Source organism: Centruroides sculpturatus, unplaced genomic scaffold (genome assembly GCF_000671375.1).
Source record: "Centruroides sculpturatus isolate CEXI.00-Female unplaced genomic scaffold, Cexi_2.0 scaffold420, whole genome shotgun sequence".
Classification (NCBI taxonomy): Eukaryota; Metazoa; Arthropoda; class Arachnida; order Scorpiones; family Buthidae; genus Centruroides; species Centruroides sculpturatus.
The window spans coordinates 321,694-393,782 of record NW_019384618.1 but is presented as its reverse complement, the minus strand read 5'-3'; the positions used below and the strand labels follow the sequence as shown (position 1 = coordinate 393,782).

At 24.6% G+C, this 72,089-nt stretch overlaps 2 long non-coding RNA genes across 2 annotated transcripts in view; one reads left to right on the top strand and one right to left on the bottom strand.

Moving 5' to 3' along the window:
- The window catches only part of LOC111625412, a 120,868-nt gene extending 91,161 nt beyond the window's left edge, over positions 1 to 29,707 (top strand). Inside the window, exons 3-4 of the long non-coding RNA XR_002756723.1 lie at positions 12,766 to 12,881; positions 29,397 to 29,707. This is a non-coding gene — a long non-coding RNA (uncharacterized LOC111625412). The remainder of the gene's footprint in view (positions 1 to 12,765; positions 12,882 to 29,396) is intronic.
- Positions 29,708 to 41,138: 11,431 nt separating this feature from the next.
- On the bottom strand, positions 41,139 to 68,096 carry LOC111625413. Its single transcript, XR_002756724.1, has 3 exons — positions 68,066 to 68,096; positions 67,890 to 67,993; positions 41,139 to 41,317 (listed from the first exon to the last, which is right to left on the bottom strand). It is a non-coding gene; the product is annotated as an uncharacterized LOC111625413 (long non-coding RNA).
- Positions 68,097 to 72,089: the final 3,993 nt, after the last annotated feature.

The following is a 72,089-nucleotide window of genomic DNA, read 5'->3' as shown; positions in this document are numbered from 1 at the left end:
CTTCGAATAACGATATTTAAATAAATTAAACGAATAAGCTTTAATTAAAATAAATATAAAAAAGCTTATATGAAAAAAGAATGATCACGTGATAAACCGAAAAGATGATTAAAAAAGACAGATGATAAATCGAAATAATATGATATGTTATGTGTCAGATTATTTCTCCTTATGTGCCACTTTGGGACCGCAAATTGCATTGCCGTATACAAACGACAAACAAACAAACAGTTAGGTTTTGGTTTTGGCAAGATTTACTGGAGCTTGCATTGAATGTGCTACCAACTACGATTTTTTCTGAATTAAGACAAATTCATTCAAGAGTAAACACGGTAAAGTCCTACTCTTAGAGGTCCAGATTATGCATATTCTTAGACATCATTGAAAGATGTAAAGTCTATGTTTATTTATTTAGCGATAAAATTAGAGTTTTAAGAGAAAAAGTGGCAGAAAACTATTTTCCACAAAAGAAAATTTCGAAGAATAAAAAAGGAATGCTATAGAATTAAACATGTTTTACTTTACATCAAATAGCTTGAAGTTCTAACTTGTAGAGTTATTTGATTACTATTTGTTTCCATACCAATCCATTTCAAGAATTATGATTTAATTAATAAGGTAAAACTGGATGAGACGACTAGAGGTTGTTTATTCAAATAATATCAGTAAAACAAGTCGTTAGTCACTTTAATGGTGACTATGCTTAACGTTTTTATGTTTCATTATTTTTCGAATGGTTGTTTTGCCAATTTTCATTAAAAAATAGGTTTATGTTTATCATCGCTCTATAAACTTTTTTGCAACATTCATGTTTATACCAAATGTTCCAAAATTCTAATATGCTTAGGCATACGTGATATTTCTGTTTCTTGTGAAAGTAGGAATAGTTGGTCGTGTTGTAGTCGAAGCCAGAGGCCCTCCTAATAATTTTAATCTAAAATACTGAAATAGCATCTCTCCGATATGGTTTGGGTGAGATGCCTAGTTAATTTAAGGGAGAGATGCATACTTTTTCTGGAATATTTTATTATGAACTTTAATTAAATTTATTAATTTTAGACGCCTTCCGAATACAAAAGAAGGGAAACTGGCCCAATAGAGGAAAAGGGGCCAAAAAAGAACTTAGTTCTTCAGTGAAACAGTACATACTAATCGTCTGAATTATTGTCAAGCAAGCAGAGAGTTTAACATTCCATATCGTACTCTTTACAGAAGACTTAAAGACAGTAATTTAGGAAAGCGAGCTCTTGGATTAAATTTAATGTTAGGTACTCAAAATGAAAAAAAAACAACTCGTTTATCATATAATTAAGTCACAAAATCGAGACAAGTAAAGTTGATTAAATTCATTGCACAATGTTCAAAAAAATGATGGCACAAAAAATGCACAATGTATATTACAGTATGTGAAAATACAAAAAGTGCAAAGTGTTGATTAAATTAAATGTTAAATAAAACAGGCATCTCATTTTTAAGCATTAGGCAACTCTCCCGTAGATACGGGATAGATGCCCAAACAGACAGGTGTCATTTCGTTGCTACCACTCTGTTAAATCGAGCTTTTATTCAACTTTGTTCACTTTTATTAAAAAATAACCCTTGGATGCATTTTATAATTATTTCTTCTAGAAACCACATTTAAGCAAGTTATATGCGTTGAAAAAGCTGTAAGCATCTCACCCGGTTTTACACCACATAATTTTTACTTTAATTGAAATTAACAAAATCCATAATTTCAATAATTGTTTATCAACCTATCTCTACAATGTTACAAAAATTATGTTTCATAAAATATCAATCAAATTATTTCATCAGAATAATGACTTGCTACTTGATTTTCCCAAATTTTTTAATCAAAATTTTTGGGAGAATCAGATTGCCTAAAAGCACATTTTTTTTTAATATTAAAGAAAGAAAAATAATTTAACTGGAAACTTTTTCTCTACTATCACGGTATCATAAAAACCAATGGACAAATAAAGTTACAACTTAGTATGCACCTTTAATAAATGGTTCCTCTTACCTATCCTATTTTTAAGAGTACACTTTGCAAAGGATTTTGCAGCCTTTTCAAAACATTTCTTTATGACTCTATCCTAAATTATTTTATTAAGAACATTTCAAAGAGCCAATTGATAGTATCAAATTAAAATTCATCGTCATAGTAGCGTATTAACAAGGCAAAATCGTAAAAATGCGTATTCTTATGTGACCTATAAAACTTGTTGATAAATGAATAATTTCTAGACTATTATTATTTTATATCATAGTCATATTATATATCACTCGTACATCTCACATATAACATTATAATTAAAAAATGTAATAATTTTTTTAAGATATTGAAACTTTACAAAATCTCACCCACAAAAATTCTCATAGCAATGAGAGACAAAGAACTGATTTTATTCAGACTCGTATTTTTATTTGCTTCGTTTGCATTAGTCAATCTCAATTATTTATTTCACATAAAATACGATTATATAAGATCCGGTTGGATTACATTTGTCCTGAAAATACTGTATTAATTTATGACTAATATATGTCACATTACTTAATACTTTCAGGATGAAAAGATTTAAAAATTATTTGAATATGTCATCTTCAATCTATTGATACAACTTTCATAATAATTTAAAATTTTATGAATTTTTACTGTTTACAACAGTACAACGGAATATAATTTATAATGTATTATGAAAACAAAAACAATTCAACAATTATGCGATTTTATAGTAATTATATCACTAAGACAATTAAATAAATCGTTTTTTACAATATTTTTTTGAAAATTACATTAAATTCCACAAATTTTTAAATACGAAGAGCATATTCCACATAACAATCTACAACAAAATCATTGTGATTTCAACCTAATCTTGATCTATGATAAGCTCAAGTCTGAAATTATATTCTTAATGTATGTATAAGAATAATGAATTCAATTTTTTGAGGTATTTATAGACTTCTGACATTAATATGTATGCAAAGGGCTATATAGTTCACATGTAATTGCCTTCAAATCTTTCTCCGCGTATGATATCTGCTGTATTTATCTACTCGCACAGAATTTTTAACCAGACACTCATGTTTATATTGCAATTCTTTCATGACAGTTCTGACAGATAGATCTAATTAACATGATATTCTTTCTGTTCTTCTGTGTAAAAAATTGTTTGCCAGCAGCATACTGTGCAGAATTCTTAATACAGAGGCTACTGTTTTATACAATGAATAAAATTGTACTTAAGTACAAAATAACACTAATATTTGATTTATATTTCGTTTTATAAAACAAAAGTTTGTTTATAATATGAAATTCATGTTTGTATTATAACTCTATATAGTTTAAATGTATCTAAATTAGCATATTTTTCTGTTGTATTCGGTAATGCCTCATTAAAAGTTAATTAATTGTAAGGATTATTGGAATATACTCTTATTCTCCCTAAAACTTGTGAAAAAATTCTTCATTTCATATATATAAAAGTCTTAATAATTAAATAACATTTAAAAATTCTCAAATTATGTAAAATATGTCCTCACTGTAGAAAATGCTTTTATATTTAAAATATTTTGAATAATTAATTCGTATTTATTTTTTTTATATAAATAATAACCGATTTTTGATTGCTTGAGAAAATTAATAAGTTTAGATTTTTAGAATTTAAGTAAAAAATATGTAAGTTGTTGAATTTTTAAAATGTTTAATTTCCTTTAAAAATTATTTTGCAATTATTTAATAACGTAATCAAATTTATAAAATTAATAAAAGCCAAAACTTATATCATTAATCTTCTTTAACTCAATAACATCATCATAAATGCATACAATTTGAATACAGATAGAAATGTTTTGCAAATGAAAATCTTAATGTAATTATTAACTTTCAAGCATAGAATTTATTTATGTACAATTAGAAAATTATACACAATCAAGAAACAACAAATTTAAATGTAAAGTTATGTGTATACATTAAAAACTTGATTATGTCACATGTTAATGGGTAATTAAGCTCACAAGATAAATTGTTTGTGAATTTAATTAAGTCATCATTAGATTGATTTAGATAAATGTTTTTTAATATAGTCATCAAATAGATTAAAAATAGAAATGATGATGAATCAATTCATTGGCCAGTAGTAGAAAATAATATCAGAAAGACTCTGTATTAGTTTCTAATAAAAGAAATGCATTATTATTAAAAAGAAAACTGAAAACCTAAAAAGAAAAGATGGGATAATCTAGTAAAACTGATTTCTTTATAAATAACAAATAAATTATTTGTTACAATAATTAGAAACTACTTATATATTTTTTCTTGAAATATTTAAAAGCAAATTTCAGATTCCTATTTTATTTTTCTTCAATATTAGCTCAGATAAATTTAACTAAAGTTCATATAACTCTTTAAACATTAAGAAATTCAATAACTCATGGATTTCAAAATATATAAAATTTCACTTGACATTTTTAGTCTATATTTATGTGCGTGAGCTTTGAATAATAGACTACTTAAATACTTTTAAGTGTTATATTTTCATATTTTATAATTCTATTCAATATAAGCTATATACCTAATAATATAGGATATTTCATTAAGTTCAATATCCAAAATTGAATGAAATAAATCTTGTTATGTATGAAGTTTCAACAAATCCATTGAGATGAAGGGAAGAAAGCTTAATATTTTTTAATGACATATTCGAAAAGAAAATTACATTTGTGCATCAATATGCGTTTCATTTTATAATTTGGAACAATGCCATGCGTTGTTTTAGAATAGCGTAATCCAAAATTTATTTTAAGTTGTTATGCTATTTTATATGTATTATTCCATAAATAATGACGGACTCCTGTTATGTCCTAACATTATAAGAACATGGAAGAGGATTCCTCAAATATGCAGTTACTTTTCATATAATGGCATATAATTTTTCTGTTTGAAGTTTATATTATGTTAATAATGAATGATGACAACATTTTAAATTTTTATTCTAGTAGACTATTATAGCAATCTAAAATATATGGTATATATATATATATATATTATATAAAAATATATATTTTCATGCTTGTGTACTGTCTTAATGCCATTGAATAGACTGTTAAGTTCTACAAGTTAATTGTTGGTTAATCTGTTGCGGTGTAACTGTTGATTGATTGTTTATAGTACAATTTTTTTTTTGCTCTGAAAAAAAATGTATTTTTTATATAAAAGAACCATCTATTTTGAATGACAAAAAATAATAAATCAAAAAAAATCAAAATTGATGGTAAAATCTTAACATTGGTGATTATTATTAATGTTGGCTGTTTTATTGATAAGATAGAATGTACTGTACGCTTGTAAACAATCCATATATAAGTCGAGGTACACTTATATATAGAATCTACCAGCGAATGCTTCTATTATTCATGTACAATGCAACAAAAANCCAATCATATTTATTCCTTAATTTAAAACATATTCTTTTTAAAATGATCTAATTATTAATTCAAGTATAATTATTAAATATTCTAAAACTTAAAACTAATATCAATAATTCAACTTAAATAATATATTAACATTTCGAATTTATTTTTGCAATGTAAATAATTATTGAACTGTATTTTCACAAATTTATAATACAGTATTGTAATGTAAGTTTCTTATAATAATTCGTTGTGTATAAATTTAAGAAGAAAATCTGAGCATAAATAAATTTATTTGTCTGGTTCTTATTCTACGCTAAAAGGATATTCAAATTAGAAATACACAGTAATTTATGGAAAGCCGGGATTGAAAATAATTTATAATTTAACTATTCATTTAATTACGAGTAGTATATGTAGTATAACCTAATATTTCTTTGGTGGTGATGAAGAAAAATACAAGTTTGCAGTTAAATAACATTTAAATAATAATGAGAAAACTATTATTATAATTTTTAGATATTTTTAATATTAATTTTTATTATAATTTTATTTTTATTAATTTGAACTATTTAATTAACTTTCAGGCATAGATGATGATAATTCAGTTTTTAATGATTCTTCTGTTTACATAGAGCATTTAGACATAATATTGTTCTGTTAAATTAAATTATGCAAAAGTTTTAAATTCCTACATTAACTTGTTTAGTTGATCTATAATTTTATTTTTAAATAAAATATTACATTAAACGATCTTACAGAATAATAAACTTAAATGCTATTTCCAAAATCAAAAAGAACTATATTATTGCTTCTAAATTTTCGACTAAAATGTAAAATTCTTTTTCCAAATTTTAATTATAACTTGGTTTTCTATAATTTATATCATGTTGCAGTGAATGGATAGATTTAAACGAAAACAAAGTCTAACAATTAATCATCGAAATAAATTAATTATACAATTCACAAGCATAGTTTAAGAAGAATATTTTGAGTTATTAAGTATTACGCATTTTTTATAACTACTTTCAACTTGTTATTTTGTTAAATGACCATATACATTTCAATCTAAGAAGTAAGTAATTAAACTGATTTAATAAAATATTCAAAACTAATAAAATGTTTATCTATAAGAATAGTTTTAATCGTGTCTTTGATTCTTATAACGGTGAAAGTAAATATAAAAAAACATTTTGAAGTTTTCTAAACGCCCATTCCGACGTAACACAATTAAGATTTGCGGAAATCTTCTAATTTTTTAATATTTTTATAAACATTTTTTACAAGGATCCGAAGCCAAAGGGGCTTTTAAACAATTTGCATATGTGTAGGTAGAGGTAAATAACGCTTGCTCCACTAATGTTAACTGTGTTTCGATGATTGTGATTAGACGTACTGTACAGAAGACTTAAAAACGTTTTTTGTGTTTAATTTTCAATTTTTATACTTATTCTAACACATTTCGTCCTAAATCTTTTTAATTTTCGTTACAAAACTCTGAATGACTAATTTTTAATATTAAAAATATTTTTATTAATGATGTCTCTACTGATGAGATGTACTGTACCGTGATCTATTATCATTATTGTTATGTTATTTATTCTTAACTTTATTACTATTTTCAACATAATGAAACTAACGCACTTTAACGAACAAACTTATGAACAAACTAAAGTTCTGAAACTTATCAAACATTCTTTCAAAGAATGTTTCGGAGTAAAGATGTGAGGTGTAAGGTGTGTTGAATTAGGATTTGATAAGCGTTATACAGTAGAGCCTCGATTATCCGACCCCCTATCAACCGACCCCTCGGTTAACCGACCGTCCTAGTAGGCAAATTTCAAATGATGTGGCGCTACAATATTTGGCTGTCTTGGCTACTTTAATATCATTTTTACGTGTTTTAGCTGGCAACACTGGATCGACCATGAAAGGGAGCCAGTATTTAAACGAGGCTTAACTTTCTAATTTTTAACGATACAATAGCGATGATTATTATTTTAAAAAATTTTTGTTAGGCTTAACATCGATGAAAATTCAACGCAAAGTAGGTTAATAGCGATATACTAATATACTAATATACTAATTACATGGGATATAATAATATACTCCACTAATAATAGATTTTTTCATACTTTTCGGTTATCCGCCCTTTCAATTATCCGACCAACCCCAGACCCCAATTAGGTCGGATAATCGAGGCTCTACTGTAATTCATTTTATTGATACATTTTCTCTAACAATAAGGTATTTTCTTACTGTCATGTACGATTTGGATTCGAATTTCTCTAAACCTTTATAATTTATTTTTATTGAAACTTCTGGATGTTTTCTTCATTTCTCTTCAATGTTGGATGATCCCTTTGCAAATCATACCTCCGTAAAATCTACATTGACCATATTACACCTTTTGTGAGTAGCCATCTTACAAAAAGATTCAACCTAACTAATTAATCAGATAACTCTTTTATGAGTTACGAATTATGCTCTATTTTATGACAAGCTAAATTCATGTTACTAAGAAAAATAAAATAATAGATATTTTTTAATGTGACTTATCTTACCTATACATTTTTTAAAAGTTGGCAATATCATTGTTAGACTTTCCCGGCATTCTTTATTTGTTTTCATCCTTAAAAATTATTAATACTGGTAGCAATTATTAAGGATGAAAACAAAGTGATGAGTCTGCAGATTTACGAAAAGTTATTGATACGAATGATTACTCGTAAAATGGGAGTTATTTAGCTATTTTAAAAGTGTTACCCATATATATAAAGATTTTTAATGAAAATATCTTTATATATATTTTGTTAATACATACATATTAAAAAAAGTTAAAATTTAAAAGTTATGTTATACAAAAGTNTTATTTTTACGTGTTTTAGCTGGCAACACTGGATCGACCATGAAAGGGAGCCAGTATTTAAACGAGGCTTAACTTTCTAATTTTTAACGATACAATAGCGATGATTATTATTTTAAAAAATTTTTGTTAGGCTTAACATCGATGAAAATTCAACGCAAAGTAGGTTAATAGCGATATACTAATATACTAATATACTAATTACATGGGATATAATAATATACTCCACTAATAATAGATTTTTTCATACTTTTCGGTTATCCGCCCTTTCAATTATCCGACCAACCCCAGACCCCAATTAGGTCGGATAATCGAGGCTCTACTGTAATTCATTTTATTGATACATTTTCTCTAACAATAAGGTATTTTCTTACTGTCATGTACGATTTGGATTCGAATTTCTCTAAACCTTTATAATTTATTTTTATTGAAACTTCTGGATGTTTTCTTCATTTCTCTTCAATGTTGGATGATCCCTTTGCAAATCATACCTCCGTAAAATCTACATTGACCATATTACACCTTTTGTGAGTAGCCATCTTACAAAAAGATTCAACCTAACTAATTAATCAGATAACTCTTTTATGAGTTACGAATTATGCTCTATTTTATGACAAGCTAAATTCATGTTACTAAGAAAAATAAAATAATAGCTATTTTTTAATGTGACTTATCTTACCTATACATTTTTTAAAAGTTGGCAATATCATTGTTAGACTTTCCCGGCATTCTTTATTTGTTTTCATCCTTAAAAATTATTAATACTGGTAGCAATTATTAAGGATGAAAACAAAGTGATGAGTCTGCAGATTTACGAAAAGTTATTGATACGAATGATTACTCGTAAAATGGGAGTTATTTAGCTATTTTAAAAGTGTTACCCATATATATAAAGATTTTTAATGAAAATATCTTTATATATATTTTGTTAATACATACATATTAAAAAAAGTTAAAATTTAAAAGTTATGTTATACAAAAGTTATACAAAAAAATAAAAAAACGTTAATATTGGGAGTTGGGTAATTTTTCAGAAATTTTCGAAAAAATACATTTATTTTTGATAAACTAAAAATCTGTACGAGTAAAAAATTTTATAACTTGGAAGCATTTTGAGATATGATCCCAATCCTCTTAATATCTCTGGAACCAATAGTTCGATTTTTTCAGAAAATTTTTACAAACATTTCCCCTTAACATACAAATTTCCTGCAAAATTTCATATTTTCGATAAAACGCACAAGAGTTATTAAGCTTCACAGTGAGTGAAAGAATTATGCCTTTCCACACACACTAACATCCATACTACAGAAAAAACTCTAACATCTTTTACATTTCTCGACGTTTCAAGGTCCCCGAGGCAAAAAAATGTAAAAATCTTGGGGTCGTTTTTGACCGGTCGCCATATTTCTCCTCTGTTATATGGCTCTGGAAAATAATACTAATTTATTCTTGTATTGATTTATCCATTCTTGTCTTGATTTATCTGTTGTTATTACGCTAAAATTTATTTTTAATTTAAAATTTTATAAATAATTTTGTTAGAATAAAACTATAATTGCTCTCCTTGGATGATTGATTGATTGATTAGCCGACGCGAGGCATCAACACGTTAAGGTTAACTTGTGACCACAATTTTATTCAATTTTATTGAATGAAAGGAATTTAAATAAGAGAAAATTAAATTCAGTATAAGATAAGGCAATTTTTAAAATTTTGTTTTCAGTAGTTTCTTCATAATGTCTTCAAAGATAAATAATGAAATATTAAATTTAAAACAGATTATTACATTTTTTACGGTAGTAAAATTCATTTAAAAAATTATTTACTGATTTTTAAAGTTTTATTTATAATACAAATATAAATAATATAAAGTAATTTAATTATTTTCTGTGATAAATTTAATAGCTATTTTATGATTTATTTTTTTACGCGATGAATCAATCAATCACTTTTATGACAATCGTTACAGCCTCAAATATGATGAAAAAGATATTAAACTGAATATTAAACAAGATCGTAACAAAACGTAAAATTATAAGTGAATCCATGCATAAAATTTCTAGTAATGTTTATTTAATGATATCACAACGTTGAGTATGCCTTCTAGCAAGAAAACATATCAGAAAATTTCTGTTTAATATTAAATAATTTTTTATTAAGTAAATATTTTTACTTAGACTTGTTGCATTTTAATAATTAAATACAAATAACTTTCAGCTAAATTTATTTCAAATATTATAATTAATTTGGATTACTATTGTTTACATTAATTGATTTACTCACAAAAGTAAAATCTATAAGTTGGGAAATAATACGTTTTATATGAAATTCTTCTTGTTCTTACATCACACAATTAATAATTATATATATATATAATAATAATTTTCATTACTACATAATCAGCTTGATTTTAACCCTAATTTTGAAATTAAAAACAGAAAATAAAGTTGGTTTCCCTAAATATAGGCTATAGGCGTATATAAAAATCTAGAAACTATAATTAAAAAATCAAAATGTAAGAATTGGATAAAGTCTATGTATTTTAAGTATGAATGATATGAAAAATAAAGAATTAATGAGTTATTAATACTATACATGGCCGTCTACAGAAAAATACAACAGAAGATACAGTACCCAGGACTTTCTCATATGGAAGGATTGTATTTAATTATGTATCGAAAATGAACCAAACATTTATTTCTTAATGTGGAAGACGTGGTTGCTGATTTATTGCTTAAGAANTACTATATATATATATATATATTAACATAAAAATTATAATTGTTAAAATCTCTAAACTATGTTCAAGTTACTTTGATTTAATTTGTTTTCTTGAAGTAAATAAAGTCGATAGAAGCAGGAAACCTTACAGAACGTGCTTACAAATGGAATTAACTTTGTTGCTAATTATTGTTAATTAAGTTTAGTTAATTAATTAGTTTACCTTAGTTGCTATATTACCATTTTTTATAAATAAATTATTCGAGAAACATTGAGCAATTCTTGATGTAATAATGCTGATATAGGATAGAAATCTATGAATTAAAAGATTAAAAATACAAATGTAAAAACGAACAATTGATTGACAGTGGGCGGACTAATTCTTTCAGAATAATATATTAACTTATAGTTTTGAAAGATGAATTAAATTTGATGAGATTAAATATCAACATCTAAAGAGAGTAAGTCTAGCGAATCGACGGATTTCTTAAAGTTTAATGAATCATCAAATCTATTCCCTACCATTATTTCAATAGTTAATTCGACTATATAATAGTCAGATTATAATTATAATAACATTAAAATATAATTCAACCATTTATTAATGTTAATAATTAACGCTAATAGATATTCTATTCGTTAGAATTAATTAAGAATAAAATAAATTCGTCTTAAATGTTATTCGAATATATTAAAGAATGGCTCTTTTTATTCTTAAATAATTATATCATATTTACATAAAAAGGAGAAAGCATGTCATTATTATTTGTTTATTAATAGAGATTTGAAGAATAAAAGTTCTATCAACAAGTAAACTAATGTTAAAAATTGCATATTGATTTATTTTAAAGAATTTTATTAAATTAATGTGGTATATATGCATACATGTAATTTAAGCCTGTATATTTATTTGTCTTGTGTTTAAAATATTCTGAAATTAAAATAACTAGTGAGAAATTTTAAAGGTTATAGTGATTATATTTTCTCAGAATTTCAGACTCAATCGTATCATGATTTGATTTATCTTCGGTTTATTATTATATCAGTTCTAATATTGAAAATAAATAATTGTCTTATATCAACGTTGTTTATGACAATATATAATTTTAAGTGGATAAAATATGTAAAATTTGTTTACATTCTTATTAAAATTATTTAGCATTCGTTTGTCATTCAGTTCAATTTTAATAAAAGTGATTAAAAATAGTAATTTTAAAAAACAATAAAATTAAAACTTTACTTCTAAATATATTTACTGTCTAATACATCTAAAATTTAATTTTTGTTCTGTATATTACTGTTTTTTTTTTTAGCAAATTAACTATTATAATGTGTCACAAAAGCTCGAATAACTATAGCAATTTCAAGGGAGAGTTTGATATCTCTTCTTTATTCTATAAAAAACTATTAATTTTCTATGTATAGACAAATTAAAACGATTAAATATACATAAATTATTCTTTCATTTCTTCCATTTCAATAATTAGATATTTGTGACGAGTTGTATTTTACATACATATATTTGCTGAGGCTAAATAATTAAATAGCTAATAATATAAATTATCTAAAAAAAAATCCGAAATTAATAGGCGTATTTGGATTGGTCGAACGATGAGACCAATAGCGGTTTTAATGATAAACAACTTAGGCTTTTATTTAAGACTTGGTTTTAAGTGTTTGACACGCAGAAATATACGCTTGACGATACTCGATCTTAGTCCAACACAATACTAACAATTAATTTTTAATTTTAATCTTAGATCTCTTACAATGTCAAGTATCGTGTGATACGGACTTTACAGTACATAAACTTATGTGAAAGAAGCCTCACAAGTCCATGATTGCGTAAGGTTCTCACAGATTAAAACTGCACTAGGTAAGATTTAATATTTAATTAACCCTATGAACTTAACGTAGGATGTAAAAAATGTCAAAAATTCTTTAATTTAATGAATTTCTACTACAGTTCTATTCATTAAGCCTGTATGAAATTCGGCCGGATGATCGAACGGTCAAAGTGGCAGCCTACCGCTTTGGGGGACCCAGGATCGAATCCGGACGGGCCGAATAATCTCTAGAAATTTTTGGGGGGTGGTCGATCCCCCGTCCCTCACCATGGTGAGAGACGGGGGATCGACCACCCCGAATGTGAAGTGACCCGACCACGATGGTGAGGGACGGATATGTCGATCCCCGTCCCTCACCATCTGGCCGCCCCATTGTGGGCCTGGCCGAACCCATAATGAGCTTGCTAAAATGAAGCCCTCTTAGTGCCCACAGCGTGAAAGAGTTTTAAAAAATAAGGCCTATATGAAAAATAGTAGATGACAGTCAACTCGTAGGCTGTATGCTGTTATAGAAATTAATTTTTATTAATTTATTTTAACTTTCAATACGAAAGAACCTCTAATTTTATTAAAATATTATACATAATTACATTTATATATTTAACTATTTACATGTATAACTACTAATATCAGTAGAACAAAAACTTTATAAATCTTGCAACGTCTTCTAGGCGTATACAATTAGAATAGAATAAAACTAAACCGAATTAGAATGAATGAAATTTTGAAAAAATTTTCAAAATTATTTTGAATTTTAAATTATTTTCAATGAATTTTTATTCCTCTTGTAATTGTATACACCTTCAGAAGCTTGATGGAGACTAATTATAAATCTTGCGAACTTTATTGCTTGAAGTTTCTATTCCAATAGCATCGGGACATATAGTTTTTTTTAAATTGAAAAACAGTTTGATCTGTCTCTAATTTGCAATAATAATTATTATAATTATAATTCATTAATAAAATTATATAAACTAATGAGATTAATGTTTCATATAAATTCTAAAAATATCTCAATTAATATTAATTTTAATATATTTAAATAATTATATGTATTTACTACCTTATTTTAAATCTTTTCTTTTAGAAATAAATTAAATAAAATTTATTATNAAATATCTCGATTAATATTAATTTTAATATATTTAAATAATTATATGTATTTACTACCTTATTTTAAATCTTTTCTTTTAGAAATAAATTAAATAAAATTTATTATTTTTTAATAATGATATTCTATCGTCTTTGTCATAATTTCTAATGATTATAGTTCTCTTGAAATGAAATAAATTACTTTTCTCCTAAATTATAACATTGAACTATTAGCAAATTTGAATTTAAACGTTAAAATCAAATATCAGAACTATTGTTTTTGTATGCAAAACATTACATCCTTATAGAATATCTTTATCTTTGCCAAGTCATATCTTGAAACATGCCAATTATCTATTTAAGAAATCTAAGATACTTTCTATAATCAATATGTGTGTTGATATTCAGTCAAACCTCGATATAGTGCCCTGCTAAAGAAGCGCCAGTGAATAATTGCAAACGGGTCTTTCTCAAAAATAATATATTAAATAAAGAATCCTTTAGTGACTTACCAGAAGTACAGTACAATTTTGCATTGTAAACGATATTTCTTTTATCGTTAAATCATGTAATTTCAATTTATCGAGCTCAAATTTTTTATGAAGACCTCGTTACTATGGCCAAAGCGCTACTCACGAATTGCATGTCGTTCTCTAACGTCAGCGGTGTAGTATTTCTAAGTTATTCAGAGATTTTAAATGAAAAGTTCAGCTAATATCATTATACCGCTGCAAAAATTATTTTAAAATATATTACAAGGGAGAAATCACATTATTTCAATGTTTATACAGTAAATAAACATAACTTGATTGACAACAATAAGACTTAGCATTGTCATGGCATCATTAACACGATAACGTTATGTTACGTTGTCACATCGTCGGCCCTTAAATATGGTTCTCGAAGCAATGTTTAGTTCGTCATCTTTGCTACAGTGTATAATTCTTATTGTTTAGAATACTTTTGTTTAGCGTCAGACTCGATTTAGTGTCAAGGCAAACAAACGATAACGCTAAATCAAAGTTTTGCTGTATTTCGGTATAATTACAGCTTTCATAAAAATTTTAAGATAACCAATTTTTAAATAAATAACCAGGTTATTTGTATGAAAAAGATATAGAACTTAAGAATCGTAAGTAATCTGCGACTAAACAGTGTTAGACAGAATGAATAAAAAATATTCAATATTTTTTTTTATTGAAATGATTCCAAATTTTAAATTGAATTGAAAAGAGTAAGTTATTGAGTTTTTATGAATTATATCAAAGGGTATATAACCAGTTAATGGTGTCCATGAATACAAAAATTTTAGATTATAAAATCTTGGCATTTTGAATAAAAATTTCAAAGCATTTGAAATTTTTATTCAAAATGACTTTCAAGCTTTCATATTTCTCATATTTGAAAAAATAGACAATTTATTTTAAACATTTCAGGAATTAAAAACAAAAATACTATAGCTACTAAAGAATAGTAACTATTACAACATTCTTATCATACTATCAAAAAGCAATATCCAATCAACAAACATTTCTATTTTATAAATAATAATGAAGTATTATCCTCATAAATAGAGAACTTTAAGATCAGTTTTATAATAAATAAAATAAAATAAAATAAAATAAAAATTTCAAAGAACTAGAGAAACTTCTCACATTATAAATGTTTTAAATAAAAGCATTTTTGTTCATTTTTAAGTAAAAATATTACTTACAGATGGTGCTCCTATACCTAATTCTAAACCAGTTCCTGTTCCAAAAGGAATCATAGGTACAGAATGCTTATAACAATGTTTTGCAATTCGGCTAACATCATTAGTTGAGTGTGGCCAGACAACCACATCAGGTGGAAGAGGGCTAAAATTTCACAAATATATTATTACACAGATAATTTAAAATTTATAACATATATATAAATGTGAATTAAAACAATATATATAAATATTTGTTAGAATTATATATATATATCCTTACTCGTAATATAAATTAAAACAAACTATACAGGATAATTCAGAATTCATGGGACAAACTTTAAGGGGTGATAGAGCACACAACAAAAAACATTTTTTGTATAGGAAATTATGGGCACAAGTGATGCATTGAAGCACAAACACAAAAAATAACACATGAAAGGAAACATAAATTGTTTACTNAATGAAAGATTTAAAATTCTTTTATTACTTGTCAAAATTTTTACTAATTAGAAACGTCAGATAACACTTCTCCTGATAATTAAAATATTTAACATTGAATAAATTATTTTACATCGGTGAATCCTACTGCAAAAAAGACTTAACATTCTTCTAATTTTTAATGAACTTTTTAAATTTAAATCATTAAACTTCTGTTAACACAGAATTAAATTAAAATTAGTAAATAAAAATAAAATATTATTTTTATAAAATGTAGATTTAATATAATATGCAATTCAAATTTAATGGAAGTAGTTCAGAAAAACAGTTAAGCTGTTACTGGAAGTCATTGATAAAGCAGTTTAAAATGTGGATGGAGTCTAATTAATTTTTTTAAATTAAAAAATAAATAAATAAATGTCATTTTTATCGGTTTTCTTTTTTCCCAGAGGTTATATTTTCTACAACCTCGAGGCTTTCAAGTTTTTATTATTCATTAAATTCTACAAACATACCTAAAATAATAGCTTAATAAGCAAATTAACTAGTTTAAAAGTTCATAATCGAAATTAAGTATTATAATATAAACGAATTATGATAAATACTTTTTATAAATATAATTATAAATATGTACGAATTATCATTAACAGTAGCGATATCTTCATTAAAATATCAGGAAAATAATAAATAAATCAGTTTTTAAATTTATTCCTGTTTAAGACAAATATTTAAATTTTTTAATGTTTTATGAATAAAATGAATTTGTAAATGGTAATAATTAATAACAATAATTTATATTGATGTAACGTTATGAGAAAGGAGGAAAATAACAGAATAAAGAGAATACAAAGTAAAATTTACAAAATTAAGGTTTTGTATAAATAAAGGCTATTTAATCTTGGGGTAAAAAACAAATATATAGCATTTTTCTTACCACGCCTTACCCTACAGTCAAATAAGACAGATGGTGGTCCTATTTCCTCCTTGTAGCCATTCGCTACGTCTATGAATGCGTCCGTAAAGGGGCAACGTCTTCTTTATGGAACGCAAATTTCTAGGTTCAGCTTTAAAAAGAGATGGATATTGTGATTCCTTGAAGGACATTTCTCAAGCACTCAAATATTCAAGCATATGTGAAATGGCAGTAAATAGATTTTATCAAAACTAAATAAAGAGAAAGAACATTCAAAATTTTAAATAATAGGCCTATATCTCTTTGTATAGAAGGCTCATTTGTTCATATTAATACATTATTACGAGAACTATGTTTATGTGAATAATTCTCATTCTTTATAATATAATGAAGCTTAAATGAGATAATTTGCAGTTTCTTATGTAAAAGTAAGCATATAAAACGTATAATTTTCCACAAATTAACTTATTTTCTTAAAAATGATCGATAATATTAAGTAAATCTTTATTAAAAATCCATTAAAAGGTTATCTGATGCTCGACATAACAATAGTTTAATAAGCTCTATTTACTAAAACTAATTGATAAATTGAAGTAAATTGAAAGAGAAAAAACTATTTTAATTTTTTTTGCTCTATATTAAAATATTTATCACGTAGATGTTTAATAATAAGCTATAATTAAAAAGAAATGTTCAATTTATAGTTTAAAGAAGTTAATAATGGGTTAGACTACACTTTCAATATAGCTATTATTAAATATATAATTTGTTATAAGCCAATAAAAATTTGTTCTATTTATCTAAAATAATAATAATAAGGTATTCACATTTAAAAAGACGATAACAGTTCAAAATGTTAACAAATATAAGAATTATAGCATTATAACTATGTATTTCAACACTTCTTTACAACTAAATCTATTGTAAAGTGAAATTATTTATTCTAATTTTAAACTTTTATATTTTATGATGATTATATTCTATTCCTTTTGTTAATATCATATATTGTTAAGGAATACAAAAATTTAACTAGTGAAAATGTGATAAAATCAAAGTAAATATACATTGACAGCAGTATTAGATGCATAACAAATGGGCGGAGAAAGATGATTGATAGATAGGAAGTACAATAAAAGTTGACCTGTATTGTCTGATTATTCCAATGAGTAATTCAGTAGTTTTAATATTATGTTCACGATGAAAGGAATATACATAAAACAGTGAAAAGATATAATCATATCAATGATCATTCTGAGAGACAGTATCCTTCAAGTAACTGTAATTTATTTCAACGATACCTTCCTACAGTAATTTATTTTTCTTTAATTTTCTTGTAATTGGACAAATTAAAACCCTCGAAACTTTATTCGGAATTGAATAATCTAAAGCAAGTTAAATAAAATATAATTAATTTTTAAAATCTTACAATATGCAATGATATTATCATAGTAGTTACCGTTTAACTTTTTCATTGAAATAATTACTAAAAAGTCTTGAAAAAATGTATGAAAAGTTAAGTTTTAAAGAGAGCAGATTTCAAAATTGCAAATTTCAATAACAAATTTCTATAAAAATAATAAACAACTAGAGTAATTCAAATAAAATGGAGAGAGAATTTAGAATAAATGAATATTTTTCCGTAAAGAATGAGACATTTGTAAGAAAAACTGAATAATACAGTTATAATTAATAATTAATAGCGATGTAAACACAGAATACATTTAAAAATTCATGTGAATATTGTTCTTATTAAGATAAAGAATATTATATATTGATATATTAAAAAATTATTATAAAACAGATATAATGACAAAAATAAATACATTTATGAAGTAATTTTAATGAACTAAACTTCTTATTTTCAATAAAACAATATTAAATTTTAAAGTTTAACTTTTAATAATTCTTATCTATTAGTATGGTTATTTAAGTAAAATTTTCTATAGACAAATTGTTTCTATTACTAAGCTTTTCTCTTAATGGTTTTTCTCATATTTCGTAAATTAGATAAAAATACTTATAAATCATTAATATAATCTGTAATATTCTTCGTTATCATGCTACAAAAAGTAAAAAATGAAAATATATTAACAGGAAGTTATATAATATATAATTTATCTATTCCAATAAAAAGATAAATTTATTTTAAATTTATAAAATGTCATACTTAAGTATTGAAATATCTGTGCCATATGCCTCAAATATTGGAGCAATATATTCTTTATGTTGAAACAATGTTTTATTTATTATGAAGTAACATCAAGAGTATTTTAATGATATGAAACCGTGCTTTGAAATTTGTTTCTGCTTCTGACACAATAAAGTGCTATAAATTAAGACACTTGGCGGTTTTTCTCATCTTTATTTAGTTGACAAACGTCCAGTCCCTACAGTAACCACTGCCCGGTGGTTACTTTAGGGACTCAGGAAAATCAAGAGTATTTTTATATTAACGAAATATTCTTCTTTATTCTCTCCCTATATTTTCATTTATTTTTGGTTCTCTTTTGTAATATTTTCGGAATTATTTTCCTCAAATTTGAACATATTTTCAAAATTTCCAAAAGGATGCAATGTTTCATTGTCATGGAATGCTTCAATTCTTCTTTACTTTTGTATGACGTATGTCATTTAAATAATATTTTAAACAAAATATTTAAACTTTCTTATTGTACTTTCCTTTTAAAAACAATACTTTTTTACATTTTATAAAGTATTATAGGAATTTTCGATAGACATATATATCAAAAATTATTTTTAAAAATAGTTAAAATAAACCTATAAACATTTTAAAAATATTTTTGCAATTAATTAAAGTAACAAAATTTAATTATACGAACCATATTGTTCTATCATATTCTATATCAGGTGTGGCCAAACTTTTATCCCTTAGGGACTCCTTTTTTGGTAAAATATAGTCTGCGGGCGACTATGAATATGGGCAAACAATTTTAGGATTTTTATATGAGCATGCATTAACATTCATTTGCATTGTTTATTGGAATAAATACAAACAGTATGGGTACGTTGCACAGACAGTCTATTATTGTAAGAATAAATTATCGAATTAAGATTTTTAAACATTAATTTAAGTGAAAGCAAATTGTTCAACTTTAGCTTCGCGGGCTACTTTCAAAACCTTTGCGGTCGACTGGTCGACCGCGGTCTACGTGTTGGCCATCCTTGCTCTATATAAATTCTATAATGAATAAAAATATCAAATGTTCTTTTCTAATACCAAATTTCATCAGTGAATGCAATAATCAGAAAGCATATTTTCTCGTTATCTTAGAATAATCGTTCAATATGACAAAAAATAAATTAATTTTGATTAAACAATATATTTTAAAACAAAATATTAAATTAATTAGCATATGAAAATCATGTATATTATTAAAAATAAACTAACAATCAAAATCATAATCCAGCGAGGTCTTAATCTACTGTAAAACCACTAAACACCGGAGTTGGTCGTGGGTTCCAGCCTCGTCAACGGGCTGGCCACGATGTTTTTCGGATTTTCTTCACGTTTGTAATATCTAAATAGGGGCCAGTTTCCCATAGAAAGTTCTTCCAGCAGACATTCCCTTCGGCAGATCGCCCATGTGTCGCGTTGCCTAAACCAAATAAACCTAAACTTAATCCATTGGTTGTACTTTTTTTTTTAATAAAGAAGAGATATTGTTCTTTCTATATGCAAAATTTACTGCCAAAGAGCCTTTTATGTAGGAATTATGAGCAATCAAAATGAAATATGCATTAGTAAATATCTACGTTAGTAGTAGGCCTATATTAGCAATATCTGAAGAAATTATTTACAAACAAATATAATTTATTGTATAAAATTATTACAATAGTGCCTTTCACCAAAAAGATGAGTGAAACAGAGAGAAATTTTACACCATAAGCATCTAATGAGCGCATAGTCGAAGCAGTTATTACAAGTCATTTGCTCACTTTTAGGTTCGAAACAGAAAGCAAGTGAACTAATGGACTCATTCATGTCTTTATCAAAATAACCAGATTTTTGCCATGCGTATAAAATCAAATCTTTGTATCTTGCGAGGAAAATTGATCATAAATCAACGAATGGGCCGCTAGGATAAGGTTTCTACTAATATCTCCTATATGAATGAATATTAGTCAATGAAATTTTACGTTTAGAGAACAATACCTCTTCTTTATAAAAATAAAATACAATCAGTAGATAAGGATCTGCAGTAGGTCGTGATTTTGGCTATAAGTATTCAATATTTATATAATTACGACAATAAAAACAAATAAAATAGTGATAGGTAAATCTTTTATTTTTTCCTACTAACTCTTACTTAAACAAGCATATTCTCGTATTATTTTGATTAAAAACAAGTGATATTTTTTATTTATTTTCAAGTAAACATAAAGAATACGTTGTTTAACTATTTTATTTCATTTTTATCTCTAATATTTCAAAAACTTTATTTAATAGCAATTTGACTTTACTGTTTTAATTTTAACCAAACAAAGAGCAAAAATTAAATACAATAAAATTTCAAATATCAAGTTGAATGAAATCTTCCTGCAAATATTATTAAACTGGATTGTTATAATTTTTATGTCTACTGTGACCGAGTGAATAAGACTACTAAACATTGGTCAATGAGATGGCCACGTGGAGTTTTTCGGATTTTCTTCACACCTAAATAGGGACCAATTTATCATTGAAAGTTCTTCCGGGAGACATCTCCCTCGGAAGATCGCCCAAACGTTGCCATATACAAAAAAAAAAAAAACAAAACTTGTTATAATTTTAATAATTTCTTATCAGAATTAAAAATCAAATAAAATTAACAAAGAGAAGAGAAGATTTAATTTATTTTAGCATTTGATAAATTTAATACTTTACTATTTTCTACTTAATAAGTCATAAATTAGAACAAGAATGAAGAATTAATAATCATTGCAATAGTTCATCAAAATGGCATTAAAAATTATTTTTTCTTTTGCAATATTTATTTCTTGAAAATTATTAAGCATTTGGGTTGCTTTCATTTGGAATATTGTCCCAGCAATGAGAGTAGCAAAATATTAAGAAAATCTTCTCAAAGTACTTGATAATAAATAGAGAATACCCGTGCAGAATTAGTCATCAGACTCTCCTAAAAGTCTTCTTCTAATCGTTCTTTCTTGTTAATATTTAGATCATGGCCAGTTAATTGGCATAATAGATTATAATTTGCAAATCAGTAATAGTAATAATAGTCGTTTGTTGTTCTCATAATTATGGTACAAGTTACATCATGCCGATATGATCAAAGTATTTTAATACAAGATACATCCATTCAACTTTTTCTCAATGTTTTTTTCTCGATATATAGTTGATTTAAAAACTAATTTTAGGTTATAAAATTTGTTTTAAAGCAGTTATTCCTTATGACATCTTTGTCCCAGATGCCATATTGATATGCGTGCCACGCGAGGTGCGTTTCTTTCCTTGTGAAACGAGCATAACATACATATTAAACGTAATGGTCGATAAGGTAATAAACGTTATGTAGGGGGTTGGTTTTCCTTACAGCTAAAATATTGAGCTTAAATAAAATGAAGACATTATCGAACTTTAAAAGTTCAATAATGATGTGTTTATTATGAATTTAAGTAGACAATTAAATTCATAAAAACATTATAAAATTATTCTTATTCTAACGTACAGTACAACTTTTTTATTGCTGTTTATACATTCTTTTCATTTCTATTTTAATTAATATTTCAGAGTGTTGCTATTTTATTAAGTATTTTGCTATTCTTTATTGTTTTTAATAAAGTGTTTGTTTTCATTATTATTAGAGTTATTCCAGGTCATATATGACTTTACTGATGTAATAAATAATTGGAATTATTTATGTAAGCAAATTAAGTATTCCACACAAAAATATTTAATATTAAATATATTAAAATGACAGAAATTTATTTTTCTTAATATAAATATTAAATATTAATTGAATATCTTATTACTTGTTTAAAGTTTTCAGTAAGTAATCAGTATCTTTGATAATTTAGAAGATGAATAATTTGATGCAAAAAATTTTTTTAAAAAACTACAATTATAATTTATAGAATGTGCTATTATATATTTTTATGATAAAAAATTATATAACAAGCTACCAGAATGTTTAGTATAACCCGTAAAGCCGTGTTTTCTGCATCATTTTGATAATGTATATCAGAGAAGCCAACCCTTTCAGAACATTTATTGTACGTAATTGCTTTGTATTATAACTATTTTTATTTATATTATTCTGTAAATTAATTTTGTATATAACTAATTTTATAAAGATTTAAATAATTGAATTGTAATAATAAATTTAAACATATAAGGAAATATACAATTTTATATTATAGTGGAAGATAAATCAAAATTAAATTAGCGACTTTGTTTTATTATAACTTGATTGTGAGGAAATTATAGAGTCAGCTTTAGAAGTAGAGTGGCTCTCTATTATCTTTTTAAATATTAAATTAAAGATATACTCCTAGGGAAAAATAGTATTATGGAGACTCAAAGTACAGATATTTCAATGATTGTGTCTATGGTACCAGATTTTAGCATTAATATAATATTGAGAATTAGTTTAAGATTATCTGGAATCACTAGGCACAAAAGATTGGGGATCCCTCTATATTAGTTTATGATGTAAAATTACAATATCTAATTGTAGCTATATAATTACCGGTATTTCTTTATAATTATTTCAATTTTGATGCCCCCAAAACCCGGGATTTTTAGGCATTTATCTTACATACTGTATAGTACTGTACTGTACCTAGTGGGCAATTCGGTAAGCCTATTGTACTGAGATATTGATGAGTTTGTAGCTTAGTTCCATTTATAATTAGAACTCACTTTAATGTGAACTGTTATATAATATAGTATAAATATATTTTTCTAATTAGAAATAAAACTAATCATTCTACCCAAAAAATAATTATTAATATTTAATAATTTTTTTTCTTGTATTTTGTAAATGAACAAACTTCCATTATGCTTAAAAAATCTTCCTAAATTATATGTTCTAATTAAAAATATGTTTTAATTAATTAAAACATATTTTTTAATAAAAAATAAAAATAAATGAAAATAAAAAAAAATTAACAATTCCATATTTTCATTGCTTCCTTTGTTTATTGCTATTTAAAATATTACGATTATATTAAAAAACAACTTCATTTGAATATATTCTACTTTTTATACACTATTATATATTTTTGTATGACAAACTACAATTTATTTTATTAATTTTCCAATTATTTATTTATTTAGAATAAAGTGCATTACATTTCATTACTTAAAAATATTTTGTATTAAAAATATAGATTTATTTTGATCTAATTATAGAGTAATGCGATTAAATAATATAAGTGTTAATCATTAAGAGTTAATTATAATTGTAAAATTTTGATTTAAATTAAAATTATGGAATATTAATATATTTTAAATTGAGTTTACATTTATTATTCTAACAATTAATTGAATAAGAATTATTATTAAATTACTAATTAAGTTTTATTGATTATCTAGCAATAATAAAGAATTGAATTATTGCAGATTTTGCAAAATATAGAATGAAAATATTTTTCTGTATTTGCACACAATTACTTATTAAACATGTTTTAAAATAGCACATCCATTAANTATTTTCTGTTGAACGTTTAAAAAATATTTTGTGGTTAAAAATTTATAATGTCTCATTTTGCTTAACATTTAAATTTGATTTTTGTATATACAAACTAAGCTAAGTGATAAAAAAAAAAAAAAATGTTTATTTTGAGGTGTAGACTGTGATTTGACTATATTTAAATAGAAAATTAGCTAAAAGATGACGGAAGAAGGAAATGGTCACTTCATGATTTGACTGCATTGTGATTGTAGAAACGCTAAATAAATAATCATGAACTATTTTAAGAGTTATAGATGAATTTCGGACCACGCCCAATGTATTTCAACTATTTTGTTAACACTTCCACGGCCAAGAGTAGGATTTCTTAGATTGAAAACGACTACAGACACCTTCATTTAAAAAGAAAACGAAACTATAAAAGGCGAAAAAGTTAGCACCCATTAATTTTCTTCGTTGCAAGTTGATAAACTAAATTATAGATTCAACACTTGCAATAACCTTAGAAAATTTTCAAGACCCGGAAATGAACTCAAACTGATGAATTTATTTATGAGATGAAGATTGCTTACTCTTTCTTATTTTTAGTCATGTGTTCACGATTCATTAAAGTTTGTTATACTTTTTTATTAGAAGATCAAAAAGATTCTGTATGAATTTTATTCTCTCGAAAATTCATATAAAATATGCCAAGAATTCATTTATTTCCGAAATAATTGTTCCAAATATATATAAAATTATATAATTAAACAAATAATTATATAAACTGAATAAAACGCAAATTAATAGTCGTTTGTTTTTATATTAAATGTTTCTAATATCGTTTTATAATCTTCGGAGTCTTCGAGAGATTGTTTGGGCCTGTAAATGAGGGCCCCTTCGGCCTTATTATTATTATTGTTGTTATTATTATTTTATTTTTGAACAAATAAAATATGCAGAATTTTTCTTTATTAATAAAAATCCATCCTAAAGATTTTATTTTTTGTTAGTAAAAATAAAATTAATTCATAGGAGTAGGAACTACTAGGACCGGGAAAAATCCCTAGCTCCTTTCTTTTGCAATAAGTTTACATACAATTTTTATTTATTTTTGGCGAAATTTGAGATCTCATAATCTCTCATTTCTAATTAAACTATAATTTAAAATGTAAAAAAGACTTTTAAAAACTTCGTATACTAAATTATAATGGTTAAATTTCGTTATGCTTAATAGACAAGAATATTAATCTTGTTACAAAGATTATTATATATAATCTGTATCTTAAACTGCTGTGTTTTGTTTGATAAAATTCTACATTGTGTTAAAGCTAGTTTATAATGTAAAACTATAATAAATAAATTTAAAAATCAATGATTAAAAAATTTATAACTATCTTTATTATAATTTTTATTAAAACTTCTAATTTAGTTATTTTATCAGGTGTAGAATTTTTATTTAAATTTATAAACTTTTCATAGTTCAATTTCTGGAATAATTGAATTCTGATACCGTATTGTAATCTAATGCTTAAAATTAATTTCAAATTTAATTGCTAAGATCTTAAGATTGATTGAAAAACTCCAATTGACATTTAAAAGCTTAAGTAATGAATTTTTCATGAGTATTTAAATTGAAACTTCATTGACGTATTCTGGCATATACAAGACGATATTGGGACAATCTTAAATGAATTTCAATTTTCAATAATTACTAATTTTAATAATCAAAATTTATCTTTACGTCTATAAATTTAACAGATAAACACCCGCAGATCTATTCACTTATAATTCTTTTGGACGTTATCACTTGATCTCGTGATCTTTGTTTGGATTTCTGTCATGGAAAACATATGAGTACTGATTTTCTCATTAATTTTCTGTTTTAAATTTGTGACATTGTCAGTTTGGAAATCCCTGAAAGGATGAGACTATACTTTCATCATAAACTTGTTTAGCTTCTCGCTGTGGTTTGTTAACGCCCTTTTTACTTTACTTTTTTTTCAGATGTTTTTTAACGAAATCAATGGCTAACTTTTTACCTCTTTTTTTGATACTTTCCATTGTCAGAATTGCAGATTAAATAACTCATATTTTATCTTGGACAGTCTGCGAGTTAATTAATAATTATTCTATTAAATAAACATTAGGAAACAAAGAACTATTTATAATTCTTAGAATCTATTTACATTACTGTAAATATTTTATTTCGATTTAAATTAAATGTGTTTATAAGAAATAAATCTTGGCAGAAAAATTATGTATTGTATAATAACAAGTTCACATTTAATTCTAAATTAGTAATCGTCTTTTAGAAAATTTTTAATTAATTTGAATTAAAAAACTGTTTTTAACTTTTATAATAAATAACTTTTATAAAAGAAGGTATTTTATATATGTAAAAATTCATTAATTTTAGTAAATTTGATAATTAATTATCCAGTAAATATAGAACATAATTTTTAATGGACAATTAGCTCTAATAACTTAATCATAGAACATTGAAATAAGAATTAAATATTCTAAAATAAATCTAAAATAAAATATACTATTAATTCAATAATTTAATAATATAATAAAAAATTATCCATCTGACGAAACAAGACCGTTTTCTTAATTGTACAAGAAATTAATATTTCGAGTATATAAAAACACTTAAATATTAAATAGAAAATTTAATATACATAAAGTACTGTACATTTTATTTCATGAAATATCAATAATTTAATAATGCTGACTTCTGGAGAATTAATAATCCGAATTTTGAATGCTGTAGCTAAAATATGATTCGCATTCGAACCGCATTTTATTTATTTTTATAATTTTATATTTTAACATTAATTTATTATATTATATTAATTAAGAAATGCAGTTTGAAATTGTTATCATTTTTATGAGAATATGCGTATGAAAGAAATTGCAACACGCGATATTTGCGGTGTTACTCATTAACAAAGTAAAGAATGAAATACATTTATTGTTAGAAAGATAATTTATTTTTAAAATGTTATTAGTTAATGCATAAATATACCTTTTTAAACATCTTCGAATGAATTTTAAAACAAGGAGAACGATGTGAAGGACACTTGTATATGTGAATTTTAATTTTTCTCTATATTATAGCGTATTATAATTAAATTACTAAAAAATTCAGATTATCATGCAATTTTTCACGTTATAATAAAAATATCTCACCTGATTCTTATATTTTTAAATTATAAATAACATTGTTACCTTGAAAACATTTCGTTTAAAATTTCTCAACTGTACTGTACGGTACAACCGTAACCGCATGTAATAAAAATATTATTCAAATGTACCCATTAGGAAAAAAAAAACAGATTACTGCTGGTTGTTATTAGTCATATGTTGTTATTTTCTTTCTTTATTTAGACATATTTGAAAAGAGAACGAAATAGAAAATACTTATTATGGCATATTCGGTACTTAGCACATTAAACGTATCTTTTAAAGAGTAATCAATATACTAGATAATTTCAATGTGTAATGTTATGTGTATACAAACTACAATAATTAGTTATAAATTATATATTAAATTAAAATTGCTAATATTATTAACATTTTGTCGTGATATATAAAATTTTCGTTCTTATATTCTAATAATGATCAATGCGTTGCACATGAAATTTCTTATTTTTTAAATAATGAAAAATTATACAAGTGTTTTAAAGAAAAATAGCAATAGGGACTTGTTTGATAGCTCTATTAACTTGAAAAGTTTTAAATTTCAAAAACCAGATTCATTTCCATTTAGCCTTCGGAAGCTCCCTTTGGTTCATATATTTGCATTGTAGGCAAGTCAAGCTAAATCGATTCTCTTCACGTGTCAATAGCAAAATAAATTGTGAAGATTTCTGATAAGCCAGTTTTAGAAAGGATTCCTGTTTTAAAATTGGACAATTACCCACGTTTATTTTATAAATGAAAGATTAATACTGAATTTACAAATAAATAAATAAATAATATATATTTAATGAAAGAAATAAAGCATACTTAAATATAACGTCCATTATTTAATGTTAAATAAGTTTAATATGTCTTATTTAAAAATGCAAATTAAATAGTAGTTTAACATATACTCAAATCTCAATTTAGTGCCACTGTTCGCCTCTTAAATTGGCATTCAATTAAAAAGCAATAGGCTAATAACGATAAGAATTACATATACTGTACTTTGCAGTACTATAGTAATGAAATCTTATATACCAGCTTGAGTTTGAAAATCACATGATTTGGCGATAAAAAGGTCTTTTAGTAATTTACAGATATGATGTATGGAAGAGGCGCTTTGCTAAACCTTATTTAATATTTATAAAGAAAAATATGTTAACAAGTTCATTAAGGCTTTACGAAAATTCAGTTATTTAGAAAAGCGCTATCGAAGTTTAACTGTATAAGGTTAATTCGTACTTATTACGCTTTAAACAACTCTAAACCTAAATATATTAATTTTTGTAAATGCATTTTACGTTGTAAATGTCATTTATACCATTTCATACAACAAAATTGATTTTACAGTATTTCGCTTATACACTGTTTTATATAAGAAAAATTAAATGAAAAATTTTGCTCATAGCGTTTTTTAAGGCATGTTTCAATCATATTAGTTTGATCAATACGCTTCATGATCAATTTTTCATAACAAATTTAAGAGAGATATTTATTATTATAATAATATTATATTTAATTCTAACTAATAAAATGTATTTGATTTTTCATTATTTTAATAAATATCTTCTGATATTTTATTTAGATTTTTATCGAAGATCATCAAACCGTTCATCCAGATTTGTAAAAAATAAACTAGGAAGGGTGTGTGACAAAGAAGAAACAAGCTAACCTTGAAAAATCAAAGGACAATTTCTTCCTCCATACAATTAATGAGTAGGGTTTATAATGAATGACTCACTAAAAAAAGGGATTTTCCCTTTTTCCTATATGACCATCAAATAATTATTATCCTTTGTAAAAGGGGAAGACTTATCATTACTTAACTGCTTAATTTAAGCAAACGAGCATCGTGCGATCAGGGAAAATACACTCTATAAGGAAGTCCCCAAACATTTCTAGGAGCTAGATAACCGTTATATTCTATATAAAGGTATAAATTTCTACTTAGATCTATATTTGTATTATTTATATATTTATGTATTTCCTACATACATAACATCGAGTTATATATCTGTGATATACATATATCTTACAAATATATTAGTATATTTTATACATTAATAACTTCCAAATTTTCTATATAAATTTTATGTTGAACTTAAAATGTTTTTTAAGGGATTTTCTCTTAGTCATTAATTGTCACTTAATTATGAAAACATATTGATAAATAAATAAATTATATAAGGTTGTTTTCATTTAAATTGCTAAACTTACGTTCTTATATTAAAAGGATTGAGTGAAAAAATAAGACACTATAAGTTATATAAAATTCTTGTAGCCTATCTTTTGCTAATGAGGTAGTGTTTATTCCGTATGCTAATGAAGAGAATTAGGAAACGTGATATTTTTGCGTTTCCAGAAATATTGCATACAATTAAAGTGGTTTAAAAACTTGTTTGTAATTAATTATATGTAAAATGAATGAATAATTTATATATATAAGAAAAATAATTTCTTAATTTAATATAGAAGCTTCAATTCATAATTTTATTTTAAATTTAAGCACATTAAAAAATTAATTTTTCTAAATAAAACTTTAATAATTTTTCCTGTTTATAACTTCAGTAAAAAACGATGAATTATTATTCATTTTGTATATCGATATTACACTAATAGATTAGAAAATAATGAATTTATTAATCTAATTTCGTTATTTAAGTTAAATTAAATTGATTTACAGAACAAATTTACTCTTGAAAGAGAGAATTAAGAAAATTGTATTTTTGTTTATAATATTAGATACATTTCTTCTAGAAAGATATTCTGTATCCAAAATTAAATATATATGGTATAAGTTATTAATAATATATGCCAAATTATAATATAAAACAAACAAAACAATTTTAATTGCATTTTCATTTTATAGAATGTCATATTTTGCGTATTACATTTTATCTAGCTTAAGCCTGTTTGTCATTATGATAGATTTGAATATCGTTACTAAAACTTTTAAAAAGCAAAAAATTTCTTGTATATAAATAGTAATTTTTGTTACAATGTTTTAACAATAACTAATTCAAGAAAAATAAAACCTATGCCTATCAATTATGTATATTAGTTATATATTAATATAATATAGCTTGATTTTTTCCTTTATTGAAGAAAATGATGAAAATATTCATGAGTGTAACTTTATTAAATTAAAGTATTAACAATTTTATCTTATTATAAATAATGCTATTTAATAAAAATTTTAATTATTATCAAATCAAGTTTATAAGATTTTTATAAACGCTATCGTTTAGTTTACAGCATACCCTCAATCAAAAAAAGTAATTAATATTTTAATTATTTAAATTTCAAATGAAGTATAACTTCAATTATTATTATTATTATTCTTAATTTAATCAGATTTTTTACGTAAGACTGGCTTTGTGTTCAGTTTCGTCATAACATAAAAAGTGATCTAAACTCGTAGAATCCGAACTCTACCTTTTCTTTTAGGTATATTTCGCGTTAGATTACACTGTAAATAATTATCTATAAACTTATTACTATCAAAAACTAATAAGTTAATTATTTATATTAATATAACAATAAGTATAGCTACTTTATTTGATAAAAAATGTTTTTAAATTTTATAATTTGTATCTTTATTTTTACGTATTTTAAAGTATATATTAATTATAAATTACCAAAAGTATTATTTTCAAAATATATTTTAAAGAGTAACTAATATTTTATACCATTTAACATATTAATATTTTCATATTTTCTGTAGAAAATTGCATGAATTGTTTCTTGGAAATTTAATAAGTTTATTATAATTATTTAATAATAAAATTTCTTAGGAAAAAAGTATTCTAATTACAATAAATGCTATTTTTAGATTCATTGTTAATGACAGGCATTAGTTTTTACTTTCAAACACAATAGATTCAATTTCAGTTCTTGTTTAACATTTTAATATAAAAACATCTTCAATATATAAATGTTACGGCCGAGAAGTAATCATATTTTTAATATTTGCATACAATCGAACCTCCAATCTATTTTTTATGTTCACTCCGGTGAACGTTGTTCACATATTTCATTATACAGTATTTTATTTCGTTTCAAGTTTAAATCAGTTATCATTATTCAACGTAAAGTACATACACACACACACACACACACATATATATATATAAGTACATTTAATTAAATTTTATCTCTGGAAAACCTATGATATATTTTTTGTCAGTAAAAAGTTTAATGTTAAATAAGTTTAATATGTCTTATTTAAAAATGCAAATTAAATAGTAGTTTAACATATACTCAAATCTCAATTTAGTGCCACTGTTCGCCTCTTAAATTGGCATTCAATTAAAAAGCAATAGGCTAATAACGATAAGAATTACATATACTGTACTTTGCAGTACTATAGTAATGAAATCTTATATACCAGCTTGAGTTTGAAAATCACATGATTTGGCGATAAAAAGGTCTTTTAGTAATTTACAGATATGATGTATGGAAGAGGCGCTTTGCTAAACCTTATTTAATATTTATAAAGAAAAATATGTTAACAAGTTCATTAAGGCTTTACGAAAATTCAGTTATTTAGAAAAGCACTANCCAATATTAAAATTTATCACTAATATATTTTCACGTGTACAGTACTATACTGTACCACTTTTCCACTGAACCTCTCAATTTATGAATAAGATTTCAGAAAATTTATCAACGTTTTATGCTCTTTTAGTACGCTTATATACTCTTAAGTATAAATAATTTAATTACATTGAAATTGATTATTCAGAATAATTCAAACTTTAATAGAATTAAATTTTATTTATACCTTTGAACATTTAATAATTATACAGTGATGCATAACGTTACAATATGTCATCTATAACTTTATGATATAAATCATATTAAAATAATTATTACAGATCTTTATTATATGATAATTAATTATTAAATGTAATCAAATAAAAATAAAATTTGTTTATATATATAAAGTTTAAACTTTTTTTTAATATACAGTAAAATAAAAATAATTATCTACTTATAAATGGTAATAAAATTGTGCATCTTATACAGTAAAATTATAAAAATGATTAGAAATGGCAGTAATTTAGACTAATACGACATATTTAAATGTAATTATTTTTTAAAATTTTTTCCTAAAATAAATTAATATACAAATGTAAATAGGCTGTATTCATGTCTGACTGCTTAACGACCAATAATATTTAACGCTTTCATTTCATGAGATAATTGAAGGAACAACATTCTGAAGGGAGGGAAAAAAATCACTTTTATAAGCGAACAAAATTTATTTTATTTTTTCAAAACAAGTTAGATATTTTTGAGTTGGCGATTTGTCCTCCTCTTTAATAAATTAGGAGCGGTGCCAACTAGTGGCGACGCTATTCGTCCTCTCAAGGTAAAATCTTTGCATAAACAAAACTGTCTTACCAAGGATATAATTGTAATGTGCGAAAACATCATAAAAAATATATTCATGAAGTTTGAATCGTGTTTCAAAATTATGGAACCGTTCGCAGAAAACCTAGCATTATAAAGTACTTCTTTTCTTCCTCAGGCATAGAATTCCCTGCGATATTCATAATTTAAAGTGTGTAGAAAGCGGAGTAAGATAATTGTCGTAAAAAGTAGGACCACAGTGTGTCACTTGAATCTCCACCTTTAGGCAATAATGCTGTCACGATGGAATTACACCTGTGTAATTTTAGTTCATCTGGTACGGGATGCTTATTCTCGAGGCGAGACAAGCTCTTTTAGTGATGTTTGGTATTCTGGACACATTGTGTCATCCAACACGAATACTATTTTTAACCTCATCGAAACATTCAAAGACGTATAATGTAGTCGAATACTTATTGATGATACTGTTTAATCTAATATTTATTTTTAATATTTTTTCAGTTTCGGTAATCATTTTTTTCCTATTAATATATTTTAAAAAAGCAAAATAAATAGTGGGTATTGTAGCCTAGCGGCTTAGAAAAAAGCATTTAAAATATATCATCAAACAATACAAATTTAAGAACAAAACGCTAGTAGAAAACATTTTATGTAGGAATAACTATCAAAGTCTACAGAAAAAAAAGAATACAGTATCTTAAAATGACTTGTATGCTTATCTCGATATTCATTCTTGCATGCAACTTTTAGTATCAAGTCAAATCTATTAATATTATTTAAGTTATTGAGCTGCTTCTAAGTTAAAACAAGAATTTTTTTGATATTAAATATTTTTTGCTCTCCGAGTGATTATCTGATAGGTTTTTTTTAATCGAATAAATTTGATATTCATATGTTTAGTGACACATACATATTAACTAGAAAAGAATTCAGCAATGAAACAGGACAAATAAACCTTTGAGCAAAATAACTTTATTATAGGTTGGCCACGAAACTCGCGATATGATCATTTATTGAAAGTCACGATTTTTATAAATTGGGTCGATTAAAAATACTTTAAAAAAATGAAACGTTAAATTGCAAATAAAAACTGTCATTGTTTTGGATATCAACGTTATCTTTGGAGAAATAACACTGTTTTTTATAATCACGAATAAATGCTTAAACGTTACTTTTGCATTAATAGCAAATAAAGGACAGAGATAAATTAATAATTCTTTATAAGAAAAAAAACAAGCAGATTGTTATATTCAATACCTGAAACCTAACGACCGTAACCACATGAAAAATGGTTCCTGTTAAATGCTAAATCTTACTCATAAGTATGTTTGTAGGCCTATTTTTAAATTCTACACAGTTATATTGTAATTTCATTCTCTCTTTTTAAAAATAATGTCCAAAATAGCTTATCCCATCTTATTTATTTCTTAATTAACAGAACAAGGAAGCGAGTGGCTTTCAGTAATCACTGATAGACACTGAATAATGATATGCCTGTAAAATCGTGTGGCAATCAAAATTACAGTCTTTGTTAGCCGTTTAAAATTGTTCATTAAGCTCGTTTATCATTTCATTTCATCTTGAAACATATAATGTAATGCCTGTATTTTATAAAAACTCCGTGTAATTAATAGTGCAAGTAGTTTCAGTGTTCTTTTAACTGAAAAAATGTAGTTTTAAATGGTCTCTTTACTTTGTACTTTTAAATTTTAACACCGAACGAATCAAAAGAAAAGTATATATCATGTAAATAAATACATTTAAACACGGTCTAGATAAACAGTATATAATTGTAGGGGAATAAGCGAGTTAAGTGTAATGTTAAAGATATATGCTATGATTTGTATTTGTCAAGGCAATATTTATCAAAGACATTCCTTGCCTAAAGAAAGGTAGCCTCATCAGGAAGACATATTCATAGAAGTAAGCATGGAAAATACGACGTGTTTGGAAGGAACTAAACGCGGTGTCCCTGCGGCGCATAAAGAATCACATCGTGCCAAACAAAGTCGCACGGTGTTGTTAAATTCCCTGTAATTTAACAATTATATAATATATACTACTGTTATATATCAGATATTATGGTTAAAAAGACACCTATACATAACCTAGCTTATCAACTATGCGTTAATTTAATGATAGCGGAACGACATTATTACACGCAACAAATATCTCGATGGTTCTTTAGAGGCGTGTCTTTTCAGTTAAATGCTAACTCATTACAGTCGGAATGTTAACCCCGGACATTTGCGCAATAAATTAACTTTGACCCGTGTGCCTACTTCACAGGTGTTTCAAAACAATGGCATTATTATTTCCTATAGGCCTCTATTTAATAAAGTTATCATCCGAAGATATGTTGAAAAAAACGGATATTTTCTACTTAAATAACCNTGGCAAAATTTTCTACCAAAATTCTGTTATTTAATATTATTTCAGGAAAAAACTTAAACTGTTAAAAAACTTGGCCAAATTTCTTAACCATTTATTTTTATTCTTAAATTTTTGATATGTCAAGCATATCAATGTATTTTTGTTGGCATAAAAATGAGTTAAAAATTTCATAATTATTCTCAAGCAATCTAACTTAACATTCCTGTTATTCAATAACTGAATTCAATTCAAACTGTCCCACTGTGTATTTATGCATGTGGTTAGGTTTTTTGGCTAGAGGTGTCAACTCTTAGAAGTACAGTGCATTCTTGTGGCTGAGTAGCCTACTGCTACAATCCCTTTATTAAGGTTAGTAGGATTGCGTCAAGACAAAGATAGAGATGGATTCAAGCAATCAAAAAGAAGCAATAGATAGAATGTGTTCACATGTTTGTGAGCACCAGAAAAAACCTGCACCTTTAATCATGATGCCAATCAGAGCAGTACTATAGGCTATGTTGCCAGCTGAATGATCTTACAATATAATTCACCAATTTTTAACTTTCCATTTAACATGCTATATAATCTGCTATTCTCTGAATGTGTCCAAATTATCACAGTCTATACTATTGCAGTTTTTCTATTATATACATAATAATCAAAATTAATACAAATGTTAAAAATATCACGCATATGGTAGTGTAACTGATAATTACTGTGTTTAGGTATTAGACAACAAGTTGCAGGTTCAAAATGTATTTTTGATAGATAATTTTCTGAGTGATTGAAATTTAATTTAATTTAATTTAATTAATGCACATTTTTAAAATTATTTTTTATCATGAAATAGTGGTATATCTACATAATACTTCTATAATTTTTGAAAAATACATTTATTACAGTGATAACTGGAGATGTCAACAATCTTTAACAATTATTATTAACATTTTTTAAATTTCCCTCATTTTGACGTTGACATAAGTATGCTGATATGTGATGATTGATGAAATAATAGTTTTCCATTATAGATAATACATAGATATATAAAGAAGGAGTTAGATGTTGCAAGTCTAGAAGAGTGTTATACAATTCTGTGGCACTGCAAAAATTACACTAAGTTATAATTATTGAAAAGTGCAAATGATGTATCATTTACAAAAATCTTGGGAAAATTAGTCTTATAAATAAATAAAGCAATAATTGATCATTGTTAATCATATATTATTTGCTTCTATTTTACGTTAAGGATTTTGGAAGATGTAAATTTAAAATATGTATAATTAAAAATCAAAAATCTTATACGAATATGAAAAATAATGAAATTAAACAGAGTAATTATAGGTTATATAAAACGTTAAATAGTCTTAACGCTATTCCTAATCAGGTTGTATATCTGAATATTATCACTCGCATTTTAATCCTAATCGATAGAATCTCACAATATAATATAATTTATAAGATATCAACACTATGTTTATGATCTACGCATTATTTATAAGTTACTGAGTTAATTAACAACAGGACATTGATCTGATGTTTTATAAAAGGCTTATAGATAGTCTATAATAGGATCAGCCTCTAGCTCTTTTCTTCTGATCTGTAATTATAAGTGACCAATCTGCTACTTACCATAATCAAAATACTAATTAAAGAAGGCAAGATACTAATTAAGAAAGAATGAAGTAAAAAAGTTAAAAGATTTTATATATATTTGAAAGTTCAGTATTTAAATTTCATTTTAATTTCAGAGTTTGGACTATATTGACTACATTTTAAATTGTGTATATTAAATTTTTTAAAGTTTAGTTTTTACCAGGTGAGTTGTAAATCAAATCTTAAGATCATATTATCATATAGAGATGTAAAATTTAATATTTTTACATTAAAAATTGAGGTATAAGTAAATATATTTAATAGCAAGTTAATAATATCTGTAAAAAGAGAGTGTCAACATAGAAAAATATTTTAAAAAGTTATTAAAAATATAAAAATTTTAATTTTAAAGAGCAAAGATTTATATGATTTAGTTCTTCTCTACTGTATAAAATGATGTAATAATTAATTTTTTATTTAAATTATATATAAATTTTATTAAGCATATGAAATGTTTATTAACCTATATTATATAGCTTATATTTTTAAAATTAAACTTAAAAATAATTATTTTTAATGTTTTACACGTCAATTATAACTACCGAATTTGGCATATGTTATGAATGTAATTAAAATTAGATTAAATAAAGATATACATAATATATTTCTATAGATTATAAAACTTAAAATTCTAAAAATGAAGTTTATGCGACAGAATAAACAAAATTATCGCACACTTAAATGGACATAATTTTATTGATTCCCTCTCTACAAACAGAATTAAATCTCCTTTTCTTAATTTATCATACAAATAAAATGATTTAATGACTATTAATGTATATATATGTATGTATTCTTAGAAGTTTAAATTTATTATAATTAAATAGAAGAAAGTAAAAATTATTCATTATAAATCTAAGTGCTAAAACGAAAATATTGTGAAAGTTTGACCTGTTTTCTGAGAAGCAAATTTCTCATCTCCATTTTTGATATTAATTTTTGCCAAAATCTTTTTGATTTTAACTCATTCAAATCATCAAATTTGATTTGATAATATAAACCACGTCGACAATCTCGATAACAATCTAATTAAAATAAAAATATTGTTTACTCATTTTACTTTAACCATTTAAAATTGGCAATATAATAAAACAATCATTGATTACTTTAATCATTAAGTACACCATCCCTCTTTAATTACCTTTTAAATTTTATGAGTCATCAAGATCTTTTCATAAACAATTAAATGTGTGGAATTCAATTCATCCGAAACGCTTTTCTTTCATTAAACATTCTTTAAATATATGAAACATACATTAATATTTTCACAATAAATCTAAAACTAATAAAAACAGAAAAGGAAACATAAATTAAAACATTATTTTTTAATTTATATAGTCTTTGTTAATCAGTAACTTCATCATTACTTGATAAAGTTAACTGAAAATACATGCTGCAACAGTAAATGATATTTATAAATCAATAAAATCCCCTGTAAAAATAGCGTCTGGTAGACTGCAAAATATAATTTTTGACACATATTTACTTGACAATTAAAATATGCAAATAAATCAACCTTGAATAGATTAATATTTCAAACATGTATTAAATTGCTTTAGATATAGTCCTACCCTGTAATTATGAGATTAAGGTTAGTTCGGCTAAGTAGATTTATAAACTGTTTATACAAAAGTATATATTTCTATATCTAAGCGCCTTTTCTACAGATTATTGTCAGTAAATTATAGTTTTAAGTAAATTAAAATGTCGCAGAATCCCACGATATATTATAGATATGAACCATGAAATAGTCAATGACGTAGGTAGGGTCAATTTAAATTGTATAAAAATTTTTTATAAATTATGTTCCCGAAGGCATTTCTTTAAGTAGAGGGAGGGGTCAAATAACTATTGTCTGATGGTTATTGTTTCATTGACACATTCTGTTATAAAAAATCTCCAATGGTTTAATTCTCAAGGTAAGTTATTTCTGTCAGCAAGAAAATATTAGTAAAATATATAATAATAATTATAACTGGCAGGATACAACGTTCTTCTTGAGGCTTTGGGCGTGGTATAAATTCTTTGCTAAGAATATATGCTTCGTGATAAATAACACAAAATCTACTTTCCATTATCGAAAATATTGAATTTATTTTTATTAAAGAATATCTTCTATGAAAATGTCTATAGAAATACATAAATTAAATCATATATAATATTGATGATGATTGAATATGCAATGGATTTAATTCAATGAAGAAATTTCACCGAACATTCTTATTCACCTTACTGAAAGACAAAATACTTGCTTTATAAATTGAATATTAATCTCATTCATAGTTGAAATAAGTTTGAAAGAATTATTCTAAATGTTAATCCGACTTAAATAGCTGAAGAGTTATTACAAGAAAAATCTTGTTATTTTATATGTTGAAATGTTATAAATATAATCTGAAAACTCACATTTCATATTCTGATCTCCACTTATATTTCAAAATTTTATCTTGCAAGATAAATAAATTTCCATTTGGCACGTTTGATTGCAGTGTATTATATGCTTGATTATATGCTGGACGAATATGTCTAATTTATATTTATGATATCATGTCAACATTATGTTTTACCTTCATCGATTCAAATGTTTCCACCTAATTTATTAATCTTATCAACAGATATATTAATAGCAATAATATATTTATGTTGTAATTTATAATATACATGTAAATAAATTATAAATAAATAATGACTGTTTTTTTAAAGTAATTTACCCTTTTGATATCAATTATTACTTAAATGTCATTAAAAACAAAGGATAGCTTTTTATAAATTATATCTATAAATTAAAAAAACTACAGTCTAAATTAATTGATATTAAAAATTGAAAATCCTATAGGCGATATCTCAAAACCAGAAATAATTGTCTGTTTTTTATGTTTATTGATTAACCTTCTATTATTATTATTATTTATTTCAAATTCTCATTCTATGTTATAAAAAATTCATTATTTAAATATTTATTTATGATAATAAGTCTAATAAACTACACCAAAACTATTGGAGATATAAATTTAATAACACATTTAATTATAACAGTTAATTATAATTACTTTTTTCATCAAATAATATATTATTTGCTTAAGAAATTTAAAATAAACAATTTATTATAAATATTATGGTTATTAAAATGATATTATTTCCATAGTTTATAATCATTTAAAATTACAAGCTTTCAGTACCTAGTTTATAATAATGATAAAGATAAATAAATCTTTTAGTTATATTCAAGCACAATAATTTTTCAAATTATGGACACGAATGGAATGTCTTACCATATTATGACCTTATAATCATAGCAATTTCTTTCATCTTTGTTATTAGTCGTTTGGGTGGAGTCAATATGAACAGTTTAGTCTGATAATCTTCAGTTCATTAGAGATTACTTAATATTGTTCTCATATCGACTCCACCCATTACAGCCCGGTCCAAATCTCTTAAAATGAATTTGATAATAAATGATTTATTTAGATCATGATTTATAAAAGTGAATCTTAATAATGACTAAGTTAATACGAATTCTAATCTTGAAAAACAATTTACTTATATTAAACTTTCATTTCTTTAGAATGATCCATTTAATTTTTTGTTTTCATATTTTTAATTTCTAGAAATTATTTAATAATTGTCTCAGTCTATTTATATGTTTTCAATGTTTAATAATTTGTGAAAGAAATAAAAAAAATCTATATACATATATAGCCTATAATATTATTATACAATGTTTATTAATGCTGTTTATACTTTAATAATAATAAAATTTACTAGTATCAAGAGTTAATGAAGTAAGTTAAATTAAAAAAACATTAAATTTATTTGTTTTCTAATTTAGAAATGTACTGTACTGTACAGTACAGAATAAGTAGTATGCTTATCTTTTCAAAAATTATATTTCATTAATTTACAAGTACTGTACAGGGTGGTCCATAAGTCGCTTACCATAAGGTTATTATCATGTCTTATAGGTGTTCAAATTGACCACTCTCAGTTGTTATATAGGCCTGTATTCTGGCGTGATAGGATGATTTGATACTTCTAAATGCCTCGGAAGTGATATTATGACAAATGTTAATTTGTCCAACGTTAACTTTTTATCCATCATTCAATCTAAAACAACAACAAAAAAGCTTAAATATAGTTAAACTCTATGGTGCACGACTTATATTTTAATCTAAATTTAAATTTTAAGGCATGTTTAATTAAATTGAACTGAAATAATTACATATTGATACACAAGTACAGTACAGTATATATATTTCATATACTTCCATTGAATCTAAAGTATTAAAAACTAAATAAAAAATATTTTTGTTTAATTAAGACAATGAATTTCTTTATTGCCAATAAAGATTAGGATCTGTATGAACTGAAACTTTATTGTTACTTTCTTAAAGGTTTTATTTACATTGATATAAGTCGATTTATAACTTTTCATAGAAATATATTCAAAAATTTCTATAGATTATTTATTAGATTGATTCTAAACTAATTCATCATTTTTTATTCCTAATTGTAAATAGATTTAAGATATATATATATATATATATATTATATATATCATTTCTATTTTATACATTATGTATAATTTTTATTTGGTGATAATACTCTAAGATGATTATTATTTATAACAGTCTTCTCAAAATTACCTGGGTGAGAAATAAACAATCATAAACAAAACCTTTTTTAACCAGTAATTGAATTTTAACATAACTTTCAAACGTTTTCAGCTTTCACCAAGGCCTGCTTCAGGTAATGAACTAAACTGACTTCCAAATTGGAACGTTAGAACGATGATGTTTGACTTTAAACTTTATATAATTCAAATTCACATGGCTGATTGACTTCATTTGAATTTCTTGTACAGGTACCACACATGCGCCACCGTCTCACAGTCTTTAAAGTTAATACAGTTGCCTTTCAAGTTGGCTTCATAAATTTGATATATACAAAGTTTAAAGTCGAACATCATCGTTCTAATGTTTCAGTTTGGAAGTCAGTTTAGTTCATTACCTGAAGTAGGCCTGGTGAAGGCTGAAAACGTTCGGAAGTTATGTTAAAGTTCAATTACTGGTTAAAAAAGATTTTGTTTGTGATTGATTATAATTTATATATTATAGTACTTATGATATTTAAATATCATCAACAATGTCAGATGGCTTTTAGAAATGTTACACAAGATGACATTTATAAAATTATTACATCAAAACAATATTTTTGAATGTATTTGAATGTAATTGTTAGAATTCATTTAAATGCACCATTTTGTTTAATTTTATAGTTATTTTAAGGTATTAGCTACTAACTTATTTATGTGCATTTAAAATCATATGAATAATAATTAAAAANGGTGTTTTAACTCTTTCAAGAATGAAAATAAGTTTGTTATTGACAAGACTATGTCTTGTTTATAAAATCGTACTGCCCGATTTTCTTACCAGCATAGAAGTATGAAGAAGTACATGTCGAGAGTAGATATATGGCACAGAGTATTAGGTGCCCAAATCATTTGCGCATAAAAAAATCCAGACTCGTAGGTAGTGGGGGGACCGAGAACTGAGTCAAAATAAAATACAAAATGACAACCCTCTTCTACAAACAGGCAAAACAGGCACCTCACTCCTATTAAATAATATCTGATTGTATTATTTTAAATTGCAAATATTTAGTTTTAGATTGTTTGTCAATTTAAATGTTGTCATTCTATTATTTTATTAAAATCTCTAAATTTTGAAAGCAATATTTATCACATTTGGAAACAATTTTAATTTATGATTTCATTTAAGCATCTGTTAATATTAAAACAGTTAAAAATTCAGAAATTAACTTATTTAAGAAAACTGCATCAATAGAAGAGATCAAAATATTTGCACTAAACTAACTCTATATTATGATATTCTATCAAACTGTGTTTTAATTTTTGTGTAGAGATTTAATGTGTTATTAAAAATTAGTGAGGTATTAACTTTGATACTTAAATACTTGCTGCAAATATATAAATTTAATGTAATTGTCACTTTCAATCTATAATTTCAGTTCATAAAAGAGTAATTCTTATCATGTATATAGATATTTATTTGTCATTAAATTTTTTAGGATGCATTACAAGCTTTTGAATTGCAAAACAAATTTCTTAATAAAGAAATCCTTGAATTAAATCAGTTAAGAAAGTATGGAGAAGAAAGAGAACATAAATTAATAGTGTAAATAAATCAATTTATTCTGATGACGTATTTAAATAAAATTATATGTAACAAAACATATTCTGCTTTTATGTATAAAGTTTTGTTTTAATTGATATAATGATTAAGTTATGTAGCGTTTTAGGATGTTAGATTAATCATTATTGTTAATTTAACATTCTTAATAATTTGCATTCAGAATCAGAGAGATGTCAGGTGAAAGATGAAAAAGGAAAGCTTGGAATACAAATTATGGATTACAATTACGAAATTGAAAAGAAAAATTTGTACTTATAAGTTTTAGTAATATAAAATTTACTATATATTACATTGAGCTCTAAATTTAAAATTCAAAATAAAAATGTTATGCTTGAGATTCTTGAACTTATAACGACGTACGCCTATTTCTCCGGTTTATTTGTTTAGATCTCTATAAAGATATATACATAATATAAGCGGCTTATATTTCGCATAAATTTAGATTTATGATTTATTGGTAAATTCAAAAGTACGCTGTATAAATTTACTAGCTATTTTTTCCAAGTATATTTTTTTAAATATAGAACATGGTCTACGTTTTCAAATGGTTAAAAAATGATAAAGTTAAGAAATAAGGATATTAAGGAAGATCGTTTCGAGCCATCAACTATCTTGATGACAAATCAGTTAAATCAAGGGAAATAAAAAGTAGATCCTTTATTCGGCTGTGTGAGAATAGGCTAAAAGGGCGTGGTACTATTGCTGGTATTTATCATTGGTTGTTTTTAGGAGAAGCAGACAACTGCAGATTAAGGGTGGGGCTGATGGTATCTCTAAGTCTAGCGAGTGGAGAAATGTTTAGAAGTTAATGGAGACAATTCTAAAAAGTTCGGCCAACTTATGAATTAAAAAGTTTCTTATATAATAAAATTTAGGGCAAACTTAGGGCAAACTTTATAAAAATTAGTTTCGATATAAATTTAATGGCTGAATTAATTTTTCGATCGAATAACCCAATTTCTTTCTAAAGAAATAAGGTTGTATCGTAACATATAACAAAATATTCATTTAAAAAATTACACGTTTCATTTTTAATAAAATCAAATATAACTTGCATATATCGAAAGTTTTATTTGCAGATCTTTTACATTCATTTCTAATGTAACAAGTGTTCTTTATCAAGAAGGCGCCTGTAGTAATTTTCACTAATTATATACTTCGAACTTTCCTATCCCAAAGCCTATTATTGGAGTAGGCATAGTCCTGCAGTTCTAGTATTAAAAATGTTGAGGTGTTAGGCCCTTAAGGTGCCGTCAACCTCAATCATTTCCTGTGTCTCTTCCAAATCATTTTCTATGTTAATTTCCGAATTTTGTTGAGAACTACCGATTAATTATAGAAATAATATTAATAATTATAATTATTATAGATAACCTGCAGGTATATATGGCATAGTATTTACGATACATTTCTACAGGCATTACATTAAATAGAAAAATGTAAATCAATTCAATTATACCACGATCTATAACCTAATATAATAACATGCTATTTCCTGTACATTTAATTATTGTTCCTTCTAAAAATTTACATTTTTCCTGTCATATATTTTTAAATAAAATCTTTAAAAAATGTATTATATAAAATGTATTTATAGCGTAAGTTAATTATTTATCCGAACTTTTATGATTAATACATACTGCATTGTATGTAATTAACAATAACACATAGTCTAAATACACTATATTTGGTCACCTTTATTACTCATGTCAGCATTATAATTTTTGCTTGCATATGAAGTTTTTAATGTTTTATGAGTTTTTTTGGACTTCTTTTAATCGAAATTTTATAAAATAGTAATAATAATAAAGCGAATTTTAGGTATACAGAAAGATCATTCAATATGCATTTTGGTATTAAGTGTCGGTCTATATAAAATATNCAGTAATTGTTACTTTTTAATATGTTTAAAATTGTTTATAAAATTAATATTGTTTAAAATATATAAATTTAACTCAATAAAATTTTAAGATACTATTCACGTACGTTACTGAAACTACATAATTTAGATCATTATTTTTAACGCTGACAAGCTTATTCGAACATAATAGAGATATCAATGCTTTAAATACCGTGAAGCCTATAGGGTCTATTGAAGCTTCTTAATTTTCCGATCTTATAAAATAGGCAATTATTAAATCAAAAGAAGCCCAGAAGCAATCGCAAATTTGGCAGGTGCTGTCAATGTCTGATACATCGCATAAAATGTAGTAATATAAGCCGATTCATTTGTTAACCTTGAAGAAATTATTATTTTTTAAATATTTACTTTGTTTAAATTAAATCAAAATTATCTCTTAAGTAGACTTAAAACCAAACGAAAAGTGTGAAAATCTTTTAATATTAAATGTCTTTATAACATCACTAACATTTCAATTTAATTTAAAAATTATTTCTTAAAAACATTTATTTATATTAGATAATTTCTTTTATAAATCAACAAATAAAAATTTTAAAGTTTAACTAATATTTTATTCGAATATAAAATTTGAAATTAAATGTGAAAAAGGCCTATAATTGTTAAATACAAAGTTAATATAACGTGAAATTTTCTCAATCGTCGAATAGCTTCTAATGAGGTTATCACTGTAATAAAAGTGAAATTTTAGAGGCGAACACAATAAAAAGCAACCACAATACAGTTTGCTGTGTTTTATGTCATCAATCATAATTTCTCACGAGCTGTTTTTATAAATATGAATTTTTTGGGAAATAGTTTGCTTGGATAAAGTTTTTTGCCGTCCGGGAAATTTTCATCGTATCCATCAAAATCAATCAACATCAATCAATCATTTGTTTCAATTAAGTCAAATCCTTCTTTTCTACTTAGAACCACACTATTTGATCTCTCTAAATAGCTTAGCACAAGTATCCTTTTACTTCTCATTTAACTTCAATATTATTTCATTCTATTAACGTAAAATCCACCAATCACTTCTTAAATAACCTGATTTCCTTTGTTTCTTATAAATTTATATTTTAATTATTACTTTTTAAAGAATTTAAAGTTTATTTATATGGCGAGTTTTCCTTCTCCTTCGAGTATTTTATATAAATTTATTAAACTTCCTAATAGAATGTACACGGTAATTTTGCTTCTTCAAAATTAATAATTAAATAAATAAAATAATTTTCCGGATAAATTAATTTCGGAAACTTTCTTAGATAATTGTTTTTCCGAGGAAGAGACGTCAGGAAAAAGCACACACAACGTTTTCTGCCCTCCAGTTATTGATTGGTAGACGTTGAACCTCCTCCTGTCAGGGATGGACACGTCGGTTCATCAGAGTGCCAATATATCAACCGTTCAGAACCTAAGGGGTTGTTGGTTACGGGTGTGGAACTAACCCCACCCATACTCACTATGGCAGGGTAACGATGCTCACTTGCTCTCTGCATGCCAAATAGAAGGAAGTACCGTATTCGGCATCTTAACTTCGGATTTCTCTAAGAGCGTAGCAATTCGTCGTGTCTTTTGTGTACATTATCTATCCTCTGTCTCCCATCTTTTATATTTTACATGTAAGATGTTATTATTAAAGAATAGAATGATTGATTTTACGTGATCTGGAATTAGGAACAATAGTTAATTATACAAGCGAATAAGATATTAAAGGTTTAGGGAGTTGTTGAGAGAGAGGATTTTCCTCAGAGTTGTCTCAGGGAATATAAATTTCATTGAGGGTGGATCAAAGGATAGAAAATTGATGAAAAGATATAATGAACTTGAAATGCATAGCATGCTATTAACAAGACATAATAAAAAAAAAGTTGGGAATTTTTTAATTTCAGAATAGGATCTCTTACGAATATTCTTATCAGATTCTAAATTATGATTAAAACAATTTTCTATTAAAATATTTAGTTAACGTAATAACTTATCAGCCTTTTACGAAAAATCTGAATCAAAATGGCCCTGAAGTATAATTCAAATACTTTAAATATACATTTTTAAAATTATTTTTAGAGTGAACAAGGATATTTTGATAATTTAAAAGATTGTTTTTTATATTATTATTTAAATATATAGCCTAATATTAAATTACTCTACTTAAGATGCAAAATTTTTCATTTTGTACTGTACAAAATGTGGGATGGACTAATAATGAAAAATTTAATTACATATGCATATATGAATCGTGCATAAATTTCGATTGATTTATGTTTGTGTGTAGAAAGATTAATATGTAACGTTTATTTGAATAGGATAATAAATCTAATTAATTATAATTTGTGCGAAAAATACGTGTTTAAATTTCAATATTAAAAATTATTTAATAATCAAAATATTTAAAATTAATATTATTTTCTAGACACGAAAAAAGTTGCAAATACTGTACACAAGTGAATGACAAATTTTTTTTTTTTCAAGAAACGACTCTAATTAATAGATATTATTCTTCCTATTGGATGAACGGTTATTATCTCGTTAAATGAATCCAGCACATTTGGTGGAGAATACTAACAAAGGTGATTATATCTAAGACGACAGAAAATATAAAGCCTATTTTGATCCGTTTGATAACTTTATTTTGCACGCAGTCATGTGGCAACGATGCATTAGCGAGATTATTCTAATGATCAGCCTACTTTCCTTCGCTTCTTAGTTGAGAGGGTAGGAAGATATTTCAAAAGGATATTTGTCACCTGTGTCGAATGTCTTGAATACATTTGAAGGTACTATACAATTAGATGTCGATCGACAAATGGGCGTGCTTGTGGACTTAACTCCACCCGTACGCTAGTAAAATGACGTTTCAACATATATGTTATACCCTTTATCTACCAGTTTTATCTTCTAGCTTTTAGTGCCCTCTTAATATCATGGTTGTTGTCGATTTGTTTCTTCTTATTACATATTATCGTACATGTGTCTGGTGAATAAATTAAGAAACTCATAAAATACAACGATAATTTATGCAGGGAAAAAATATAACATAGTCAGGAGATAAAATTTTAATTGTGTCAATGTCAGTATAGTATAATTTGATTAAATTTTAATTTTTATATACGAATATATGAGTAATCTTGGGAAATGTTTTTAATTAAATTTTATTGCTAACTTGCCGAATAGCTTTAATCTTATAGAATAATAAACTAATGTATTGTTCTATTAGATATTTTATTAAGAGATTATCATGCACATAAGTAAATTTATGCGCAAGAAAATCTCTTAATAATCTTTAAATCAAGAGAATAATTGATATTTGTTAAAATTACTTTTCTGTTAAATTAAATAATACTCTTGATATTAAAATCTATCATTACAAAATCTTCTAATTAAATAATTGTTTCAATAAAATAAAAATAAACATTTTGACTTTATCTTACGAACGAATTCATTACAAAAATCTCAAGATTATTCTGTGTGGATGTGTGAATTAAATATCAAAATAATTAGAGACAATAACTATCAAAAACTTTTATAAGAGAACTATTGTTAACTGAATATTTTATTAAAAATATGTAATTCACATCATATAAAAAGATATATTCTTCAGTTATGTGTAAATAACATTGATTAGTGTAGCTATAGGCGAAATTTATTCTGTTTTCTAAATAATATATATTATATAGACTATTTACTTATTTATTCTTCCAATATTTACTTATCAGTTCTATTTCAACAATCTTACATAGAGCTTACACTTTCAAATTATTGTTCTGATATGTTTCATAACTTATTTATTTTCTAAACCGAATAATTCGTGATATATGTTGGCATTTATTTCTGCATGTGAATATAAGGCGTGAACGTTTTGCTTCGGATGCAATGCATGAATTATTAACAAGTGCGATATGAATTTTAAAAAAAAAGTGTAGATATGAGTGGATATAATGAATTTTTTGTTACGAATCCTTATTGTGATTATTATCTTATTTGAATCTTGTTATGATTAATATTCTATTGTAATATTATCTTCCTTGTAATTCTGTATGTTTTTCATATTTTTCTTATTAGTTTTATCCAATTAAACACACACTATTGATTTATGTTATCTTTTTTCCACGCATAGATCATAATATGAACTATATCCTAAAAGTTTTTATCTATTAAAAAATAATTAATCAATCAGTATTTATTTATTTCAAGTAAGATTAATATTGAATCTTTAATTGTATCTTATAGATATTTTTATTCTTTAACAGGAAAAAAAAGCATTTTATTTGCAACTTTAATAAAATTTATTTTATTTAGTTAATTGAAATAACCAACTATTTAATGAAAATGCAACAAAACTGTGTTATTGATGTATCATAAAAGCTTAGTGAGATAAAATCACTAATTCAGTTGGATTTTTTCGCTAATTATTGGTGTTATTTAGCATTTTAGTTGAAGTAATCTTCAATTTTAACTTAATATAATAGTATGGATATGCCATGAAACAATCATGGTTAATTACTTTTCATATATATGCTTCGTTAACCGTGATAAATAAATGATTGCATGAAAATGATATTCTTATATTAGATAAAGCATTTTATTTCTTTATTATTTGTTCAGAATATTTTATATTAAATAATAAAACCTTATAAATAGTTTTAATTTAAATTTGAATTTAGAGTTTAGAAATGATTTATTGAACGAAGTTTAAATTGCTATTAAAATTTAAAAAATCAAAATAATTAAACGATTTTTTAAATGTTTTAAATGGTTATTTATACAAAAAAAATCATTACAATAAGATACGAAGAACATAAAACAGGTAGAATTTAAGAATTGACTTAATTAAAATAAGCGCTTTAATTGGATCATTAATACACCATTAACTTATCCGTAAGAAAGGATACATGTATATAAATGAAGTTTGATAAACTGCTTTAGTTTTTTATTTAGTCTGTCTGTATGTCAATTCTATCTGTACCTCTTATCTTTAAGGATTTTATCTAAAAAATTCTCAGGGCCAAATTATTCAGATATTTACGATTAATCTGTATTTTCCATTCTTTTTAATTAATTCTCATGGAATTAGAAAATTAATGAATGTTCTTTACTTTCAAATTCGTAAAACAAAGCAATTTACAATCAATGCATAGTAGGCTATACCACTCAACACATTGCATCAAACCTTAACATTATTGTTCAACAATATATAATAATCTTTTACATCTATCCATGAATTTATATTTATAAAAGAAAACTAAAATGGTTGGCATTTTATTTAAATTCAGAACAAATCTATTTAAGATAGCTGTCATTTTAAATAAAATTCTATAAATTGCTTTACAATTAAAGTATAAATCAACTTCGAAAATTTGAAGATTTTAGCCCCAAGAAATTTAAAGATAAAGTCCTTATAGATAAATAAGACTGATAAAACACAGGAGGAATAGACAAATAGACAGACGAGATAGCAGAAAGCAGTTTTTTCTTTAAAAAATGGTAAATTCGTTAACGTGAGTTTATTAATTAAAATATTTCTGGATTTTTTAAGAATATGTTCTAGAGCTGAATATAGTTTTTCTTTAATATATTAAATGACAGTATATAGATAAATAAGAGATAATAAGTATCATAAGAGAGATAAAAGTTTGAAAAATTCCTCGTGAATAAAAATTATGCGAAAAATTCATTTAATTTTACAGGAAATGGTTATTATTATCACTAATTTTTATAAATATTTCGATCTAAAACAAAGACGGGTGAATGAAATTTTAATCGATAAAAATTTAATTATTATAAACTATAAAAAAATATTATAATAAGATATAATTTTTAATTTTAAACTATTTAATAAAATGAAAATTAAAATAAACTTTATTGGCTTTATTTTCATGCCTAGAGAGAGATATGCAGAGATATGTATTGTAGCAAGGTAATGACGCATTCCAGACTGATTTCTAATAATATCGTATGCATTCTCGAATGCGTACAGTACAACTGAATCGAATGGATACAATGTAAGAAAACAAAAGAAAATATAATAGTCTCTAACTGTTTTTCTTTGTGTTTTACGGACTATAGCTTTTGAAGTTCAGTACATTAAATTCAATGCTTGAATGCTCAACCTACAATAGAAACTTTCAAGTATCAATTTTTAGTTGAAGATCAACAAGTTTACTAAATATTAATTTGTTATAATAAAATTACACTTTACAAATCATTAAAAAATAGTCTCAGAAAGAAATTTCCGATAATATAAAACATATTAAGATAAATTATTATTAAAGCAAAAGAAATATTAGCATCTTAATTATCAAAACAGAATTTAACAAATCATATTAAGAGCCTAGAATCTAAATAGAGAATTTATGTAGGGTAAACCGGAGTTAGTGAATAAAAGTCTTGGAAGCTGTGTGAAAATAAATTTTATTTAAAAAACTGACTGAACTAATGTTTTTATATCATACCAAACAAAACAAAAACGAGAAAAATAATGCGAAGAAAAAACAGATTTGAAAAAACAAAATATAATTTACTGCTAAATCATCATCCCACCTGTAGACATGTGGGTTAGTTGCTGAACAATATATAGATGAGCCCTCTATCAGAGCATACTCTGTTATTTCTGACCTAATCGGTCAGAAATATCAGATATAGACTTATTATTCAAGCTTCTAAAGTTTTATATACAAGAAACAAAATCATCCACTAACCTTAAGATTTTCGAAACTACAGTAAACATAAACACGCATAAAAAATTCTGCAAGTCAGAAACAGAAACATTCCATTTTTTTCACATATTTTTACAGCAATTGCGAGTAAACAGCAAAACAAACATGGCCTCAATTAACACAATATAGCTACACGTAGCGCTAACTTTCAGTTCATACACGTGTTCACCATCTAACCTTGATTTACCCTAAATATAAAAACAAAATTCAAATACATTTTTTAAAAATAAAATACAAATTTATATCAACTTGAATAGAAAGACACTTCATCTTTCTTGTTATATTAAGCTGAAAATTGATGATGTAGTGTGAAGGTGTCTACGCATATTAAGTAAAAGTATATTTAAATAATTCATAGTTGAGTATAAATTTTACTATAACATATAAAATGTAAAATACAAATAAAGTTCTATATTTCTTCATTCATACTGCAATATAAACGAAGGAAATAAATGTAAATCTTTGTAGAAAATAGTAATAATGCTTTAATTAATTAATAACTATTATAGGTACTGTACAGTACACTTTAAATTTTTATAAATATTTTATATGTAAACAATGGAATCGGTATATTTTATAAGTTAAAACAAGGGTAAAAGTTAAAAAATAACTTTAAAAACTTCTTTAAAAAACCATGAGAAAATATTCTTCACAGTCTTTACCGATTTTCGAGGAGACTTAAATATAGGAGTCTATAGTTTTTAATTAAGTCTCCTCGAAAATCGGTAAAGACTGTGAAGAATATTTTCTCGTGGTTATTTTTTAAGTTTTTAAAGTTTTTTTTGTTTTATCCTTTATAAAATAGAACCTTTTAACTTACACTTTTAATCCAAGAACATCGTAAGCATATAAAATGGAGATAACATGTCAACGCAATGCTAGCATTATTTCTATTTAATTTCGAAAATTATTCAATGCATATGGTATAATTTGATGCAATAAAACAATTTTTATGAAGAATAGTTAAGCCAGAAATTAAAAGTTTATCAAGTATTTCTTATACGGGAGAGTAGGTAAATTCTAAAATGTTTCGAAAAACCATTGTCATTTATAAAGTGATGTATTATTAATTAAAAATATCTTAAAATATTATAGTATAGATAAAGATTTATTAATTCTAACTTAACTAATTTATATAATTTTTAAAATTTATATATTTTTGTAAAACAGAATATTTCATATTTCTTCTAAGCGTGTTTTTTATTAGAACTTCACTATATTAATACTTGTATTGCATTTAAAAAACAGCTTTATCGCTATAAAAATTTACCAATTTAACACACTAAAAGACAATATTTACTGGTATTTTAATAATTAATGTATAAAAATGGAGAATTATAAAATAGATAGCTGACAGTACTACTATCTTATGTTCTAATTTCAATTTATCTTAAGGAAAATTCAAAACTATAAGTTTAATAAAGTTAGTTTTAAAAGTTGCAGAATTTGAGAACAACAAATCGCAGGTTCTGATACAAAAGACCGACAATCAAAGGGCGGACAAGGCCGATGGGCCGACACCCAAAGGCTGACATCGACAATTGGTCGACGTCAACGATAGACATAAGTAATATCGTCGATTTAGATCGGTGAAATCAAGGATATATTTCGTTGGTAATTTCTATATTGAATTAATATTCAAAAACACATAACGATAAATTAGCTGTCAACTCTTTATCTGCCGTTTAAAAAACATACATTTTCTTTTAGAAATAATTAGAATATATTATAAACAAAATCCGTGGACGAGAAAAAATTACATTTCTTTCGATGAGGACCTTGTACACAATTTAACTATTTAATAAAAGAAAAACCCAGCTATTTAGAAAGAACCTTACAAATATAAAATTACGTTTCAATTTTCATTTCAACTGTATTTTTGATATTTTTTATATAAAATTAAATAATAAACTCTAAATTTGATTCATTTGACGTATATACGTAAATTTTAGTTTGAAATTTACGTAATTATATATAACATTTTATTGGCTTTTAATACATTTATACTTTCATATATTTAATTATTCGATATCTCCATGATAGTTGTAGCAGCTTTCTTTATTTTATATTGTCTAAAGTATATAAAATATTTTTAAATAGTATCAAATGTATCTGTATTTAATCTTTGTTAGTATACCGATCGAATAATGAAGACATAAAAATGATTTATAGCTTACTGTTAACGATCAAACCTCACTTATTTTATTAAGTAGTTGGTTCTTCATTGTATAATTTAATCACATTTTTCTATTCTTTTTTTATAACAAGAAACTTTAAAACATTTTAATATAAAATTAATCTGTAAAACCAAGCTGTTGTCAAAAGCGTTAGCGATTAATCAAAGTTCAATACAAACTCTATTACTTTTATATACCGTAATAATAATGCTTTAAATATAAAATAAATATCCTATTTTATTAATAAATAATAAAGTAATATTCTCAATGTTTTTTTTTTGAAAAATATCGATTATTTTTAACGCAGAAAATGTTTGCAATTTAAATTGTCTTTCTAATTTTTTTTGCATTTTTAAATATTGATTTAACACAAATAAATAAAATAAATACAGTATATATTTTTTGCAATGTCTAATGAATATTGCCTGTAACGTTTTTTGACTATTTTTTATATCGAATATTTTGAATTTAGTTCATCCTTTCTGGTCTATCAGCGGTCGAGTGGATAACATCACTGAACACTGAGTTTGAGACTAACCAACGAAATGGTTACATGAATTGCCCATGTTTTCTCCACGTTTTTAATAGTTAAATATAGGCCATTTTCTCATAAAATGTTCTTCCGGGAGGCCTCTTAACAGATCTTTCATATCCCATAAAACCAAACTAGACTAAAGCGATCGTTTTTGTTCGTCTTTTAGTCATCGGCCTTTCGTCCGAAAATGTGAATCTGTTTATATAAAATTTATCTTAAAATAGCATTCTAAATATCACGAAAAAATATATATTTTTAAATTTTGTCCAATTTTTTTTCTGAATAATAAAAAAAATATAATCGTTATTGCTCTATTTAACCTTCTTTAATAAAATTTGAATTAGAATCATACAGCAGCTGAAAGCAAATCAAATAAATTTTCTAATGTATTACTTTAATTACATTTAACTAAATAAATTTCTTGTAATTTTTTATAAAATATAAATGACTGTAAAAAATTAGAGCAGAAAATTCTTGTAATTAAAGTGTCTTTGATATATTAAAAAATTCTTTTGGATAAATTCTTTATGTCTTTCTTATTGAAAAACGATCTAAATAAACCCTAAATTGTCTTGCAATACTATTACTAAAGGAAAAATGTAATAGATGGATCCGGTTCTTCCCCACAACAAATTTTTCTTCTCTTCTTTTTCCTCTTAACCTTGGATGAAAATTTTAAGAACGGGATTCGAATGCATTTCATTATTTTCTATTTAAAATTTCTCAAAATGGTAAAACGGATTTAATAATATCAAATCTTTTAATTTAAATTATTTTTTCTCCGAAAATTTCCCAAATGAACAGATATAGAAAAATATTTTTTAAATTATTGGCTAATAAAAAAATCTAATAAAAAATTATTGAATTAAAAAATCTATATAAATCAAAATTAAAGTCATATTTTACTTATAAAAATGTATGAATAAATATTCCATCTTTTAAATTACAGATTCAATATTTTTAAAAATTTTTTAATTCGAAATTTTATTTTATACAAATATGCATTTATCATTTTATAATCACGCAGTTTGTTCTTGTCAAAAACTAAAAAAAATTAATAACAATGAATTTATTGTCATCAATTTTTATATTAAATCAAAGATAATACTTTAAAAATTTTTCATTTGATACTATACAATCTTCTCTTACATATCTAATTACTATATGAGTTATAAAACTTAGTACAGTATAATGAAAGGCAGTTCTGATTCTCTACAGACTGAAATGATAATAATATGGTACACAGAGTCCCTGCACGTGGTGAGTTTGAAGCTTATCCTCGTTTGGAAAGAATTAGTAATATTTTTACTTGATTTTTTTATGTTGCATCAGTTCAATTATTCCTTAGTCAGGTGTATAGAATAATACAATACAGCAATGTTTAAAGATTAGTAAAGTGCGTTATGAAAAACTAGTGCTTTTTTAACCCCCAACCTTTTAAAAATCTTGCACATGGGCCTGTATTAAATATAACGTATTGTACTGTATTTTCTGTTATATTATATATTAGAATATGATGTATATAATTAACCTAATATAATATATGATACATAGATTCAGAATTAATTTGTTTGGGTAAATATGAATTTTATATACGTTTAATTTTCGAATCGTTAAAGATTCCGAGTGTATAAAAAATTTAAAACCGTAAAATCTATAATTCTAAGTACAGAATAATGCCTTATTCGTAAACTGATAATAAATCATTATAGTTCTTTAATGCACAACAAAGAAGCCAAAATACTGTACATAATTATAAATTTCTAACATTTTTGAAATTGTTTGTTAATGTTTTATTGCTTCCTATATAATATTTTTGTGATTTGTTAGTTTTTAAACAATTATTAAATACATTTTATTTAAAAAATGTTATTTTTTACACGCAATATTATAAATTTCGAATAATTAAAATAATTATTTCATATGTTTGCATGTTTTAAATTATATGATGCAAACTTATCCAAATAGTAAATATTCACAGTTTATTTTGAACAATTATTTTCAGACAAAATTTAATATAATTTTTTTTTAATTTTAAATTTTTTTAATTTTCTGAGTTATAATTCAAACGATTTACATATAGTCCTATTATAATATGAAAAATACTTAGTTAAATAATTTGTCGAGAGAAAATTTTTTATAAAATATAAGAAAATTAAACAAATCTAATAAAATATTCTCTTCTATATAATAATACTGTTTAAAAAATAAAAAAAAAATTATTAAGTAACTAAATCGAAATGATTAACATAAGATAAAATCAGGATTAACAATATTTAGCATTTTTAATAATAATTTAAATAGTTAACTTTAATTTTGCGTATAAAATTATTTATCGGCAGGGCAGCCTGTCCCTAATCGCCTGACCGAACCCATAATTGGTATGGGGAAAGTCCCCTTAATACTCTTAGAGCAGAAGAGTTAATTTAAGAATTAAAATTAGAAAATAAAAATTTATTCCAAGGAAATCATAAATTGTTTAAATGATTTTCAAATACAGTAAAAAATATGAAAAACTAAATAAATATAGAATCATAAATTTCTTTTTGATGTAAAAAGTGTAATTAACAGACTGTTTGGAATTATACTGCGAATTAAACTAACTTAATGAGTATTTTATGGCCTTCCTTAACGCTTTGATATAACATAAATGTAATATAATGAAATTATTTTATAAAAAGATTTAAATACAGTAATACCCCGAACTTACGCGATAGGTGGGACCGAGCGATGACCGCGTAAGTCGAATTCGCGTAAGTCGGGGTATAATTTCGCAATTTGTGTAAAATCCAAGTGGGATGTATGTAAGCTAATAAATGTTCTCGTTAATCTTATCTCGTCTTTTGATTCGTTCACAGTTACAAGAAATCACTACATAGAGTCTCTCGAGTCTCCGTAGATATAACAAACACAGAAATAAATAACACAAAATAAATTGTAGCTGTGTGTCGATTCGCGCGACACGTCCGAACATGTAAGCTCAACAATAGTATGAGGGGAGTGAGTAATCAAGAGTTGCGTGGCGCTCAAACAAAAGACAAATCGACGAGATTTGAAAATCGTGTAACTCCGGGTTTGCGTAAGTCGGGGTAGCGTAAGTCGAGGTATTACTGTATTGGAATTTAAAGTGATTCACTATTTCAAAAATGTTCTTTTAAATACTTAAAATTTATTATATGTTTTATTTATAATATATTCATAGACTTAAATCAGTATTTAAATACTGTACCTTGATTAAATCAAATTTTTAATGCGTTTAACTAGATTTTCAGATTTACATACAAAAAATTCATTTTAAATTAATTGAATAATTTACTAATAGCCTCATTCTTAAAATGACATATTTAATATTATATAGTCACATATCGTATTTAAAAAGTTATGTTTTTATTACGGAAATTAAATTAAAGGAAAACAATATTTAACGTAATATAATTACATTTTTACTACCTGAAATAAGTGATTTTGTAACTATATTCCACATTAACTTCCCACTAAACAAAATTAAAGTGATTTCGATTCCCAACATTGGCCAACAATGACTGACATTTTTCATTTTTTTAATAAATAAACCTAAAGTTTACAAAATTATAAACTATAAGATTACAAACTGTAAATATACATATTATACTTTTTTTTAATTCATATTTTTACTTCATTTTCTTATAATGATACAAAATAATACATTTCAAGATTCATTAAATAATACTTAAAAGTTTACCTACATATTATGTAACGCAGTTAGCGAAAGGAAACGTACAAAATGTCTTCAAATGTGCTAAGATTTATCATATGAAGCGAGAGTAAAAGTTATGTTAACAAATACTGACGAATAAAGCCACGAAAAAATTAATTTTCTTATAATAAAAAAAAAAATATTGCAAAATTTTCTCTTTGTAAAAATTACAGTTTCATGTACAATTCAGAGAGAGAATTATTTTTATATTTTAAAACTTTTATAAAATAATTGTACTAAAATACAAAAAATCGTTTTTAATTTAATAAAGCTATGTTTATCTACTTCAGTAAGGATTAACGACTTTCTCCACTCTGATATAAAGAAAATATATTGAAAAAATATGACTTTTTAAAAATAGGTTAATATTTTTAAATTGAAATTTACTTAGACGTCAAAATTGCTCTAATTACTGAAATATTGGGCTAATCGTAATTGATAGAAGTGGTAGAGATTACTCTGACCGGTTTTATTTAATTATTATTTTACTAAATAATTAAAAAATATACAGTTATTTATTTACAGATTTGAACCACGTTATATATCTTTAATTAATCTCAAAAATATTAAATAGCACATGCTTTACAGATATTTATTTCACAGTATTATTGTCTTCCAACTATCCAGAAACGTGTTTCGGTTTCTCTTCACCCATTTCACATTTAGTAATATTTTTCCCTTGTACTTATACGCTCCATAAAAGTTACTAAAATATTGAAAATATCACTATTCCTGAGATTAATTAAATATTTATTTGTAGATATCTAAAATCACTTGTAAATGATACAAATATAAATGCCTTAACTTGGTGCATTAAGTTATTACAGAATCAAACAAAACTCTAACATAACTTTAATAATTTATTTTTTAAAATAACAACTTGATATTTAGTTATTTTATGTATTTAATTATTAAAGCATTTTTCGATTTGATTTGAAATATTATCATCGATAGCCGTGTTTTTGAGATTGAATAACTTTCTAGATTTTAATAATAATTAAAATTGAATTTAATATATCTTATTATATTTGTTTACTATTCAATTATGTAATAAAATTAATTAAATCACACATAACTTTGCTAATAATCGTATAGCTCATACTTAGATTCGAATAATTATATCGTGAATAAATCAAAATATAATTATTTGTTATCTTTTAAAAAGGGTTTCATTCTAAATTTAAACACATTTCTAAACGATAATTCTATAAAATTAATTCTTTGAGGTATTACGTTCAATTTAATGGATATAAGAATTAGTTTAATTCTTCTTTGGGAAAGACTTGATACGTTCTTTGAAGGAAATAAATTCCTTGGGGATATTTTTTAATTACTTTCATTATTATTTAATATACGAAAGAAATGAATTTTACGAAATTTTGATCATTTAGAAATTTTACTAAACTTTTATTCATTTGAATCAAACCGTTATAAAAATTTTTAAAACATTTTTCAAACTAAATTTATTTCACAAAATTTTGTCTATACCTTATAATAAGCTCTGGAATCGTGTACAGAAAAATAGTAAACATTTAAAATTCATTCTTTAGCTTATAAAAACACATCTGAAAAATAGTTCTAGCAACCTAATTATTTAAAAAAATTATCTAAAAATAAATTTATAATTTAAATGTTTCTATACTAGCTAATTATAAATAGGTGAGTAATTACTAGGATTGAATCTGAATTTTATTGGCTTTGTAAAAACAAAATGGGAAAGAGCATTAAAATGAAAAAAAAGATCGAATTATATACTTATATAATTTTTATGTAAATAAAGTGAGTATTAGCTAAGAGATTACGAAAATAACCAAAAATCTATATTAATCGCTTAAACAGGCTAATTACAGTATTTACAAACATTTTTCTTTTGTTATTTTTAATAAAATTCAAATATTTTATTTTTGATTAATTTGTTTTTGCATTTATGAGGACATTGGAAAGCATACGACTTTAATTTTAAATAATTTCGTTAACATCGATTAAATCTTTTATTGACTTGTTTCATTTTATAATTTACTTAAGGACTTAAGTTATGTGAAAATAGAAAATAGATGAAATAAATTTATTTTACAAACTTTTAACTGATTTAGCTGATTGTTTCAAATAAAGAAACCACCAAAGTTTAAATTGTCATTTTTTTTAAATTTTACTTCGCAAAAGAATTTAATTATTAAACAGTCTGTTTGATACTGTATCTTCTTATTTTATAAATTGTTTATTATCGCAATAAATTTTAGTATTATATTATAAAATAGTCAAATTTCAGGTAGTCGAAATCCATGATACAAGTCGATACGGTATCAGAAAAATATAAAATTATGAAAATTAGAGCAAAAAAAAACTTATAAAATTATCATTTAATACTTCATAACAATTAAAATCTTGTAATATCATTTTAAGCAGTCACGAAATTCATATATGTATTACTAATTTATTTTAAAAAACGATTCGTTCATAAAGACTGACATAAGGAACACACTAATGATTAAAACGATTAACTAAACTATAGCATGAAATGAAACATTTTAGTTTTTTTCAGTTCAAAAAGGACTTGCAAATAATATGAAACAATTAAAAAGTTGTTTAATTTAACTATTTTCGAAAGAAATAGGCTATATCTTTCATTAAAATAAATAAATAAATGAAAGTACTTAAGTGCTATCATCTTCAAGAAGCCATATGAAATAATGTTAATTTGTTTGTTATACAGTACTTATGCTCTACTTGTAATTTGATTACAGCTTTTTTTAAATTCTTATTTCATTTAATATATTTCTTATGGTACTAAATTTAATTAGACTTAGTTAATTCAAAGCTCATTTAAACTATTATCAAATAGTTCAGATAATTAACAATTTATTAAAATATATTCGTATTATTCATTTATAAAAATATAAATGTTATAAATTGCTACAATATGAATATAGGGCCTCAAATATAAAGCAAGCTTTTAATCTCATTAAAATAATATAAATTTAAGTGTTTTAACAGTTAAGATGTAAGATAGTTTCTTAATAATTAAATAGGAATAAAATAAATATTTTGCGTGTAGAGGTAGAGGGAAAAAACGAAATTTTAACCAACTTTTACAACTCTAAGCTTATATTGGACCAAAATGATTAACTCATGAGGCGGAACTAATGTCGACAGTTGTATATCATTTTATCAGAATGCCTAGACATAATGCTTAAGGCTAATTATAAAAAATTGGATCTCATAAAAAATAAAAACAAAGTCAGCTAGTCCAAAACATATAATGTCCTGCATATTTATTTGTGTTCTAATTCTAATTAATTAATTCAAGAAATGTTGCATAAATACTTGTATTCGCATTCTTTCTACTGCAAGAAAACAAATTAAGAACAAAAATTATTCCAGAGAGCATATCCATTAATCAATTGCATATTGTCATCATAAAAATGTCTTTGCGATGAAACTCATTTAAATTTAATTAGATGGTGTTAAATTTTCGATTATTTTATTTTTTTATTTACACCTATTAGTCTCTTGATTTAAAATATTATTTTATGAAGAGTAAAATGAGTTCGATGAATACTTATGATAACAGATTGCAGGAAGAGTTATTAATGGACGTGTCTTCATCCTTATCCGGAAGTTAGTCACGTACAATGTCGCATGACATACATCATCAAATGGCGATTAGCATCATCTCTTCACCCCAACTTGTCATTGAACGTGTTGGGCGAGATGCAGTTGAAGGTTATACTGCAAATAGCTTACGCTTGATCTCTCTTGTACGCTCTTCAATAATTTCTTTACAGCATCGTATTAAAGTAACCTTACACTTCAAATATTTATTCTAGAGGAGTATACAAACGCTAACAATGTTCTCGCGATTATAAATTCGTTATTCAAATTCAAATAAGTATTATAACATAATATATAAAGGCCTACTGGTTCATAAATTAGAATAATGTTGAGAATTTCAAAAAATGATAATAATTATGTCGTAGCTCTTTTCTCAGAAGTTAAAATAATTTAAACATAAATAAAACTAATTTTTTTTCCTAAATCCGGTTTAACCAATACGATTTCCTGATATATAGCACTTAAATGTCACATGTTATTTATTGCACTATAGGACAGATATTATGTTTTAGTGTAAACATAACAAAAATCATTTTAATTCAACATAAAATCCTTATTTTTACTTCATAAAACTCAACTTTTGATTTATTTAAATAATAAATAGATTTTATATTAACTAGTATATAATATAGATTTGCATAGAATATCTACATAATAAGCTCTGGGAATGCAAACAATGGAAAACAATATTTTTTATAGATTGATTTAATGGACTAAATATTATTCTATTGAATATAAATTACTGATAACCTTGTAAACGTATATCAGAAACCAAAATATGAGTTAAAAATAAATCTAATTTCAGAAATCGTTCTCCTAGTACTAGTAGTAGTGGTAGTAATGGTAGTAGTAGTTGTAGTAGCAGCAGTATTCCAATATGCAATTGGTTGTAGTCACGATATCTTTCACAAGACTATTAGGTTCAACTAAGTGCCTGCTTTGAAAAATAGTCATTTAAAAATATTTAACATAGAGAATACAATAATTACCCACTTTCAAAATATTATAATTAAGAAAGTGGTTTTAGATCATAACAGTTATTTATGCTAAAGATTATTACAATACCTACGAAAAGCAATAAAGAATTTTTAAATTTTGTCATTACCCTAACTACTATGTGGCTATCATAATTAACCTAAATCTTAGATTAATTTAAGATATAAATAAAAATTAATATAATAAACTATTTTAATTTTCGAAAATATTAAATAAATGATTTCTACTTTTTATAAAAAAAAATTCTCTAATAATTTATAATTTGTATCCGAATGAGACCAATAAAACTGCTCCCAATTTTCAAAATGGCCCTTGATATAATTACAAAACGACATAAAAAGTTCATACCATTCATTATATAATATATATATTTTTTATTATTATATTATAATCTAAGTGATGCAATAATCATAAATAATATTGAATTCAAGTAGACTTTTTATCAAGTGCATCACCTTAGAGAGTGAAAACCTTCAAGTCGTTTATTTAACAATATTTCTAATCAAGTAATAAACGTAGTCTAATAAAATATCAAAACGCTTCTAAAAAACCCTCCGGGAAATCTGGAAACTTATGCTTCAATTATAGGTAACATTTTGATAAGTTAATGATTAAATATATTAGAATACTTGTCAGGTTTCGGTACTAAATTAAACGTTTTTTATAACAATCTAAGTGGAATGTCAATAGTTTTTCATTCGCTTTATTTTTAAAATAAAAAAATAAAAAAATACTTAAGGATGAGAAAATACTTGTTAAAAATCTATCATGAATCTTGTTGGGATTTTATGTTTCTAGTTTGCAATTAACAACATTGTAAGAGACTATTATATTTTCTTTAATTAAAATAAATTAGTTGCCTGCAGTCAGTTCACCTACTCTTATAAGATGAAAAATTGAATTAATATTTAAAAATAAAATTAACATAAAAACAAATATGTATATAATTATTTACAATTTTAAATAATTAATTGCTAATTTTCAGGACATTAAATAAATTATATTAATTTATAATAAATTTTACATATTTGCTAATTGTTTTAAATGTCTACGATATAACTTGTGAAATTCGGGTGAAATTAAATTTATAATAATATATAATCTATTTTAAATAAGTTCATTTTATTATAAAAACTTAAAAACAGTTTTTACTATAAAAATAATTATCACTAATAATTTATATATAAAAAGTTTGTTTAAAATTTTTCATTTTAACGCAACTAGCTAAAAACTATAAAATATTATGATTTAGATTTATTTTAAGTTAAATGAAATCTAAAAAGTCATATCATCATTTCTTTTAATATTATTTCTTTAAAGTTTTCAGATTTTTAATTGCATAAAATAACATTAATCTGCGCCACTAACACATCACTAATAATAATTTAATGATTACATTTCCAATACCTGCATTCCTAGATTAAATTTCATATTAGTAAATGGCAAAGCCTGATGATATTTTTATTATATTAACTGAAAGTAAATAAAATAAAAATAAATAATTTTATTTTATTTTTTTACCTGAAAATCTGTGATATCAATAACTAACTTACGACACGAAATGCTTGAGAACAAATAATAAATATTTCGANAAATTAAATAATAAAAAGTAAAAATAAAGGGTTTAATACGATATTTCTAAATATATTTAAATTTTATTTTAACGGTATTATTTTAAAAATATATTTATAAATATATTAATGTGGTTAGCTTATAAAAAGGCAATTTATAAAATTTCTATTCAAATACGAATCTGAATAGGAATAATAATATGACATCTAATAATAGTGTAGGAAATTTTAAAGATAGTCGTAAGCATACAAATTATCTTGGTTGAACCCTTCAAAGCCTATAGCTATCACGAAAAAAGCTACAGGCCTGTAATGAGTTAGTTGCTTGTATATCACAATATATTTTAGTTATTATGACAACATTAATAAAATATTATATCATTTATATTATTATATGATTTGAAAACTTATTTAAATATTAAAATTTTTAAACGTCTAATTAAATTTATAATATTAAACTCAATAAAATGCTAAGTTTATAAAGATTGCTTTTAAGTTATATAGTTGATACATATAATTTTAAAAACGAATTTAAATATGTTTCAGTAAAAGTGAAAGAAAGGTTTTGATAGGAAATATAGACCGAATAATCAAAAAACAAATTAGATTTAAAGCATTTTATGCTAATTTTCTTTTACCATTTTCAATTATACCTTTTATATCGCAGGATAGTGATCATATGTTAAATCATTCAACATGTGATACTGGCATTATTCAGATGGTTAATTCATAAACGCATGAGAATAAAAAAATGTGACATTTATTTATAATAGATAAATATAGTGAGAAAATGTAAAAGATTCGCCAAACTATTCCTTAATAGGATACTGATGGAATCCGATGTCTGGTTTCTAGAATGTAAACAGCTGTGAAGTGAATTTAAATTAATAAATATTTTGAATCATGTTTATCTCAAAAATTTAAATAAGAAAACATCATTAAAATAATAAGCTTTAAAATATATTTGAAATATTTTACCCACACACAAATAATAATGATTACAAACGATAACGACAAACTATACATAACTATACGACAAACTCTGTATGTATAATACGGTGTTTTAACTTACATTACTATAAAAGCATTTATTTTTTTAATAAATAAAGCAAAATAAGCTGATGAAAATTGTGTAGGATCTATCAGATGTGATTTAAGTTAACACATTTAAAAATTTAAATAAGAATAGGCCTGTACCATCATCATGGTTTATGTTTAAATAATAAGTCATTTGACGAATTACTTATAATGTATTAAGATTTAAATAATAATAATTATTATTAATAAGATTAATAAACTCATAAAGATCTTTTTAAGATATACTTAGACATTCAAATTTGATCAAGAAATATAAATGAAAATTTATTTTAACATCTAAATTTATACTCTTAATTGTCATTGTCTAAAAAGTGTTCGAATTTTTTATTAAATAATAATATTTTGACAAGAGTATCATAGTTTTTAAAAAATTCGAGCTGTAAATCAAAGTTTTTAATGTTTTGATTAGCCAACTAAAGTATTCAAGTTTTAGAAATTTATTAAATTTCTCCAGAAAATTATACAGTATTTCTTTATGTTTTCTATAAAAATTACTAATTATTATTTTATTTCTTTCTTAAACATCCTGTAGAGAGAACGTTTGCTTAAGTTTATTAGTTTCCACTTAATTATAAGATCTTTGTATAGCTGATGGAAGTATCAAATTTGCAAAATTAAGGCGATATTTAAATCATTGCATTTTGTATAAAATATACAGTGGTTTAAATAAAAGATGAATAATTTTTTTATATGTTTATCATTCATTGTTTATTAATAAGCAAAATAAAGTTATCGATCTTGCAGTAATTGTAAATAAGTAATTAAATTTTCAAGCTTAATCAGTGGTACAAACATATTGATGATATTTAAATTGTTATAATTATTTATTTTCTAATAAAAACGATTAACTCATTAAAAAATAAGAAACTGAAAGTTATAGTTATTGCTTGCTTCTTATATAACAAGTAAAGTAAAACTAAGAAATATTTTATCAAATAATTTTATATATAGTAGTTATGAGTACTTAATGATTATATCAGTAAAGAAAGTAAAAAATAAAAAATAAAATAAAATGAAAAATTGTGATAAAAATTCATATTAATCTACGAAAATAGATTTATTTATATTAGGAAAGTGGTAGCATATTTTTCTATTAATACTTTTTACATTATTCTTAAATCCAATTCTATTGATACGAAGTAGAAAAATTGATTTAGCGTAGAAAATTTTACTTCAATGATAAGATATGAAATTTTATTAAAATATCAATTTTATAAAATACATTAATCTTAATTTTATTAAATTTAATTCAAAATTTGCAAATTTACGCTTAAAAATAAACTGAAATATTTCCACGTACTTTATGCTAAATAAAATAAGACTTTTTCACAATATATGATAGTTCAAAAATAATATAATTCATATTGGATATAGATTTTTACATCATTCACATGTATTTTTTATTAATTAAAATGTATGTTGAAACTTTTGATCCTTAAGAAATTCGAATACTCAAAAGAAAATAAAACTACTAATTTTTAAATACTTTCTTCAAAAAACTTTAAAAAAAGTTAAAATATAAAATTAATATAATAAAATATAAAATACATAATGTAATAAATTAAATGCTTATTTAAAGAAAATTAAGTTTAAATTTGCATTGATTCCTTTCAGCATTTGCTTTGTTTTTTACAACAAAAACAATTTTATCAATAAGCATATAATTAAAGAAAGAAAACAAAGACACAGGTCTACAGGTCTTTTAGAAATTGTAGATAAGTAATTAATTTCCCTACTTTCCAGCATTCAGAATACTTTGACATTATCTTGGAATAGAATACATGACCTCCTGAATACCAGAAAATAATACAGTAAATAAAAGTTACTAATAGAATTGCTATATTATAGAGGCTGAGATAAATATATTGAAAATTTTATAGATTTCTTTCATGTTTGTTCTATATTCATTTATATTAATTCTAAACTTATTTAAATGAGATTTTTATATCTCTTTTGCTGAATTAATTAAGAAACTTGTACTAATTTCTAGATTATGCAAAGTGTTATGGAAACACTGATATCACTTATGAAAATTAATATGATTAGTTACAGGAAAAAATTCTTTAATGGAATAGGAAGTATACAAAACAAAAGGGTTAAAGCGAACACTAAATACTCACCGTCATGAACAGCGATTCAGAAACAGAGCATGTTATTTAAGAACAAAAACGAATTCAAATCTAGTGCTATGATTACAATAGAGCAATGTTTATCATGTCAGACCCTACAAAAAAAAAACAATAAAAATTATTTTAAACAACATAAAATTGATGTAAAATGTAAACTTTAAGCTTACATTTCAAAACAGTAAACAGTCATTCTTCTTCTTCTTCCTCCTTTACATGGGTTCATATGCGTAAACAGTCATAAATAATAGGAAAGCTTATGTTTAAAATCATTAAAACATTAAAAAAAATTTTTTTTGTGTTTTCTACTTTATGAATGCATTTTTATAATTTCATTTTATCCTAATACATTAATCTAATTATTTAAACTTATAAAATAAGCATTTATAGATCTATAATTTATAAGCATAAACCCCTTTGAATTTAAAATAATCGAATATTTCAGTAAAATAATGTTCTTAAAAATATCAATAAAATAAAAAAATAACGAAATTTGAAACAAAATCTAAAATATAAAAAAATTTAGACTAAGTAATGTTAAACTATCAATAATTATGCAAATTGTATGATAAGAAGTCATTATTTATATAAGAAATTTATCCGTTAGTTTAAAAATATTCATTCTTCAATATTTTAATTAGCAAATGTAGAGACTAATTAATAAGTTTTAGCGAAAAATATTTTAGAAAATATTAATAAATTATTTTCTTAATAAAAATACAAATAGGTCCAAATGTTAGTTTTTAATTAATTACTAGCTTAATTTAAATTAAAGTTATCAACTTTTATATTTTCTCAGTGTAAAATATAATATGAATTAATAAACACCAATAAATGAACAGATTGATTTTGTTATATATTTAACTTAAAAAGAAATGACTCAGAATAGCATTTTAAAAAAACACACACACAAAAATAAAGTAAAAAGAACTGCGTTTTCAGTATATATTTTGTTATAATATCATATATATTATATAAGAATAAGTGCCAATATAATTTAAATTAAATTTTAAAAATTAATATAGTAAAATGTAACGCTGAATGTCAATATACTGTATTTTAATTAGTTTATATTTCCTTAAATATTGATACTACATGTACGCCTACTGTACAGTACATTAAAAAATAATTATTTAGAATTAAAAACAAATATCGTATTGATTTAAAATATTATTCCTAATGAATATTCTCTTACTATATACAGTATGTTTATGTTTCAGGAAGAATTTCATAAGGTGATCATAATTCCTTCTCTAAAACTTTTCTTCTTGTAAGGAATCCAATGTAATTGTGCAAGATGTATATAGAATCGCAAAAAAATTCTGTTCTGACGCCAAAAACTGTAGCCTCTTATTAGAGATAGTGACCTGATTCTATAAGCGTCGACAGACTCTTTAGTTAGCTAATTTATCCCAATAACCTCTTATTCTACTTCCTGGTGATAGGCACATTGTGAATAAGAGAGAGCAATATCATTGTGAAATATTAAAAAATAATATAAGATAAAGTCACATGGTAAATTTTATGTGACGTATACGTCTGATATGATTGATCATTTGAAATATCCAGCTAAGAAGTGTCTGCAATTTGATGTGTAATTTAGAACTAAGGTTGACTTGCTTCTCACGTAGGACTAGCTTATGTATTTCAAACAATTGTTACACTTATCATTCTAGTAATTCTTAAAGGACGGTAGTAATATTATCCGATCTCATACTGTGTACGACTATTGGTAAGTTCTCAATTAATTCAACAAACTTGTATTATTATACGCAATTATTTTTTTTTATCATTGGCAGAATATTTTATAGAAATGTCCTAAAATAATTAATGCCTCTTTAAACTTACAGGTCAACTATTGTATTATAAATACTACTTACTGTATCATATATTTAATTCAGAGATTATATAAACAAGTTTCCAATTCACAAATAACAGCTTCTAAATAAGAATATTGGAGCCAAGAATAAATTTAAAATATTGGAGTTTTAACTGAAGCACAATTGACGAATAAATTCTGTAGCAGAATTAAATCTTATTTAAGTTTAAACTATTTTTACATTAAGCAATAATTCACGAATCGTTGCTTTCTTTAATTAAACGTTCAAAAGCTTTGTAAAGTTTAAAAAATATTTCATACATAAAAACTTAAAATGTAGTTTTTATATAGTATATGAAAAAATAATAATAATTTTTCATAATTGATTGTTATATTTGTAAAATATTTTTAGTATGTAAACATTTTTATTACACTCGAATGGTATAATTTGTTACGGATTATCTAGCTAGAGAATATCTAAAAAAAGTTTGGCTTAAAATAAATTTAATGTTTAATGGAAATTATTTAAAATCTTTTAAGTTTGTTTCACATGTGTTGCAAATTAATATGGAATAAAAACTTAAATATTTTAATTAACGTGTTTAATACGTGATTGTGTATTTACTGGCAATACTAAATGATGACAAGATAAACTAGTATAAAATTATAATTATATACTGTCTAAATTTTGCATATTAAATTTTGTAGCAATATTCTANAGCTCTTCGAACACCTTCAAAAAGAAGAGATATGTAACTATAAGTATAATATTTTCAACATTAATTATATTAACCCACACAATACCGATGATTGCTGCGACTGAAGAAACATATCAAACTGGTAAGTTATCAATTAGATTCATATTTAATGACAGAAAAGGGATGAAAATAATTCATTTTCTTCAAGTGAAACTTTTAATCATTGTATTGTATTTTTTGGTTGATATATTAAATAATTCTAAGTACGCTATTAAAAAATAAGTAATAAATTATTAAACAAAGCTTAAAAAATATATGAATAAATTAGTTAGATATTCATTTTTTTAAATTAATAAAAACAAGCGTTAATTTCAGTTTATCTATTTTTAATAATGGTGGTTAACAATATAAACCAAGCGAGAAGATAATCAGTTCGAAAAATCCAATTAACACACAAAAGATAAGAGATTTGATTGTATTAAGTTAAATATAGGGCCTAATAAAAATTATCATTGCTATAAATATCATTATATCAAATTTAGAATCGCATGAATGATATATCAACGGCCTTCGTTTAAAGTCTGATCTCATTAAATCTTCGAGGATAAATGTTATTTTTTTAAATTCTATAAATAAGATCTATCAATAACATTCTAATATTAATAATGCAGAATGCATTCATCGGGAGTAATATCACGTTCTAAAATAATTTAGGATATACCGTAGACAATTATGTTGGCTATTGTTTCACTGACTTTAAGTAGAATATATCTTTAGACCAATTAAATAGTTTTGATATATAAGTCGCTTATTATCCGTATAAAAATGCATTTAGTTCTAGCCGAATTTGAAATTCGTGAAAAACAGGAGAGACGATTCGCATGCAAATCCTTGTGAATCATTGATTTAGTGAGTAAAGTATTAGAGCGAAGAAAGTTTGTTTCGCGTTCACCTGAAGCCGTTACACTCGACACGTGTTATATAAAAAGAAAAGAAAGCCTTAGAGCAAGTCTTTAAAATCTGAAACTAACTCATCCGTAGAGGAAATAAAAACAAAAATAGCGGATTGCAACTGTCCACTTGGCATAACGTCACACGGGTACGTAGCGATTGCATGATGTCCTTTCTCTGACACCTGCTACCCGTGTTCACCTGACTGGACAGGTAAGAGTGTTTGTCCCCCAGCCTGGGACCTGTCTGACTTAATTAGGGGCCGGGGTTTGGTGGCCTCCGGGCCGACATTGATCCCCCATCCTCGCCCTCCCTTGTTACTTCTCGTACGCCGCGATAAATTGCGAGAACTCGTTGACCGGCCGTGGATTCCACCGTTTTAATGGAAAGGTGTTGGTGTTTTGTGTTGTGTGTGAGAGGACAGCTCGGAGTACTAATCTTAAAGAACCTGCTAGAGACCAGAACTACTTCCCTATGTGGTATGGTGAGTGTAACGTCGAGCTAGGTGCTTAAGAAAAAACCTGCCTCTCAGAACTTTCACCTTTCGGCCCCACCTCTCGTAGCAGACAGGTGGTGCGAGATGCAGGACAGGACCACCGCCCCATAAGCCGGCTCTTCGGTAGGTTCGCTACACGCTCTCAATAGATGATGCGTCTTTGTGGTTTACATGTGTATGTTTACTTATGTGAACAGTTCTTCTTCATTCGATAATCTATGGGATGTTAA